General features: G+C 36.1%; 1 protein-coding gene across 1 annotated transcript; it reads left to right on the top strand.

The window, feature by feature from the left end:
• The first annotated feature begins 2061 nt into the window (after positions 1-2061).
• On the top strand, positions 2062-58254 carry LOC145685024 (serpin B6-like). The gene is made up of 9 exons (XM_081757365.1): positions 2062-2089; positions 16875-16993; positions 43179-43361; positions 43616-43829; positions 44896-45116; positions 48832-49011; positions 51969-52107; positions 57246-57250; positions 58111-58254. Exons 1-9 carry the CDS (start codon positions 2071-2073, stop codon positions 58252-58254), a joined length of 1224 nt encoding a protein of 407 aa, XP_081613491.1. The 5' UTR covers positions 2062-2070.
• The last annotated feature ends 9689 nt before the right edge of the window (positions 58255-67943 follow it).

Below are 67943 nucleotides of genomic sequence, written 5' to 3' on the forward strand. Positions count from 1 at the left end.
CTTCATTCAGCCCTTCTCCACTTGGTTTCCGGATCATATTTTGTCCTCTTCAATGTTGATCTGGTGTAAATTTGCCTATTTTTCAGCAGCGGCCATGAGTCTTGGCAACGATGCACACTTTACAGTTTCCCTCGTTCGTTAAGGAATGGCGGCAATGAAAATTTAAAGGTGCATACAGTTTTCATTTCTTTAAATTTTCCGCTATTATTTGACAAACAGTGACACTATTCACTGCGTGAAACCTGATATTTTCCTGTCACTTGCATTTTTGTCATTTAAAATGATATTCCGAACTTTGTCGAACATTGTAGTTGTTTTTACTTGGGCCTGGGTGCTCATCATTTTGTAGATTTCCTGCCAGCTCTGGACCTCTTATACCGATTCCAAAACCCAACAACAACAAAAGGCAATTGTTCCCATAAATACTTCACAACATCTCAAATGATTCCATGGATTTTCTTTGAGCACACACGAAGCTTGATATTCAATCTGTGTCCAGTTGCTGAAAATGTGACCACATATGACAAAGCCAGTCTATATTTAGCCTCGTTACGTACTAAGCTGCCGTCCACCGGGTAGAGCTGGAAATTTTTGCACCTATTCTCAAGGTCACTTGCAAGGTTCATTACTATCACCAATTTCCAAGCACCACAACTTAGTTCACAGAAAAAGTTAGTCTCTTTTCCTAATTGCCGCACTACTTATAGATAGATAAAGTGGCACACCATTGTTTCCCCGAAGTGCTCCTATAGCTATATAAACGTCTCGGCGAGGCAATGATATGCCACATTTTCTAATTTTCGATTAAACTGGAAAAGAAGATTCAACATTCTAATGCAATTCAATGCAATGACACATATCAAAGAAACTTTCTCACTATCTACAAGTACACTCTCGACATTAAACTACCTACATGCCATTCTGTGATTCAATCCTTACCCATTTCACTTACTAACTCAATTTCACCGGAACTAAGGAACATATGAAAATAGCAATTTATGTTATTATCATAATGCATATTAAAACCAAATTACAAGCTATGTAATTGTGTAAGGCATGATCAAATGCAGCATATAACAATATTAGCAACTCTTCCTGAGTAAGGGGGCGCGGTGGCTCACTGGTAGAGCGTTCACCTCCGGTGCTTGGGGTCCCTGGTTTGATCCCAGCTCGCCCCGTGTGGACTGTGGTAGACAAACACCGTGCTCGTGGGTTAACTCGGGGTTCTCCCGTTTCCTCCCACTTTCTTCATTCCACCATTTCACTCATCTCTCATTATCACTGTCTCCTTTAGCCTAACCGGCATAACCGTGGGACGTAAAACTTAGATTTCATTTTCATTTTTTTCTTTCTTCATGAGTAAGTGGTTACGTGTTCTTTGCAGAGGATCCAACGTCCGATTGGTTGTGCTTACCTCGAATATAGACCAGAGCAGATGTTCGGATTTTGCAGTTAGTATAGGCCACTCTTCAGGTAGCCTCAAAAAGATTTGGAAATAAATTAAAATTTCCATCAAAGTTTAATTTATATTTAGCTTGCTAATTACAGTATTTCTACTCGAAATAATTTATAAATGATAAATGTTAAAAGTAGTTTATAATTTTAATAATATTACGATTGATTTACTTGTAGTGGGAAAGAGTAAAAAATATATATATTTCGATGTACCATTGACCTATATCATATTGTGCATGGTCCTAGATACTTTCTTATTTAATTTAATTTTAACCTGTTTATTTGGAAAGTATTTTATAAGTAGGTCTTCAAGAAAATTTTGAGCTTTGTAACTCCGTACATTACATGTAGAGTTGCTAGTGTTTATTTGTTTTTCTTATAAATTTTGTGATATTCTATTTTCATTAATTCTTTATCATTGTTTCTTGATTTTATTTCATCGTGTTACTTGTCTTAAAGACGCATCAATTCGTAAAAGTATGCATTTTATGATAATCTATATAACTAATTGCAATTTCTTTGTGAGTTAATTATTTCAGACTTTTTACTTTATTTTCAGGTTTTTGTTGGCTTTGTATTATTTATAACTAATTACTTGGAGCCAACACTAAAACAATGAAACTTATTTTTCTAGGTAAGGCGATTGTATTTTATTTTCAGTTGATACGCAAGTTTCAAACTAATAAGTATTTAAGATTTCATTATGATGCATTTACTGATGAATCTTATATCTTCAATTATTTCTGCGGAATAATAATAGTAATAATATAATGTGAAGCTATAAGGGTCCATTATAAAAGTACTGTGCATTTTATGGGAAAAAACAATTTTTTGATCTGATCGGTACAAATGCTTAAAATTCTTCAAAATACTCTCCCTCTGCATCAATACACTTGCGGAGACGTGCCTGTCACGCCTGGAAGGTATCCTGAAAATCCTCGACGGGAATATCAGTCAGGAACGTTGTAACATGTTTTTGGATGTTTTCCACGATCTCCCAGTGCCTTCCTTTTAGCCGTCTCTTTAGTCGGGAAAGAAAGTTGCACGGAGCCAAGTCGGGACTGTAAGGGAGATGGGGACCGCCTGGGTGTTGCTCCGGGCCAGAAGTTGGTAACGATGAAGGACGTGTGGCTGGGGGCATTGTCATGATTGCAGATCCTCGGTCACTATCTCATATACCACAAATATGGATATGCGTAGGGTGTTAGGAATTGGCTGGATGCTCAATCGAGGTCGGAAAGCAAAATTTCCTCGCTCCCTTCGGTTGCGGCCGTTGTTGGGCGTCCATAACGGGGTTCGTCAGCGACCTCCTTCCGGCCCTCCTTGAACGCCTTGTGCCATCTCCCGGATTGTGACCTTGAAATGCAGTCGTCTTTGAAGGCCTCTTGAAGCATCTGAAATGTTTCGGTGGCATTCTTTCCAAGCTTTACGTAAAAGTTGATGGCGTATCGCTGTTCAAGCGAACGCACCATTGCGCCATGTTACAGACTCGAAGAAAACACTTCACACGGAGACAAATCTTTCTTGCTCACACTGTTTGGAACATACTGGCGACCGGCTGTGTTGAAAAGGCAGTCCCTCCACCACATCATCCGACCGATTTTGCCGTTCTGCCATGGATAGTCGCGTCACAATAAAATCATGCGCATTACTTTCATAATGTACCCTGTATCATTAATATGAGAAAGCTACCAAGATTATACTAGAAACAAAAACCACTTACGTATATAAAAACAGCTAGTTTTGATCCAGTGTGACCGCAGTCTAAATCATTAGCTAACGAGTGAGCAAAATTGTGTTTTATACTGTTTTGTATAGTAGGCTATTACTGGCTTGACTTACATTAAATCGACTCACGACCAAGCAGTTGTACCCGAAGTCGCTCGTCATTTGACTGTATAACCCATTAATGGTGAATTATTTCAGAAATGGTGAATTATTTCAGGGAGAAATAATTTTAGACATACCTATACACAGTCTCGGAGTGACAAGGGCCAGAGGGCCGGATTACCGGCCGGGATTCCACCCTCAACTTCATTCTTTTAGATATAAATTTTTAATCCTTATGTAAGTATATACACGAAATTCGGGCCTACATCAAATGCACGTCACTGAGTATTCCCAGAGATATGAGAAGGATAACTATAGTTCTTCTCTTCTGGACTCCTAATACCTTAAGGGCTCCTTCCCGAAGGTTACAACAGAAATAGCATTTAGAAAACTTGGCACATCCGCCATTTCTCGTTCAATTATGATGATCATTATAGCCTGAATTTACAATAGAGCAAACAGAATGAGGCCGCTTTTCTACATTAGTAATTGAATTTATGTTATCAGTAAAGCTAGGATAATTACACATTTTGCATATTGCATTTGAAAATATATATGTAGGGCCGCTAAACTGATCTTGCAACCGTGGCCCTGACAGGCTCAGTCCGACACTGCCTATACGTTTCAAACATCATGCTTGAACCCAACTAACTTTATCGGTATATACTGTGACAACAATGTTGATTATCGTGACGGAGGATGAAGGACAAGAGGGGGGAGAAGTAGAAACGAATGTGAATTTCTGAAGTTTAACTGAGACTAGCACAACCCGTTAGAGAGAGTAAAACTCCCGGAAGTGTTTTTTCGCGCGCTACCCTAGCCAGCTGTTTTAAGTTGGTCACAAAACTTTTATCATGGGGGTCGAGTGGAACAAAACGAGCTCTGCGGGGCTTCTAACCCATTCCTACTACTAAACAGAGAAAAATTCGTTCTCCGGACAGCGGTAACAGCTATATGTTACATACGTCCATTTGTATGTGAGATCGTGACCGCCTCCATTGTTTCATACGGAAAGTACGTATAGATGGAACACTTATACAGAAAGTATTATAAAACATGCGGTTTTTAGTTATACGTCTGCTGTACGTTAAGTCCAAAAACTACAGGAATTACAAATGTAACCTATGTACGCCACCTACAATTTTTTTCTCAGTGTACTGCTACAACTCTTTTTCTTCTTCTTCCTCCTCCTCCTCCTTCTCCTCATACTACTACTACTTATCTGCACAAAAGTTAGTAAATCACTTTTTTGAGTATTATTTTCACCTTATTTTAATGAAAAAAGTGTTATGATTTAAAACAAAAAAAAAAAAAAATCCTTGGGCCGTGTTTGAACTCACGCCAAAAGCGAGGGTTAGCATGCTCGGCCACGATGACCGACAGCAGCTAGTGTTTGATTTGTGCTATATGTAGGCTACGTGCCAACAAACGGATAGCTCCAGCCAATCAGAACCGTGTATTTAGTTTCCACTTCCGGGAGTATTACTCTCCCGAGCTAGTCCTAGACTAGCATGGTATTAAGTAAAACGTTAATACTGTTGTTATTTTTATCTGTTAAGTTGAATTCATGTTGAGTCCAAACTTCAGAGAACACACACGATAATTTTTTAATCTTGTTTTTGTACCATCGTGGCCCTTATAAACGAAAGTATTAGGGTGTCTAAGAAATTGAACGAACACCACGCACGAGATACTCTTTTGTTTGCATTTGCAATCAACACTGCAACATGAAGTATTTTATAATATAACTTTGATTCCTATGTATTTTAACATGACAGGTTCTTGTATGCGCTATTTATGAATTTCTTCTGTAAAGACGGAATGTGTATTAGAACAATGTTGCATTATGAATTTAGCAATGTTGCCATATCTCGAACAAACTCACGTGAGAAGATAAAAAACATATCATTTTGGAATTATGGGTATTATTTTAAAAGTATGGAGAGCTCAGCTCAAGTTGTGAAAGGTCTTTGATTTGATTTCATGCCATGTGAGTTTATGGTCAGTGGTGGTATTCAGCCGGTTTGCTAGAACCGGTTGTTAAAATATTTTGTGTTTGAAGAAATGTTTGTTATCTATATATATAAAAGAGAACGCACAAATCCTTTGTTACCTCATCACGCTAATACGGCTGAACCAATTTCTTTTATTTTTGGGGGGTTATTAGGATTTGGACCCTAGATGGTTTTTATCATATCACTTTAATTTTTAATTACCAGTGTCTTGAGATAATTGACCATTCAAGTGTCCATAACGTACAAATCCTTTGTTAGCTCATCATAGCTAAATCTAACCGTATTTATATGCAACCCACATGACCGTGTCACTCGGCGGGTTAACATAAATGACAGGCGATATAATGTTAACATTCTTCTATGGTTTTTATCATATCACTTGAAAGCGAAAAAGTAAAAATTATCTAAGTAACAAAGTTTATTGCGTTCCAGGGTGACCGCAGCGAAGCGGGGTGAACGCTGCTAGTAGCCACATATAAACAGACACACATACACACATGCGCATGAGATACCAACAATGAGAACTGGGATCACATGAGTGAAATAGTGAAGGGTTATTTATATTTGAAACACCATTGTGAACAGTTGTCGAACCATTGCTAGATGAAGGTATTTTCAATATTTTGAAAATAATCCATCTTGCACAACTGGTTTTCAAGATATTTGCAGTGCTACATAATTTCGTCATACCACTTTGTATCAGGATACTGTATAAGTCGCTACTAGTCGCTTGTGGTATCAAGTAAAAAAGATGGTTTGTTTCCTACGAGAAGTGTAAATATATATATCCACCTACTATCTCTCTCTCCCCCCCCTCTCTCTCTCTCGACAGAGAGAGAGAGAGAGAGAGAGAGAGAGAGAGAGAAAAGGCTGTTAAAAATTAGAATAGTACCAATGTTTCTGGTGGACAGTATCTTGACTGGATTTTCTCGGGATTCCGCTGTTTTCTCTTACATTATCAATCCATAATTCTTCCCTGGTCATCTGCTTGCATTTTCCCTTTGGCCATCAATGAACAGAAAATAACTAATGCACTTCTAAGGATTCAACGTTCTTTCATTTCTTTTTTAATACATTTATTCATTTTATGACTAACTAATTAACTAACTCTATGGCCTATGGAACCCGGAGGTTCAATGCCGCGTTCACAAAAGCTCTCCACTGACTTCTATCCTTAGCTAACTGCATCCAGTTTCTACTTTGTATTCCAATCTCTGCGAGATCCATCTTAATATTGTCCTCCCATCTGCGCCTAGGTCTTCCTAATGGTCGTTTTCCGATTGGTCTTCCAGTCAAGACTTTGAAAGCGTTTCTACTTTCTTCCATTCTAGCTGCATGATCCGCCCACCTAAGCCTCCTAGACTTGACGACCCTAACAATGTTGGGTAAACTGTATAAATTATGTAGTTCCTCGTTATGAAGTTTCCGCCATTCCCCATTCCCGTTCCCCTTGGGTCCGAATATTCGTCTCAGGATCTTGTTCTCAAATATTTTCAGTCTATGTTCTTCCCTCAGAGTAAGTGACCATGTTTCGCAGCCATACAAAACAACAGGCATGATTATCGTTTTGTATATTTTAAGCTTCAAATTCCTCGACAGAATTCGCGACGACAAGAGATTTTGAACCGAATAGTAACACGAATTTCCTGCTTGTAGTCGACATTTAATTTCTTCGTGGATATGATTTTCGTCTGTTAATATTGATCCTAGATATTTGAAACTATCCACTTTATCAAAAAGTATTTTTTAATATTTTAACGCATCTATAATTTGCTGTATTACGGTTCCGACGCACTTCCATGTATTTTGTTTTCTCTGCATTTACTTCTAAACCCATGTCCCTGCAAGCGTTTAATAAGATATCTGCATTTCTCTCTATTGTTCTCCTATCATCCCCTATTAAATTTACATCATCAGCATATGCCATAACCTGGTGAATACCGTTCAACTCTAGGCCCTGGTTGCTATCTTTGATTTTTCTTAATGCGTATTCCAGAACAAAGTTAAATAATAATGGCGACAACGCATCTCCTTGTTTCAGGCCGTTTTCGACGTGAAAGCTCGTGAACAAAAATTTTCCTACCCGAATCTTACTTTGGGATTCATTTAAACATATCTTAATTAATCTAATTAGCTTTCTCGGTATTCCAAGTTCTGTAAGAACGTTGTATAATGTTTCACTCCCTACCGAGTCGTACGCCTTTCTAAAATCAATAAATAGTTGATGCACCGGGATAATGTATTCCCACTGTTTTTCGAGTATTTGGCGAATGGTAAATATTTGGTCGATAGTTGATCGATTTCGTCTAAATCCGCACTGATAATCTTTAGTAATTTCATCTGCGTATGGGGTCAGTCTTGCTAATTGAATATTTGAAAAGATTTTATAGGATGTTGACAGAAGAGAAATGCCTCGATAATTATTACAGTCAGTTTTGTCGCCTTTCTTGTGAATTGGAACAATGATTGATTCTTTCCACTCTTGTGGCAATTCTTCCTTGTTCCAGATAAGGAGACTGAGTTTGTGTATCTTGTTCCACAATTTTTCGCCTCCAGCTAAAATTAACTCAGACGGAATTTTATCTACACCCGGAGATTTGTGTTTCTTTAATTTCTTTATAGCGGTTACTACTTCTATTCGGTTGGGTTCTGGAATATACGGTTCTGCGGTGTGTATCTCCTTTTCTCCACGCAAACTAGTTTTTGGTTGTGTGTTAAGCAAGTTGTCAAAGAAATCTTTCCATCTATTTAAGATGCTATCTGTGTCAGTGAGAACTGTACCGTCAGATTTCTTTAAAATATAAGCACGAGGTTGATAGCCTTTCTTAAAGTCGTTGATTCCCTTATACATGTCCCGGATATTTTTATTTTTACTATTATCTTCAAGTTCAATAATTTTAGCTTTCAGAAAATCGTGTTTCTTTGTTCTAAAAGTTTTGGAAGTTTGCCGCCTGATATCTGCGAAATTTTCTGTTGTTATTTCATTCGGATTTTGTAGCCAGCGTAATTTTGCCTGTTTTCTCTTCTATGCTAGTTTTATGCATTCCTGGTCGAACCATGGTTTGTTCCTACGTATTTCCGCGTGCCCCAATTTTTCTTTTGCTGAAATTTTAATGCTATCTCTAATTTCAATCCAGGTATCCTCAACACTAGTGCACTCCGAATCTTCTATAGCCGAGAATCTATTCTAAACTTCAATCTGGTATTTCTCTCTTACCTGGCTCTCTTCTAATTTCTTTAAATTGAATCTCTCTGTTTTCGGACAATGGATATTACCTTTATTCAACGATAACCTCTCTCGTATTATCGCTGCTACCAAGTAGTGGTCAGTGTCACAATCAGCCCCTCTAAACGACCGGACATCAATTATGCTAGATTGCCATCTTCTATCTACTAAAACGTGATCAATTTGATTATGTGTTTTCCCATCTGGTGATGTCCAAGTGTAGTTATGAATGTCGCGATGTGGGAATTTTGTACTCTTCACGATTAGGTTTTTGGATGTTACAAAGTTCACGAGTCTAACACCGTTGTCATTACTTTCCTTATGCAGACTTTCGTTCCCTATAATCGGTTTGAAAATATCCTCTCGTCCTACCTTCGTGTTGAAATCCCCTAATAGAATTTTCATATGGTATCGCGGGAGTTGGTCAAATATCCGTTCCACTTCTTCGTAAAAACTGTCTTTTATATCGCCATCCTTATCTTCAGTTGAGGCATGTACATTTAAAACATTAATATCACACCACCGTCCCTTAAGAGTAATAAAAGAAAGTCTGTCAGTAACAAATTCAACCCGTTTAATTGCTGGTAATATACGTTTATGAACGAAAAACCCTGTTCCTAACTGGTGACTTTTATTTCCTTCCCCGTAAAAGAACGTAAAGTTTCCGGAATTCGCAGATCCATTCCCATCCCACCTAACTTCCTGAACTCCTACTACGTCCATCCTGTATTTCTCTAACTCACTCGTTACTGATTTTGACGCGCCTGCCCTATAAAGACTCCTAATATTCCATGTTCCAAATCTCATGTCCATTTTCTTTTGCTGAGGTCGTGCCAAGTTATCAGTCCTTGTCCGAGGCTTTTGTGAATATTTCTGAACAAGTGCTTTTTTTTATTACAGGATGAGGTTGTTAGCCCTACCCAAACCCCCAAGCTGGAGGACCACTCCTAGTCGTCTGTTCGCGACTGCTTATTCAGTATATTCGCAGCTAACCTCTATATCTAGAGGCCTTCTCGTCGATCCGCAACCTGAGGACGCGCCATGCCGTGGTGACAGGAACACACGTTACACGGTTTATTTTATGACATAGTACTTAATAGATTGGATATACACATTAAATATTTGTTGTAGGAATTGAGCAAACAGAAAAAAATGACACTACCATGGTGTAAACTTATTTTATTTGTATATTGGCATAATAATAATGTTGTGACAGTAGATACTAACTACAAAATGTGTTACAGTCAGGTAGATAGTAAATACATTGCATACAGAACTAAAAAGGAATAAGTACCCATCCACAATATTACAGAACAACAAAGATATGAAGGAACTTGATCAAGAGAAACAAAATATTTTGAAATACTATACAATACTAAACAATGATAATGGAAATATCGGTGTTTTATGTTGGTCTATTTTCTCTACTTACCGTATCGGTTTCGATTGTATGTATTCTGGTAAGAAATATAAACTGCAAGTACTGCACGTAATTTGTTTGGGCATTTGAAACAGAACTTCTCAACCTTTCCTACTGATGTACCACCAAACATATTAATTGTTAACACCACTATAAGTCATACACACCACTAATAACGGCTCATGTACCACACTGAGAACCTCTGGCTTAGGAGATACAAAACCTTAGCTCTATTTCAAGAATAGAAGAAAAGAAATAAGTACAGTGTTACATTAGTGGAATCTATTTCATCTTCATATATAAAGATCACCAAGAAAGTTCTGTTGCTTTTACACCCACCACCATCGAACTCAATATATCACCTAAGACGCATCTGGAAGATTAAAAAATAGTCACCATCAGCATCGACGATCTTCTGCCAACGTTTTGGAAGGCCATGGATTCTATCGCGGTAGACCTTGGTGCGTCGTGAAGCGAAGAAGGTATCACGTGCATTTTGCACCTCTTACTAGAGATTTGAATTGGCGTTCTCTAAGGTGATTGTCCAACGAATGCAACAGATGATAATCGGACAGTGCAATGTCCGGGGAGTATGGCGGATGCATAGTGTTTCCCATCCAAGGCGTAGAATGGTGTCCCGGTTCATCCTAACCACGCGGGGCTTAGCGTTGTCCTGTAACAGGAGAACCTCGTTGCGATTCAGAAGTGCTGGCTCCAAAGTTTTCAGTTTTTCTTGAACACGGCTCAACTTCTGACATTACACAATTCCATTGATGCTCTGACCAGCTGGTAGCAGTTCCCAGTCCACCAAACACACAGGGGGACCTTCTTCTGATGCAGTACTGGTTTCGGCTGTTTTGAGACCGGTTCATGGGATGTTAACCAATGATAACGGCGCCGTGAAGCTTCGTACAGTATCCGCTTCTTATTACATGTCAACACTCTGTAAAGAAATTACTCCTTCCTCGGACGAGACACGAGACGAGAAACATAGATGTCTTCTCGCATTGCCTTCTGGCTCTGAGTTAAATCATGTGGGACCCATCGACACAACTTGTAGTGCTTCCCAAGTTGATGGAGGTGCTGTCAAATGGTTTGTCCACGCACACTGAATTGTAGTCCCAATTTCTCAGATGTCCGGCCACTGTTTGCCTCAATTGCTGCCTGAAGATCTTCATTTTGTACATGTGTTGGTTTTCCAGCATGTGGTGCGTCTTTCTAGTGTTTCGTCACCTCCCTTAAACTTGTTAAACCACCGCTGCATTGTCTGCATAATCGCAACACCCTCACCAAAGGCCTGGCATACTTTCCGCACCGTTGCAGCAGCGCTTGACCCCAGTTTAAACTCGTACAGCATGCACGCCCTTATGACGCTCTGTGGAGGTGCAATGTCCACTCTGTCCTTACGCAAGTTCACTGTGTAACTGAACTGCCACAACCAGTTAGTATGTTGGATATACCCAAACCAACAACTGACTTTCGCCTTATCTCCATTCGCATTCAACTTACGGTGTGAAGGCCAATTGAACACAGACCTCCACAAAAACGACAGAACTTTCTTGATTACCTTTACAATTGATGTTCACTATCATACGTTCAGTCGCAGCTACCAGAATTGGAAAAGGTGTGACAACGAGATCGAAAATTGTTCGGAGAAATCGAGACTCATGTTGACGAAGTGTTAAACCAGACTTCATCTCAGATACTTCTAGGATATAATATAAAGAAGTGGGAAGCTATCAACTGAAGCAGTTCATAATGGACTGTGGAATTCGCAACATTGACGTCTATAAAATACTACAGGAAATTTGTTATTTGAGCTTCTCTGGTGAACATAATGATAAACACCATTTCCGATTAAATTGAGTTATTAGGTGAAATGGGTTGTGATCGAATCATAGAAGAGTATGTAGATAGTTTTATTTCGGATATGTTCCTACAGATGGCAGGGAAAGCTTGTTTGGAATGTGTCATTCCTTGAATTACTTGGAAATTATCAAACTTCTCTTCTAATTTACTCGAAATTTAGGAAATGTAAGATACCATTATGTTTAACTGAACCGCTCATTTATAACTTGAAAGATAAAGCGGTTCAAATTTGTCTTCAACATTCTGGGGGACGGGTAAGACCGTTCCCATAATATTTCTTTTAGCGATGTTTGAAATATTTATGAAATTGAAAAACAAAGCTATGGAGAATCAGGAAAGCAGAGTTGTCTTCAAGATTGAGAGATAGGCAGATTAGAGGCTTATTCTGGGGGTCATCAATTTTATTTCGCTTTTTTTTTTTTTTTTTTGGTAATCGGACACAAATAATAACATTTCTCCTCAAAAAACAGTTTTCAAATCGGATTATTGAGGGTAGGGATGCACACGAATCGAGACATGTCTCGAATCTCGACTCGAATTCGACTCGACGAGACACACTTTGTAAAATTCGAGATGAGTCGAGACACGTATATCTCGATTCGAATTTTCGAGTCGAGACACGAGTCGAGTAGAGTCGAAACTGCTCTTAAAAATCTCGACTCGACTCGAATGTCTTGAAAATCTCTCTATAATTTTTAATATTATTTTGAAGAAAGTATTCACTCAGAAACAGCCTTGAAACCAATTCCAGCATTTATTACTTTAGAAAGGTACAGATCGCACAAACTTAATAGTTAATCTTTCGAGATCAAGATTTAATTTTGAACTCAATTCAGTTAATTAAAACTAATAATTAATGTCGTGATATTTGATTGTACTTCAAAGATAATAATAATAATAATAATCATAATAATAATAATAGATTATCTAGTTTGTATAAAACTATTGCGATAAAGTGAACTTCATAAATTCTCTGAATGAGCAATTGGCAGTGTAATTTAGCATAGTTATAATTATTGTTTTTTCGTTCCCACGAACACAACAGAGCTACATCAATTATCCGTTGTCTTGTCCAAGTCAGTTGCTTGTCTTGTCAGTGCGTTGTCTTGTCACAACTTGTGAAATTTCCTGCAAGTTAATCAGAATGTTGAAAATTTCCTACATTTTAGATTTATTTATTATATACCGATCAGCCGGAACATTATGACTACCTACCTACTATCGATATAAACTCGTCCAGGCGATAGCAGTGTCAACTGCCGAGGAATGCCTGCTAGTCAGACACACGTACGGTGCATGCAGTATCAGTGAGAGTGCTGGCCATGTGTAGAGTTGGGAAGGCGTGCGATCTATCTCAGTTTGACCGAGGGCAGGTTGTAATGGCACGGAGACTCGTCACGAGAATTTCGGAAACTGCAGGACTATTCGGGTGTTCGAGGAGTGGTGTGGTGAATGTCTTCAACAAATGACGAAACCAAAATAAAACGACGTCCAAACGTCGAGGGGTTGGGCGCCCCCACCTCATTACATATGTTGGACGTCGTACGCAGGGCTGACTAGTAAAATAGAACAGGCAGCGAACTGTGGCAGAACTAACATCAGGCTTTAATGCTGGGCAAAGTACAAGGTGTCTGAACACACAGTGCACTGAACATTTTTAATGCTGGGCCTCCATCCGACGACCCATCCATGTGCGAATGTTAACACCACGACATCGGCAACTACGACTGAAATGAACACGTAACCATCGCCACTGGATCTTGGCGCAGTGGTAGACCGTTGGATTGTACACCTGTACTGCGGGACGGAGACAAGCTGGCGGCGGTTTAATTATCCTCTGGGGAACATTCACGTGAGTATCAATTTGTCTAATGAAGCTCGAGCAAGGCACTATGACGGCCGAGGCGTGTCTCGCAATGCTTGCAGACTACGTACACTACTTCATGACGACCATGTTTCCCAACGGTAGTGATATTTTCCGACAAGATAATGCACCATGTCACAAGGCCAGAAGCATGATGGAGTGGTTCGAGGAACACAGGGGCGAGTTCCAAGTGACGTACTGGTGCCTCAACTCGCCGGATCTGAACCCAATCGAACACATCTGGGATATGATTGAACATCACGTCAGAGCACATCGCCCCTCTCCGGAATTTACGGGAATTAGGTGACCTGTGTGTGCACATGTGGTGCCAACTCTCAACTCTCTTCAGCGACCTACCAAGGATGATTACGTCCATGCCAAGACGCGTTGCGGTTGTTACCCGTGCCAAAGGTGGACATACTGACAAGTAGGTAGGTAGTCATAATGTTCTGGCTGATGTGTGAGTATATTTTAACGCGACTCGAATTTCGAGATGTCTAGTCTCGAATTCGAGTCGAATCGAGACAGAAACATATTTTCGAGGCAAGACAACAGTTTCTTGAGACGAGTCGAGACAGACCTAAATCTCGACTCGACTTGACTCTTGGGCATCCCTAATTGAAGGGGACAGTTCCCCAGTTCCAAGATTGGAAGGGACATGTCCCCCTCACCCCGCCAGTGAAAAGATTAATACGTAATATATATAATTTGAGTAACCTAATTTTTAGGGTCGTAATAATAAATCTTATTTTATAAATTTATTTACTCAATATTTATCTACTTGTGTATCTATTTATGTCTATTTATCTATTAAGTGTCTATTAAATACAAAATAAATGAACAAGAGAAAGGCAACACAAATAAAAATGGATTTTTCTCCTATAAAAAAGAGTTCGTATTTAAAAGAATTGAAAATTGCTTAAAACGCCCTTTTGTGTGTCTAAGACTTTTGATTGATTCTGAATCTGAGTGGATATTATCTTGCATGAGGCATAAAGTATTAATGAAATAATGGATGTTCCAGTAAGAACGGTTCTAGGTCAAAACCGTGTCACAGCACAGTCTTTCATAAAACGTAGGCTATGATGATTAATTCAAATAGTAATTCAACACTTTATTATAATGTGTTTTCCATGATAGGTATATCACAAAGTAATCTTATAATTTTGTTAGTTATACCGGGTGTTCAGAAAGTAACTATGCAGTGCAATGTTGTGGTGTGCTGAGTGATGACAGTTATGATTGTCAATTAGTAATACATTTTCCATTGTTTAACATATTTGAACCATATTTGACCAGGTATTTGTATTTGTTCACAGCTCCGGTTTGATTGAAGACCAACGTCATGTGTGACATTATTGTGATCTAGGTCACCATGCTGACGATTGAACAAGGAGTGTTACACAGTGGAGACAAGTTTACCTCAGCAGTAGAAGTTACATTTGCAGCAAAGTTCCCAGGAGTAAAGATGCCTAACTGTAATGCTGTGCGGAACCTCATCACCAAATTTCGAAAGACCGGAAGCATTCATAATGCTCTAAAATCAGGTAGTCCATCCACAGCCACATCCGCAGAGAAGGTGGCGGAGTATAAGACGTGATGCTGCACAGTCCAAAGAAATTGGTTAGACGACTAGCTCAGCAGGCCCACGTGTCCGTAGGTTCCGCTCACAAGATTCTCCGGAATTCACTATCCATGTATTTGTACAAAATGTCGGATCCGTGCATGAACTGAGAGACACCGATCGCCCGGCACGTGTGAACTTTTGCAACTGGTTCCTGTCCTTCCTGTAGGACAATGGTGAGGGGATTCTTGACAAAACGTTTTTCACGGATGAGGCATGGCTTCAACTCTCCGGTTACGTGAATAATCAGAACAGTCGTGTGTGGAGTACGAATAATCCGCATGAATTTCATGAGTCTCCACTGCATGACGAAAGGTTGGTGTTTGGTGCGCCGTGACTCGTAAACGCATCATTGGGTTCATCTTCTTTCAGGACACCATAAATGCAGAACGGTACTGCACCTGCATTCTGGATCTCTTCCTAGGTGAACTAAATGAAGACGAAATTGAGAATGCCTGGTTCCAACAGGATGGGACGACTGCACATACCACCCACAAGGTGATGAGCTTTTTACAGATCATATTCGGTGACCGCATCATCTCTCGAGGACACTGGCCTCCGCGTTCACCCGACTTGCCTCCACCGGATTACTTTCTATGGGGTATGTTGAAGGGAAAGACCTATGAAGACAATGCGCACACCATACAAGAACTCCAAGCTCCATTGATACGTCACATTCATAACATCACTCCCGATGTTCTGCACAATGTCTTCAAGAACAGGCAGAAACGTGTGCAACTGTGTCTTTACGTTCAAGGGGATCACTTCGGGCATCTCTTATAACTTACATGACATTAAAGTTTAGCTTCGACTTAATTTCAGTTGTTTAAAGTTGTTTATGGAAAATGAAATACGGAAAGTTATGAACTGCATAGTTACTTTCTGAACACCTTGTATTTTAATGCAATTAAATGCCAAAAGTAATATCTGACAATAATCTTAAGACTATTCAAGTTCAACGTTAGTCTTTTGATCAAAAGTTTAGTTAAAATTGAAGATCATTGTGATCAATCATTCCACCGTCAGGCTGTAGAGAAGAATCGAAACTTTTTCGTCTCATATTACAGAATCACAGGATCTTTGTAAACCTAGTCAATTTTGGTCGGTGCGTAACTTGCAAAAGTTTTTGCAAAACTTCGTTCACATTTTAATAATTTTTCACAATAATAACGCATTGTTCATATATCAATCGTGCTTATCAATTACATATATTTTTACGTTACAGGTGTGACGTATTCAGCCCCTTCAAAACAACAGAAAAACCTCTTTAAGATTTGTCCTGTTGTTAGCAAATAATTTAAACAAAGTATTCAATATTTTATTACCACATTATTCCGAATATACGTAAAAGCTGATATGGATTTATTCTGATATTTATCCAACAGAGCAGTTCTTAACACCTAAGTTTTCGTTGTTTTAATGCGTACATTATTATTATTATTATTATTATTATTATTATTATTATTATTATTATTATTATTATTATTATTATTATTATTATTATTATTATTATTATTATTATTATTATTATTATAGAATATAGTCCAAACACCTAATTTCCATTGTTTCAGTGCTTTCTGCAGTCACAGCAAAAACACCAACAGTTCAACGTCTATCAACAGTTTCTGAGAATCAGGATGCAACACAATTACGAGATGCTGCAAACTCTTTTGCCATTCATTTGTTAATGGTGAGTATGGAAAGTTTTTTGTTACCGCACGGTTGTTAAATTTGTCGATATTTGATGTGTTTTGAAAGGAATTACTAAACTAGAAGTAGGGATGTGAAAGAGACAAGATTTGTGGCTGTCTCGTCTCGAAAATGTACTGTAAAAGTGATGTTTCGACTCGAAAAATGTATATTTTTCTATTGGAAGATCCGTGTCTCGACTCGAATTTCGTCAGGAAAATCCTGTCTCGACTCGTCTCGTGCGCATCCCTTACTAGAAGATTTTTCAAGTATATATGTTGAAGTATATATGTTGTTTGTAAGTTTCATGTATCCTTGTTCGGAGTATGATTTCATCGTTAGAAGAAGATGAATAATAATTGAGACAATTTGTTAGTTAATAGTGTACTTTTTATTACGTACGACGACGTCTGTCCAGAAAGGATCTGAACTTCCTGAATATAATGGTACTTATCGCTTCTGGAAGTTTTTCAGATTTATCTCCTTCAACGTCATTCCCTCCAATATTAATGTACCATTCACTGCTGGAGCACATCCTGGAACGCCCATTGTGAAATCTGGTAGTGAATGTTGTGTTATCTCCTATGAGTTCCCTCGTTGCTAACACGGGAGGGTCCCACAAGTTGTCGCTAAAATCTAATTGCCACATAGCACATCTGATAGAGCATAATGAGACATGAACATGAGCAAAATTTAAGGTGCTATGGCCCAGAAGGATAGGAGCTAGGGGGCTTCAAAATTTGAATATTCAAAGAATTATATCTGTACGTTTAAAGTATATATCTTGAAAACCGTTAAAGCAATCAAAACAAAAGTTACACAATATAATGAGAACAAAAAATCCTATCGAAAACCATAAACAGTGTTGCCATAGGTGAAGCAGTGTTGCCAACTAAGTATAAAAATATTTTATTATAAATAGCACCGTATACAAGTGTGCACAGATTTAAAATGCACTATTATCACTAAACATAGCAGCGAAGTGTAGTGGTACAGTGTTACACACTATTGGAGCTACGTGTGCTGAAAATGTACAATGCAGAGGTCTGATATGTGGCAACAGATGGTAATAAAGGAATCTAGGTCTCATACTATGAATTTAGTTCAAATGCATAGCACAGATAGTATAACATAGCAAAATGTCAGCAGTGTCACAAAATATTGATGCATTTGAGAAACGAAATTGAGTGATGCCATTTTTACGTTCTGTGTCAGCTTCGAGGCTATACAGGAGTGCAAAGTGGGATTCGAATCACTATGAAAGAGAAAGATAACAATGAAAAGTAACAAAAACATGTCCGAGGCGGGATTGGAACCCACGATACCCAATATGTCGGTTGTCTAGCTTTCTAGACCACACCGCTATCCGGTCCGACTAAAAACGAAATGAGGAAGTAACAAAATAATTATATTTCCAATGTGAACATGGTAATATTACGGTGTACAAACATAATTATATGGTATGAAGGAGGGGAAGTAAAAGAATATGTCACTTAACACGAAAGACCAAACCAAGAAAGTACTCTCCCAAATACTGATAAGATAACCTGGACAACCAGTTTACGGAGTTAGAAAACACGTGTTTCTTTCCCTGCGTGTATCATTTAGTTTTCGCGAGTTGTCTGTCTATTCATCGAGACTACAGAAGTATATTACAAAATCCTCACATTTTTCTAACGCATTCTTTTATTACCCTTTGTTCCCACATATCAGACTTCTCCATTGTTACAATTTCAGCACATGTAGCTCCAATAGCGTGCAACACTGTACCACTACACTTCACTGTTATGTTTAGTGATAATAGTGCATTTTAAATTTGTGCACAATTGTATATGATGCTATTTATAATAAAATAGTTTTATGCTGAGTTGGCAACACTGCTTCACCTATGGCAACACTGTTTATGGTTTTTGATAGGACATTTTGTTCTCATTATATTGTGCAACTTTTGTCTTGATTGCTTTAACGGTGTTCAAGATATATAGTTTAAACGTATAGATATAATTCTTTGGATATTCAAATTTTGAAGCCCCCTAGCTCCTATCCTTCTGGTCCATAGCACCTTAAATTTTGCTCATGTTCATTTCTCATTATGCTCTATCAGATGTGCTATGTGGCAATTAGATTTTAGCGATAACTTGTGGGACCCTCCCGTGTAAGCATGCTTGTGGCACGGAAGACACTGGTTCGATTTTCGGCGGGAGTTCATGTTCAGATTCCACGTTAAGCTGTAGGTTCACGTCTCATATAGCATCATTGCTGAAATGCACTAAAACTGAAAGTAAAATGAAAGGATCGAATGAATAAATGAAGTTCTCTCTTCTGTGGATAGGAAACGGTGACTTATAAGGATGGAGTTAAATTTTAGAGAATAGAAAGAAGTCTGCGGGTACGAAATCAGATAAATAAGGTAGCTAGGGTAGTAGGGTCGTATTTCTTCGCCAAGAACACTCAAATGAGGAGCGCCAAATGGGTAGGAGCATGTTATGGCGTAGGATTCATGTTCCAGTTCTCCAAGCTTCCAGTCTCTTTTTCCTCATAGCCTCTCTCAAACCCCTTATCACTCTGTTGATGGTTTGATTATGTTCGACGTATTCGTAATCAACGACATTACAAAAATCAAAGAAAATAATAAGCACCACTTTAACGTTTGAGCGACTTTGACGTGCCTTTGAGTCTTACAGAAGATTGGGATCTTTCTTTGAAGTCTTTGTTTCAACGTCATAGCCACACTGAGAAAAAAAAATGTAGGTGGCATACTTAAAAACGTAGGTTACATTCGTAATTCCTGTAGTTTCCGGACTTAACGTACAACCGTATATAACATCCTGCAGCAAACGTATAGCTGAAAAAGTATGTATTATACATACTGTCTGCATAAGTGCAATGACGTCATTCGTGTGACGTCATCTGCAGTAACAAGTATATACGGAGGTAATATCTAGCTTTGTGACGTCACGATCGTATGTAGCATGTGGGTTAATAATGACGACACTCACTGACTACCAGGACGGAGCATAATTTCAAGAAGTATGCAATATACGTTCTGTACGTGTGTTTCTTGCGTTCAACCCCGAGGCAGCATCTATATTGTACTTGTGCCCCGTACGTACGACTAGATACAGTATACGTATTGTACGTATGTATTATACAGATTTTCCTTATGTCGCACACAGCTTGTCCCGATACAGCATACAGAATATCCGTATGCACCATACAGAGTGCACATATGCAGCTTACAGACTGTGTGCATGCAGTATATAGATTATACGTATGTCGCGTACAGGCTGGCCATATGTAATGTATGGATTGGATGTATGTAGCTTATAGATTGTCCGTATGAAATATACGGATTTTACCTGTATCGCATACGTATTGCCTTGTTGTAATATATGAATTGGACATATTCAGGATCTAGATTGTACGTATAGTGCACCATTATTGAAGTGCTGCAACATACTGCAAAATGCATGATACATTCTTACTGTAATGTTGCCACATATTGTTTTTCTCTGTATGGAAACAAAAATAGCTTAAAATATGGTTGATCTCCTTTGTGCCAATAATAATAAAATTAAAAATACTACACTTTTCAAATCTTAGTTTGGAGCAGTGAAACTGTCCAGAGAAATGTATTTATCTGCAGGGTGTAAGTTTGGACTTCCTGCTAATTCTTTGGAAAGCTACTGCAAAGCCAAGTGTTGAAAAGTGGCACAAGAGTTAATTTTAAAATTATTGGCACAAAGGAGGGTAACCATATGTTAAACTATTTTAGTTTTCATACAGAGTAAATCAATATGTGACAATATTACTGTAAGAATTTATCATACCTTTTGCAATAACTTAGTTGCAGCACTTCAATAATAATGCAAAATGCACAGCCATGTACAATCCTATGTTCAAACTCAAAAAAGACTTACGTACAGTCATTTATTAAGCCGTTATCATCCATTGCTTGTACAGTCACGAAAGAAAATATTCTTCACTTGACAAAATTTGTTTTCCTAAAAACTCAACAATAAATTAACCTATCAGAGTACCGACTTTGGTAGGTTGTCAAGTTATAACTATTCGAAGAATAACAACAAAAAGATTCAAATTAATTAATTTGTTGCCGAGCTATTGGCAAAAGAAAATTTGTCAACTGTCAAATACTTTCTTTTCCGTGTGTACTATATAAAGACGACTTTACCTCATTCTTTTCCTTAATAATATCCTCTTCCAAAATGCAGAAGTTGTTACCACAAGAGGCGTGAATAGGATTTTCCAGAAATAACTTCTCTGAACATTTTAATTAACAGATAAGTTATTTTTTAAATGAAGCTATAATTAAAAACATGGTGTCAGCTGAAAACGTTTTCCCTCACAAGATGATTCCTAAACAGTACTCCCCATTAAAAATGCAACTTCAAGGAGACAGGGTAGCTACGCCAAAGTTCCCAAGCCGATATCTAATAGTAAGTGTCGAATATGCTTAACCCATAACATACCAAGCGGGGTACTCTAGGGACCCCAGAGAGTGATATTTGGTGATACTGCCACAATTATAAGAATCAATTTATTCTCGATTTTTATATGTATCCTGCAACCCTTTGAGATATCAATTACATGATTAGATCAACGATGCGTTTCTTTAAAAAAATAAAAAAAATAAAAACACACTTGAAAATGTAAAAACTCCATTGTTAAACCTGTGTTTCAGATTTACGAACACACAAGTATGAAATTGTATGAAGAACTGAATAGTGTTCAAATATACATAATATTTGACGTCAACAATGTTCATTTAACTTAAGTATGCTTCTAGACATCCAAAAAATAATAGTTGGAGTAACCCTCTGCAATACTATGTTGAGAAATTAAAATAATACTTGGGGTCCCCAGAAGACTCCAGCTTGGTAAACAACTTTGACGACTTAGGCTTGCTACGTTAAGGGTTAAACTTACCGCTGTATTCGCTGTGTGACAACGTGGTGATAGCAGAGCAGAACTGACCCAACATTGACAACCAGAAGGACTGTAACACAGCGAGACATCGAGAGGATGTTCTCTTCTGGTATGGTAAGCGATGCGTCTTACGATCCAATGCCACAGCTCAACTGTAGCTGGCGGAGTTCACAGGTATGAGAAGCTGTGCAGCCATCGACCAAACATATTTATCCTTCCCTGCTCTATACATTCTGCAAATTTGGACTTTCCTGGATGTATCCTTCTTAGTTCAACATTTTAAGTAACGAGCAGTGTAATAGTCTCATACATTATTTAAAGGAAGAGCGATGATTCTCAGAATTACTCGCAAGTTTCTAGTTTACAATTGTATACATATATATAGATATAGCTATATAGATAGATAGATGTACAATAATTTAAAACGGTTATATCAAAGTTTGCATTCAGAGCACAAAAAGAAGTATAGCTCTCGGAACATTGATTTTAGCCAGATAATACCACTAGTAAACTCAACCACACTCAGTACCGTTAGTTGCTTGGTATTGTCTATGAGGCAAAGATAATCGTATCTCATTGCGTGTAGATTTTTGTATTTGTTTAACACTAAAAATTGTTTGTCGCTAACCGAACCCAGTAACATATATATACCGACAGGACGTACGTTAGTCACAAGGTTACATGAGTGAAACACTAAATTATTCGATTGACACTTGCGGCCTTGTCAACACTAGAGAAAGGTACAAAGTGATTAAATAAATACGAAACATAGTACATACAAAATATAGCGATGTATGAAGTCTCCTTTTCATACGATTTGGAGAAAGGATACATCTGTAGAGAGCAACATAAATGATTTCTCTGGATAATTTGGATTAGTCCAGAATTCGAACAAAAATAATTTTGAAATTCGTTAAGTCCAACATTTTTTCTTTCTTTCTTCGGGTCTCAATAAAGTTGACTACTGAAAAGCTGAGTTACAGATTTTATGTTAAAACATATTCACTATACCATTGCCTTATTCACAGAACAATACATTAGTTATTAATGTATGACTGAAATAATAGTGCTTCGTGCAGATTTACTTTATCCAATCGGAATTGCACAATGATAAAAAAAATGTTGCAAGGTATAATGTTCTTATTTACAGAGAAAAAGAGTTGAAAAGATTTAACGCTAACAAACATTTTCTTTAAACAGACATACATTTATTCTAATTTATGGAAGAAAGAAATAATTTGCGGAGCAGTATATTTATTAAGGTTACATATTTGTACAAAAGAATGTAAATACAATCGGGTCTGTCTTCAGAAAGGACGTGCTTTTAGCCACAAATTACACTGCTTCTTTTCGCTGTCTTTCATGCAGAATCCTGGTTTTGTTTTGATACATGAAATACCTGAAACAAAAATCCAAAAATATTTAAAATGTTACATTTTAAAATATTTAACATTTTTTTAGATTAAATGGACAAAATCTGTTCGGTCAGGTATGGACTTTTGGGTTTCTGGTAGAAAAATGATGAATTTAAAAAAAAAAGTGTTTGTTGATGCTGAACAACTCGAAATGTATTACTATGCAAAATTAAGTGGGTACCCACTGGCGTTCGAGGTACCATGGGGTACCTAATATGTCTGCATTTTTAGATATGTGGAAATATATGTCTCTAAAATGTAAAGAACTGATATCTGTTTAGTACAGAAAACCGCAACTCGGTAAGCCTTATGGATACCGAGGTATGGGAAAATAAAGGACAACACCATAGAAGTGTGAGTTTTGCGTACTAGATTGTGCAGTTTCGAAAACGTAATTACTGAGGGCTAACAACAACTTCAAAAGTAGTTTCAATTCAATACACTACACACACGTCCTTATGGGGGTTTTCGGGTACTATGGCATTCGCAGACCTCCCATTTCTAAACATTCTAAAATATATCTTAATAAACTTATAAAGAACGTTACAGGTGTGTGTTTACCGAAACCGCAAGTCGGTATGTTTAACAGTTACCGAAATATGGTGAAATAAATAGGAACACCATAGGTATGTGGGGCTTCCATACTTGACAGTAGTTTAGAAAATTAATGAAAATATGACTAATGGCTATCAAGATATTGTCAAATAAAGGGAGGACCCACACAGTTATGGGGTTTTCGTGTTAGGTGGTGAAATTTCCGAAACCGATCATGAAATCTGAATAAGCACCAGTAGCAATTTCATCCTAAAGTAACTGGGTATTTCCATGGGGTTTTAGAACATCATGGGTCTAAAAAGATTAAGTTTTAAAAGCTTTGGAAAATATAATTTGACATTTGTAAAGAGTATTAGAAAAGAGAATAGAGTTACCCAAAACTTCCAGCCAGTACATCTTACAGCTAGAGAGACACCGTGAAATAAAAGAGTATTAGATCTTGAAATTTCATAAAACAACTTTTGATCTTAATAAAAGTTAAATAAGATGGTACTTACATGGGTTAAGTGAGTACCTCACACTCGTCAGGGCAATTCCGATCGAAAGATTAATTCAGCTCGAAGTTTTCTTCGGGTAAATCCAAGCGTGATAATTCCTAGCGTACAAAAAGAATGAAAATTCTTTGTCAATATCTAATATAGCAACCGAGATATAAGTAATTATGTATTTTACGACGTCGTAAAAATGGAGACCCACATGGATTTGTACTGTTGAGTCTTTGCTGTAAGAAGAAGAAATTTCAGAAAACTACCGTATACACCTTAATAGACAATTAAATGGGTGGAGGCATGGTGGCTTAGTGGTAGAGTGCATACCTTTGGTGTATTGGGTCCCTGGTTTGATCCGTGTCCAAGTCAGTTTGTAGTCGACATTGTATTCGTGGGTATTCTCGGGGTACTCCCGTTTCCTCCCACCTTTACACTCCATCAATTCTATCATCAACATTCACTTGCCTTAATTTCATTTTAAAATTAAATGGGCAGTTAAGTGTGATCGTATCTCTGGGAATTAAGAGAATACTCCAGTGTAGTTTCTGCAAAACATACTAGGTACACACCCCACCACCAAGTTACTGTGTCCTCACTGATTTAATTGCATATTAAGGCATATACAGTAGGTTTTTGAATTTCTTTCTTATAGCAAAGACCCATAAGTACAAATCCTTAAAGATCTCTATTTTTACGTCATAAAATAAATGACTCGTTATATTTTGGTTACTATATTAGATATTCACAGGGAATTTTCACTCTTTTACACAGCTCGATGAACCTTTGGAACTGCCTGAAGAAAACCTAGAACTAATCTTTCCATCGAAATTGTACTGAGGTACTTACTTAACCCATAGAAATACCATCTTATTTAATTTTGTTGGGACCAATAATTTTTCCGAAGTTTCAACATCTCATACTCTTTTATTTCACGGTGTTTCTCTATATGTTAGATGTACTAGCTGCAAGTTTTAGGTAAATACATATTTCTAATACTCTTTACAAATGTCAAGTTATATTTTCAAAAGCTTTTAAAATTTAATCTTGGTAGACTGTAAGATGTTCTAACACCCCATGGAAATATCTAATTACTTGAAGATGGAATTGCTACTGGTGTTTATTAACTTTCCATGACCGGTTTCGGAAATTTTATCATCTAATACGAAAATCCCATACCTGTATTGGTCCTCTCTTTATTTGACAATATCTTGATAGCCGTTAGTCATATTTGAATTCATTTTCCAAATTGTACCTTCAAGTATGCAAGCCCCACATACATATCGTGTCGCTCTTTATTTTCCCATGTCTCGGTATCCGTAAGGCTTACCGAGTTGCAGTTTTCGGTAAACAAATATCAGTTCTTTACATTTTAGACACATGTATTTCCATATATCTAAAATGCAGAAATTAGGTACCGCATAGTACCCCTCTACCCCATTGGGGTACCCACTTACTTTTGCATACCAGGGCAAAAACACCAGTGGTCGTTACTTTAAGGTTGAAAACATACTCTTTTGTCTCTTCTGTGAGCACCGTGAATCGGTCGGAGCTGTACCATAGTTGGAAAGAGACACTGATCCTTCCTATATGACCATGTAGTCAGAATTCAAAATCGAATAGCCGTTGAAGGAAAAACAATATTTTAAAATCCCTTGCACCGGTAGTAGTCATCTCAAAATCGAAATGTTCCAGTGGGAGTTAGGGTTTTGTACCAGTGTTCGTCACTCAAATAACTTGACATAATTTATTCAGAAATGCACTGTTTATCAGTTTAAAATTAAGAATAGAGTATAAAGTACTAATCTTAATCACTGTGCATCACTTTTGGCACTCAAGAAAGAAAATAAAAAAGTTTTTACATACTTTTTAAAGCAATTTCAGTAAGAAAAATGTTAACTGAATTCAAAAGTTAACTGTATATTATTTTAACGTTGAGAGTACAATATTAATTACTATGTTTAATAACTATAGTGACTTTAAGCACTCAAGAATGAAAATAAACATGTTTGTACATACATTTTTAATACAATTTGAGAAACAAAATAAGTTAACCGAATTCAAAACTTAATTATATATCACCTTAAGATTAAGCATGGACTATAAAATACTGAGGTTAATAATAATGCATTACTGAAGAATGAAAACAAAAATGTTTTTAACTACCTATATTGTATTTACATGTTGTTATTTCTCATTAACATGCTTTTTGATAACGCACGATATGGGCTAGGGGTGCGCACGAGAAATGATTTGAGACTGTCACCTCTCGCAAAGATGTCGCGAAAGTTGTCTCCTCTCGAAATCTGTATCTGTTTCTATTGGAAGAGCTATGTCTCGTCTCGAATTTCGTAACAAAGTTCGTTACACATGCAGTTTTGTGTAAAAAGTGAAATGTATAAATACAGGATAGAAAACATTGCAGACAAACATTATGTTAGTATGTTGAACATAGTTTTTCGTATGTGGTGCAAAATATCTTCATCTATGGGGTTACTTTGCACCAAAGTTTGTATGAAATGAAATCTTTGAGTTTTACGTTCCACGCTTTGCTAAAGAAGACTATAATCATGAGAATGAATGAAATAGTAGAATGAAAACTGTGAGAGAAAACGGGAAAACCCCGAGAAAACCACACACAGTGTTTGTCCAACACAAAGCCCATTTGGCACGTGCTGGGATCGATCCAGGAACTCCACGCAGGAGAGGTGAACGCTCCATCACTGAGCTACCACGTCCCCAAAAACACAACCTCAGAATATACTTCATATAGAGTAGAAATGAAATGAAATCTTTGAGTTTTACGTCCCACGATTATGCCGGTTAGGCTAAAGGAGACGGTGGTGATGAGTAATGAATGAAATGGTGGAATGAAGAAAGTGGGAGGAAACGGGACAACCCCGAGAAAACCCACGCACACGGTGTTTGTCCACCACAAAGTTCACTTGGCGGGGACTGGGATCGAACCCAGGACCCCAAGCACCAGAGGTGAACGCTCCACCACTGAGCCACCGCGACCCCTCATATAGAGTAGAAGTAACAAGATGTAAAAAAAAAAAAAAAAAAAAAAAACGGCCCGTCTGGAGGACATGTAAGCTAAACACCAATACAATTGTTACAGATTTATTTACTTGCACTGTTTAGGCTGAACATCGCAACACCAATATCATTATGTCACATCCTTAACTATGCTAACTACAACGTAGACCTGCTTTGCTTCGTAATGTCCAAATGGTTGATTATTGTGCTCGAAAGCAGGCAAGTAGCATACAAATTTATGATGTTGAAGGCGTTATTTTTCACAGCTATGGAGAAAAGACATGAAAACGAAAAATAAAAATAAATCTTTGTTTTACTTCCTACGGTTATGCTATGTATGCTGACAGTCACAAATGAGTATTGAAAATTGATGATCTTGGAATACGATTTGGTGGAATAATGAGGGGGGGGGGGAATAGACATTGATTAAATATAAAATTGAAAAGAAATAAGGGCCTGACGCTCAAATATTTATCTATCTGGCAGCCACCTTGATCCCTCTAAAATATCATGAAGTACTTGATTGATTCTAAACCCAATAATAGTAATAGTAATTATAACAATAAACACAGAATATACCTAGATATAATTTACGCACCTTGAAGTGTAGAAATTAATAATTGCAATCCTCAGCATTCCAATAGTTCTTTGGTTTCTCCAAATGAAGATTCGGACATCGGTTTTCTTCTCAAGCAATAATGGGGTACAATAATCAGTTGCAGTCCAAAGCAAAGTCACTAAGTTAAGCATGAATATAAAAGATTTTGTGTTAAATATTTCAATGTAAATTTCATGAAATAGAATTCATTAGTTAGTTACATACAAACTCGTACGCATGTAAGTCAGAATCTACTTGTAATAACTTGTAAATTTAAACAAACTAAATTATACTACAGTTATAGGGACATCAAACATATATTCCATAAGATATATAGGGTGTCTCAAAAGTCCCCTGACATAAAGTAACTCGATTATTATCAGAGTTACAACAAAATGTAATTGGGAAACCGTCTCCAAATATGATGTTTCCAATGTAAGTTGAAGGAATTTTCAAAATCGGATGAGCCGTTTGGCTGTACACTCTTTATGCGTCCAATGTTAAATGAAAATGCAACGTTGCCATTTACCTGGACCCACAACATAAGTGAATGAAGTTACTGATTTTTACGCTAACATGTCGATGGCTAGTCCCCATTTCAAACAGTAACTTCATTCACATATGTTGTGGATCCAGGTAAATGTAACATTGCATTTTCATTCCACATTGGGCGCATAAAGAGTACAGCCCAAACGGCTCCTCCGATTTAAAAAGTGTTCACTTTAGATTGAAAACAACATATTTAGAAATGGTTTTTCCTCTTACGTTTTGTTGTAACGTCAGAGGACTTTCGAAACACCCTGTATACATCATACGAAGTTCCTTTCTAAATTCTACACGGGTGTAGTTTAATTGAATGTGAGATGGGTGATACACATTAGGCCGTTTGGAAATACTCTCACAGACGGCCGCCATTTTGGATTAAATTTGTTTGTTATAAACTGGTGGGTAATGTGATATATATATGGCCACGGGCTAGAATTTTCTCAGTATGTCAAATATGCAATCAGATTCCATGGAGCTTAATTTGGTGAAAAGTTATTGCCAATTGAACGTTGTATTTACCTCTTTCTTCTAGATGTAGAACCATACCGTTAGCACGCGAGGAATGCATCGAAATATTCAAACTGTGGAGCGGGAGGAGTGCCTGTACAGTGGTTACCGATTGCAAACAGAATCATCCACAATGTGACTGTGTTACATGTTGCAGTGTCACAGTAATTAACTAAATTTGAGGAGATGGGCACATTCGTGGACATACGTCGTAGCGGACGATCGTAGAGAGCTACAGATGAAGCAACGCCTACGGCAGTGCTGACTTCTTTCTCGATGTGGCCCCAGAGGAGCACACGTCATTTATTAATGCAATGTGGGTTGAGTCATAGGGTCTGCGCGTGTATAAGTGCATCCGTACAAGGTGCAAATGAAGCAACATCTCCACGAGAACGATGTTGATCGCCAAGTGCAGTGAGTAATTATGGTTAACATTTTTATGCAAATACTCTTTTCAGATGAAGCTGACCTCTACGTAAATGGGAAGGTTAATAGGCAGAACATGCACAATTGGTCCCTGACAACCCCGCGTGCAAGACCCCTCCAACATGACCAGCGCAAAGAAAATTAATTATGTTGTTGGCAGACAAATGAGGAATACGTCTAATCAGTCACTTTTTCATTCCATAAAATTAACTGCGGAATAATACCTCACGTTCGTACAGGGATAGATATTGCGAGCTGCGATGCCCGAGGATGGTACATTCTCGCAGTTTTTTCAACACCATGGCGCTTTCTTCATTATGGATTCGTATTGCGTCACTACTTGAACAATTCTCTAGAACATGGGTTGATCGACGAGAGGCAGTTGAATGGCTGCTCGATCACCGGACCTAACGCTGTTCAATTTCTAGCTAAGTGGAAAAGTTAAGGCTATGGTTTGTGCAGTAAATATTCATAATTTTTATCATCTAGAACAAAGTATCGCCATCGTCTGTGCACAAATTTGACCCTATATCCTACTTTGTGTCCACAGCAATTGGAAGAAGCTTCTGCAAATGTTTATTGCTCAGTAGGAACATGTGGAACATATACTATAACCAGGGATAAAAGTGGACCTGAAAAGGTGGGGGGACGGTAGGTAGCGGCATCACTCCACGCCGTTCCTCCTGCCTATCTCTGCCCATTGTACCATTTTAGGATCTGGGGGACGCCCTACATATTTTTCGAGGTGGGGAGCTGCGTCCCCCGCGTTCCCCCTCGCTTTTACCCCTGACTATAACAGGGAAATGTGTTCGAAGTGGGAAAAATCAGAGGCGGTGTGTTTTATTACGATTTTGACTCGACATATCGGCTATCTAAATGTTCAAATGCAGTGAGGTGTGAAGCCTACAAGATTGCATTTCTATTTACATAATGTCTGAAAACCACTGGAAAGCTTCTTTTAGTTACGGAGAAAAAACGGTCCATCCATCGTGAACAACTTTCTGGAAAAAAATAAATAAAAATAGCCCTTACCTTGTATCAGAGAATTATACACGAAAGTGCTCAAAAACCGACTTTTAATATTAACAATTTCCAGCGTGAAAACTCCTGGACCACACACTCGAATGAGGGGTATTTCAAACTCCCGTAAGATCTGCCCCCACAGCAATCCCCTAAATCCGCCCATGCTCAAAAGACGACGCTTATAAGAATTCAGACAAGACGACACATACATACATACGAAAGAAACAATTCAATACGGCACATCAAAATATAAACTAGATGAACTTCTTTGAAAACACCTCATTTTACAAACAAAAGGTAGAAAAAGGTAAAAATGTCAGTATTGTCAACTTAGAATCTACATAAGAAATAAAATCTTTTTATGTGCAAAGCTATTCGTCAATACGTATAAAAAATGGATTTATTAATGGTATTTAGCATTTATTCTTCCGTGAAGGTATATCTTGATCACTAAAAAACCAGAAACGGTATGTCTCTATCACTGGAAAAAAAAAAAAAAAAAAAAACAGAAGGGTATGACATACCACTACATATAGTCTCACTTGGTTCACTGCCAATAACATTTCACCAGAATAAGTTACATGATATCTGATTGCATATTTGACATCCTCAGAACATTTTAGTGCATGGCCATGTATCACATTACCCACTTATCGTCCATATTACAATTTCGAATCTAAGATGGCGACCGTCCGCGTGATGTAATCCGAAAGTATCCCTCTGGGCCTAATGTGTATCTCTTATCTCGCAATCAATGTAACTACATCCCTGTAGTTTTCAGAAAGGATGACAAGGGACTTCTGATGCATCCTGTATATAATAGTTGTATCAATAATGACGGGTATACCGGCTAGGCTAAAGGAGACGCTGATGATGATATAATGAATGAAATGGTGGAATGAAGAAAGTGGGAGGAAACGGGAGAACCCCGAGAAAATCCACTCACACGGTGTTTGTCCACCACAAAGTTTACTTGGCGCGAGCTGGGATCAAACCAAAGATCCCAAACACCAGAGGTGAACGCTCTACCACTGAGCCATCGAGGCCCGACAGGAATATTTGTTGAAGTCTACTGTCTTCTTCAGTACCAAGGTTACACAAAAATGAGCCTATGGTTTTGACGGAATTCGAACCAACATTATATGTATACTCTCTCAGTGAGAATCAAAGCTGGCACCAAGTTTACATATGCGCGCGCATTGTATTTTACTTATATAGCTCACAGAGCTATGGGCGAGCAAGCAAGGCACGTGCCCCGGGCGTGTGGTTGGAGGGGCTACTAAAAGAGAGGTTATATATTAGTACTTTTCCATTTTGGTGTTTAATACTTTTCATCAGAGTGCGAAATCATGAAATCAAAGTGGGGGGAGACTGAAGGACTGAAGAGAGCGAGAGAGAGGGGGAAAAAAAGCTGCGCAGTCTTACACTTCAAAGAATTGTAGTGAAATGAGAAGGTCAGAATTCAAGATGACATTCGGATGCTTGGCACGAAGAAAAACATTGCAAGCAATTTTGAAAAAAAAAGAAAAAAGAAAAAACTTAAATAATGTGATATATTTTGTAGACTTTGGATATGTATGTTTTAGTTGGCATCAACAATTATTGGTGTGTTTTGTGACAATTGACAGTTTAGCGAGAGACTGGGCTAACTGACAATTTTAACTTTCTGAAAGAAAAGGAAACAAATGAAAACAGCACGTTACAAAGGATACGACTGATATTCATAGTTTGGCTTAGTATACAACAGGGGTGGATCCAGGATGGACTACTGGGGGGCGGTGGGTTGTAATGCCACTACTTACAAGATAGAGCTACTTTTAAGAGATTCAACTCTGGGTGGGTTTTATTTTATATTAAAATACACAAAGTTTCCTCTTCTTGGGGGAGATAGACCCTCCCTGGATCCGCCCCTGTCTCAGGACAAGCCACACAGACAAGTGGTTGAGGCAAAGGTCAATTAATGACATTAGTATGCTGTTCCGTCAAAATCTCAATCTTGACCTGGATGTAAGTTAGCCTGGTCTCTCACTGAACAACTCAATTGAATGTTTCATATGTAAATTAGGCACTTCTACATCACAAACAGTAAATATAACCTACCTTATTCTACGTTTTTAAATGCATTTCTACAACTGATTGTAACTTTAAAGGTTCTCGTGAAGATTAGCTGGCGGAGGTTACCTAACATAGCCATGAGTTATCAAATTAACAGTTGTGCTTCGTGGGTGATGATAATGATCCTGAGGTTAGATGTTAAATTGGACTCGAGAGCGGAACAAGGGCTGATCTTATTCGTGTCTCAGACGGGGCATGGAATGGAACGAATATGAAAATAAGGTTGCTGTAATAGTTTTTCATAGGGTTTGTAAGATTTTCGAAACACTTGGCAATTTTTTTTTTTATCAAGACGACATTTTTTTAAGATAAAAATCAAGACTTGGCAATTTCAAGTTTCATCCCCCTCCCAATCTTGTAATGCTCGCTACGCCGCTGTAAGCAATACATATTTTCGACAATATTCGTTGTTCATCTGTTTCCGCTGGGTTCCAACGTGGTGAGCTGCATATGGGACTTTTAATAGTGTTATTATAGTGAGAAAGAATTGCAAATTATGTTCATGTTCCTAAAAGAGGGAAATTGAAAGATAAATTAAATTAAAAATAAATAAGGGAGAGAAAAGTAATTACTTGAAAATAAAAATAAAGTCTTTGAGTTTAATGTCCCACGATTATGCTGTTAGGCTAAGGGAGTCGGTGATTAAAGCAAGTTAATGATTATGGAATATTTGGTGAAATGAGAAAGTGGGAGGAAACCAAATCCCCGAGAAAACCTACGAGCACGTATATGAAAATGAAGTAAAACATACACTGGACTATGCTTTCTTTGTCTAGCAGAGTCATAGTTTGGAATCGAAAATGTGTTTTGAATCCTTGTATTTAGAGACTGAGAGTGTAAGTAACGAAAGCACTTAATACATCCATTAAGATTTCGGAAAGCGAAATCTAAATTTAGGTAAGCTAACTCCATGTATTAACTGCTTGCATCCGCTTCGTACATTGTTCGAAGGGTCACGAAACAAATCACCTCATTTAGTCTACACATACCTAGTACTAGCGTTAATTACCTGCTTCGTTGGGTGAAAATAAGAAAACCAGTAATACATGTATGTTACGTTAGTCAGTCACTTTTTTTACTATTACGAAACGCTCTCTCATATCGGTTATTTTCGATCATTTGTAAGATCCGTCTCCCCTCTTTCCCTCCCCAAGTTGCTCGGCTGAATTTTGATTTAAATAGTATCGGAAGTGTCACTGTCCATTTCTGCGCCCCCGAAAACAATGGATTTAGATTAGGATTAGTTCACTTAACTTAGTAAGCCTACACAGCTTTGGCGCGGCTAGACTTGTTGGAAAGCAATCCAAAATCTAAACAAATATATCGATGTCACTGGGGTTTAGTAAAGTGTATCGTAAGTCAAGAAGATTGAGAATCACTGCCTCGATTATTCACTTCAATTAATCATCAAACTCCTTTAACCTGAAGTACATAATCGTGGAATGTTCAATTAAAATTATAATTTTATGGCATCTAGAAAATGCACATATCGTACATTACGTTACATTACCATTCAATCGCAATAGGTTATTACAGACATGTGGTTGGCTTGAAGCTTAGCGTCCTATTCAGCGCCAAGACTGTGTACTACCTACACCTACAGCATAATATGGAATCCTACTCGCATGATCTTAGATCAAGATTTGAATCAACGGGAGGATGAAGATTTTCCCTCTCGTCAAGTAATTTCCCCAACTCGCCAAAGAATTTCTCCCTTGCCGGGAAAATATTTTCCCTCATTTCATATTTTACATATTATATACTATATATTATATCTTGCATCACTGAGAAATAAAATGCTTCGATTGTATATCTGAAAAGTCGCCCCCTCCCCGCAGGCACGTAGCCACGATTTCGCAATACGGGAGGTCCGTGACGAAATACTGTGGTTATCACACCAGGGGTTCGATCAATCTAAACTATTTTACTGACAACATATCCATATTGATTTGTTAGGACAATAAAATGAGGATATGTTAGTAAGTATTTTAATTAAAGAATTATGAAGAAATCTTGCGTAAAAGAATAGAAAAAAGTATTGACAAAGACATAGTCTTCCGAGGTCATTCGAACTCGGTTCTTCTCGTCTTCTTTCTATTTCTCTTATCTTAGTTCAATGCCGTCAAGGATAGCAACGAGATCTCTTTCGGGAGTAAAGACATCCTATAAAATGGATTAGTGTTGCCGCGAAATTCAAAATGGTTCATATTATTGGTAATTCTGGGCATTGCTTAAGTTCTGACAGGCTATCTGAAAGAACCGGTTTATCGATCGTCATTTGTAGTCCATAGGGTTACTGGCGCAAATCCCGGGGGGATGAGGACATGTCCCCTCCAATCTTAGAACTGGGGGGGACTTTCCCCTCAATAATCCGATTTGAAATGCGTTTTTTGGAGAGAAATGTGATGATTTGTGTCCGATTGCCACAAAGGAAAGTAAGATGAAATTGATGTCCCCACCCCAGAATAAGCCTTAAATCTGCCCGCCTCACAATTTTGAAGACAACTCTGCTCCCCTGATCCTCCGCAGCATTGTTTTTCAACTTCATAATTTGAACATCCTTAAAAAAATTATGAGAACTGTCTTACACGTCCCTCCCAATGTTGAAGACAGATTTGCGCCGCTGCATACGGTTAACATGGAGCTAGATGGAATTCGGAATGTTCCGTTACAATAATATCCAATTTCAACTTGATCCGCCCTCCCCCCCGTTTCCTCCACACAAAGCTCCTCGTAAGAAAGAGTAACCAAAACGCTTATTGTAGCTTTATATTTTTGAGGCTGATTCATCTGTTTCTTTCTGTTTCATCTTTCCTTAATATTTTTCATTTCTGGATCCGAAGGGGGGGGGTCTGGACCCACCCCTTGGCTACGAGCCTGCTTCCCGTAAAAAGCATCATTCGAACCCTGAATCAAACAACTCCATCTGTAAAGCAGTGCTGAGTTGATTTTAATATCCTTTTCTGCAACGAGGCTGTATGAGACGTGGACTTACTGATTAACATGGACTCCGAACCACTCCCGCCGGGAATCGAACGCGGGTCTCCCACACCAAAGGCGCGTACGCTAACCGCTTAGCCATGAAGGAGCTCATATCTATAGCAGTGTAAGCAACAACAACAACAAAAAGAAACACACACACATACTAGAAGTTTGCACAATTGGGGATCAAAACATTCTCAATGAAGTATGAGAAATAGTAAACGTCAATCAAAGTGGGCTTCTGCTTATTCTTTACTTCGTTAATACTTAATTCCTTCTAGAAATAGTGAAACAATACTATGAAGACACAGTACTTAAACATAATCGAAAGAATAAGACAAGGAAACAGAGTAATTTCCGACTAATTAAACTAGTCATATATACTATACCTAACTGTTACATTGTATTTCTTACCATATTACGAAAGCGATGTAACTTTTTTACCAGCCATAGAAGCTGGACGCAATCCAATACTGCAATTTAGACGCTGTAACGAAAGCTGCAAGTCAAACCGCCTGACACTCCTAACTCTTCAAACTGTGTAATAGCTGTTTCAAGCGGCCTACAACTTATGACCTTGAAACTATGTGCTAGTAACCAAATTAATGCCAAGGTACGATAAAACACCCCAACTTGCCACAATGACGTCAACACAAGGAAAAAAAGAAAAACATCTAATTTTTGGTTCCAAAATTATGAAACAATAATAATAATGTTTTAATTCTCAGTAACTCAAACATTAGTTAACTAGAGAACATAACAAGCAAAACAAAACAAAACAAAAAGAACTGACTGCTGTTTTTAAATTTCAGTGAGGCTGTAAAATATGTTTTCTTTTATTGTTAAAAAACAAAAAGAAAAAGAAAAATAAACAAAGAAATGAAATAAATTTTGTTGCAAATATCCTAGTAAAAATAAATTTTCTAGACACAAGTGGCTCCGCGTAGCGTAGTTGCTAACGCTCTCGCCTTCGGTACGAGCGGACCCAGGTTCGATTCCGGTAGGGGCACTCGGTCGAAAAAGTATCAAAAGCTTTTAAGTCCAGCCATCCTGAATGAGGCTTTCTTGGGTTTTCCTCATTTCACACCAGGCAAATGCCGGGTGGTACCCAACATATACAGTAGGTCCCAGGCCGTTTGCTTCCTTCCCTTTCCCCGGATAGTGTGCTCACCGAGGGACGTCATAACTCACATGTGACGGGCTAACAAGGTCATTGATGCCGAAAGCCCAGAAATCTAAATCCTAAATCTTCATTCACTACACAAGAAAATGTTCGCGCTGAAAACGGTTTCTTAGCAATTATGTTAAGCAGTCCTGTAGTAAATCTCCATCAAGTAATAAACCGTCACATATAAAAAGGAATGAATAAACACATAACATTCATTTTGAGTACATTGAAATGTAAAAAGTTACAAAACATTAATATTCAAAGATTTCTCAAAATTCAGATTAACCCATTCCTTTCTCCTCAACCATTAACGAGTTACAATAGTAAGAATTGTAGTCATAAATCACATTACTTGTTTAGTACTATATTAAAGCAAGTTATACTAAAGGAATATATAATTAATGGAATATTTAACTAAAGTGATAGTTTACTATTGCACTTACCCAGGCTTTTGTTTCCTTCCACTCTTCTTTTCCGTTTGTAAACAACCTCGTTTATAAACCAACTCGCAAGCAAACGACCGTTGTTTCATGACGTCATCTATGGTGCAAGAAAGAGGTGTCTATAGGAGGTCAGGACCTCACACACAGATGGACGTATATAACATATAGCTGAAGTATTTAACATACGTATACGTATGTAAAATACAGAAGATTGTTAGATGTGAAGCATCCTGCAGCGACATGATGTAATATCTAAGCGGGTAAAAGGCAATACCTGTGTAGCATATGGATAAAGTACGCTCCGTACAGATTTCCTTAGTAAACATAACGAATTCTTGTATTTGTACAATATACCGCTGTCCGGATAATGGATTTTTCTCAGTGCATAGACTTAATACTCGTCCAGTGTTACGATTGTTGCTAAGAAGCTGCTATCTCGTTTGTCAATTCAAAAAAAAAAAAAAAATCACTGATTTTCGTATATGTTTCTTTCCGTTCATTTATTACCAACCGTAGAACGAATTTTGCAGCACAATGATACAAGTCCAGTTTTTCAAATAGGATCACGTGACATTACGATTGATTGATTTCTACTTCCTCAATTATTTCGCAGACGGTAAAACGATATTTTTTCCAAACAATATCACACACATTCTGAGAGTGAACGTCATCACATGATGTTGATGGACGTCCAGGTTTTGCGTCGTTCTCGATGGATGTCCTTCATGATTTGAAACGCTGAAATCACTCATAATACTGGGTTGGGTAACATATATGCTGCCTCGTACATTTTCTGCAACATTTTTAAGCTTGCAAATGTCTTAGCCAATTTGAAACAATAATTTATGCACAAACGCTTCTCCTGCTAAATCTTCATTTTTGTAACACCACAAAATCATCATAAGTACCGGAACACAACTTCACTTTAATGATTGCAGTCCCATAATGACACAAGCTAGGATGATGTAGTTAGCTTTAAAATGTTTGGAAAGAATCTTACTACGCGGCTGTGACGGGAAGAAGGTCAAATATAGTTGGATCGTAAAAGTGAAGAAGAGTTTGAAAATTTCATTTCTTTCTGGACATACCTCGTATTTATACTGTATTTCTGTATATATATACATATATATACAGGGTGGTCGTGCATGAATGTCGGAAAATTCGTGAGATGAATCTACAGGTAAAAACAAGCAAAACATGTCATATGAACTTTGGGTGAATGCGGCTTCGTTTGGACGCTAGAGGCGTCTGAAATGTCACCTTCCGAGGCGGCAATTTGCAATATCTCAAGAACGGAGAGAAATACGAATGTCGGGTCAAAACATATCAAAGGAAACCCCATCCGAAGAATCCAATTATGCATAAGTGGTGGCGAAACAGTGGCGGCGCTAGACGGGGGCGCAAAGAAAGTGAATGAAACATGGAGAAAAGTGAACAATTTACACTGAAAAATTGTAGGAGGGGATGTTACTTGGAATATGCAACAACAAATATTAATGAACAAAGGCAACAACGGTTAGTCTATAGGGACTTTATGGGAGGAGGATTGTAGGAATACAGTATCTTTGTAATGGTGAGAAATAGGAATGTCGGGTCAAAAGATACCAAAGGAAATGCCATCCGAAGAATCCAATTATGTATAAGTGATGGCGAAACAGTGGCGGCGCCAGGGGAAGCATAATGAAAGTGAATGAAATGCGGAGAAAGGTGAACAATTTACACTGACAAACTGTAGGAGCGGATGTTATATGGAACATGCAGCAACAAATGTTAATGAACAAAGGCAACAATAGCTACGCTGTAGGGGCACTATGAGAGGTGGAGTGTTGAAATACAGTATCATTTTAACGGAGAGAAATAGAAATGTCGGGTGAAAAGATATCAAAGGAAATCCCATCCGAAGAATCCAATTATGCACACGTACTGCGGAACAGTGGCGGCTCATGGGAACTGCAAAGAAACTGTTAAACACTCTTAGTGATGAAACGTGCAGATCGTAAAAAACACGTATGAAAGATGAGACCCAGCGTACTGTAAAAACAAGAGGTATTGTACTTACCATGGTCAACATAATGCCATTCTATAGCAGCTGTTCAATATATCCTTGTTCTTCGAGACAGACAGTTACACGATGGCGTAAGGATAGTCTGACTGGTGCCAATATCGCTGGCGTTTGCCGTAATGTGGCAAATGCAGCACATACACGCTGGCGAAGATGTTCAACATCATGCAGGGGCCGTGTATACACGAGACTCTTCACGTAACCCCACAGGAAAAAATCCAGGGGATTGAGGTCGGGTGAACGTGGGGGCCATGCTTGTCTTCCACCACGACCTATCCACCTGCGTGGAAATGTTTTGTTTAGATATGCACGGATGGTGTGACATGAGTGGGCAGGGGCGCCATCATGCATAAACCACATACACTGTCGTGTCTTCAGTGGCACATCTTCAAGCAGAATAGGTAGGTTCTGAGTCAGAAACTGGAGATACGATATTGCGTTCAATCGCTGTGGTGAGAAATGTGGTCCCACAACGTTGTCGCCAATAATACCAGCCCACACATGCAATTGGAAACGCTGTTGATGCTTCGTCTCTACAATTGTATGCGGGTTGTTGAGTGCCCATCGATGGTCATTGTGAAAATTTGTGATGCCATCCCGTGTGAATAATGCCTCATCCGAGAACAATACCTGTGTTAGAAAGGCTGGTGATACACGGCAGCGGCGGTATAACCAACGACAGAAACGTCGTCGGGTTTCATAATCACCATCGTATAACGCATGCGTTCGTTGTACGTGGTATTGTCTGAGATTATTACTATGCAAGATGCTTAGCACGACTTGATGCAAAACGTGTTCCTGCCTTGCTATTCGTCGGGTACTAATACTCGGGTTCCGGGTCACATGTCGGAGTACCCTCTCTTCCAGGGGGGTGTTCGAACGCGTCGTCGTCTCGGAATGTCTGTGTTGGGAAGGAATGACCCAGTGTCCCGCAATCGCTGATGAATACGAATAAACATCCCCGGTGCTGGAATTTGTCGATCTGGGTAGCGTTCCGCACATAACCTACGTGCTTCTTCTGCATTACCTTCCGCTAAGCCGTACATCAAATGCATATCTGCCATTTCGGCGTTAGTGTATACTACCCTATTCATTGTTGTGCATTGCACATAGCGCTTGTCAACATCAACACTGTTTCACACGACACAAAGTAAACCACATTCACATACACATGGATTACTGCCCTGCCTGTAGAGTGTAGCACTAAAACGCTTGTGCTGTTACTGTCATTGCCCCATTCAGTACGAATGAACTGTGCGCTGTCCTCTGCATCTTCGATGCGAACGCTCTCGTTACCCACGCTTTCACTACTCCTATAACTAACTCTACTACGCGACGCTCTGCAGGCCCCCTTGTTCCACCTACTAGCTATGCGCCCTCTGTCATCGGACATGTATCATACAGTACACCTAGAGTTGTATTCCTTGTTTCCTGATTGCTTTCAAATAGTTGTGTTTTCACCAATTTCAACTTTTCTCCATGTTTCATTCACTTTCTTTGTACTTCCCCTGGCGCCGCCACTGTTTCGCCATCACTTATACATAATTGGATTCTTCGGATGGCATTTCCTTTGATATCTTTTGACCCGACATTCCTATTTCTCACCATTACAAATATACTGTATTCCTACAATCCTCCTCCCATAAAGTCCCTACAGACTAACCGTTGTTGCCTTTGTTCATTAATATTTGTTGTTGCATATTCCAAGTAACATCCCCTCCTACAATTTTTCAGTGTAAATTGTTCACTTTTCTCCATGTTTCATTCACTTTCTTTGCGCCCCCGTCTAGCGCCGCCACTGTTTCGCCACCACTTATGCATAATTGGATTCTTCGGATGGGGTTTCCTTTGATATGTTTTGACCCGACATTCGTATTTCTCTCCGTTCTTGAGATATTGCAAATTGCCGCCTCGGAAGGTGACATTTCAGACGCCTCTAGCGTCCAAACGAAGCCGCATTCACCCAAAGTTCATATGACATGTTTTGCTTGTTTTTACCTGTAGATTCATCTCACGAATTTTCCGACATTCATGCACGACCACCCTACGTTAGTTTCATCTCTCACAATTTTGTAATGAGGCTAAAGGAGATAGTGATGATGAGTTATATTGTGACGGTGGAATAACGAAAGTAAGAGGAAACGGGAGAACTTTCAGAAAACCCAAGCGCACTGCTTTTGTCCACCACAAAATCTACTTAGAGGAAGATGGGATCAAACCAGAGACCCCATGCATGACAGCTGATCGCTCTATGACTGAAACACCACGACCCGTTTACAATATGTAAGTAAGTAGAAATCCCTTTCAGCAGAACTTATCAATCAGTAGCAAGAATGATGTAATGTTTAATTTGATCGCCAAGAAGTATGTATCAGAATGTATTCTCAACATACAATTTCATTCAGCTGGGTGTGATCTCGCCATTGATACATTTCTTTTTTGAGCCTAATATAGTTAAATAAATTAAATTTTAAGAAATAATAATAATAATAATAATAATAATAATAATAATAATAATAATAATAATAATAATAATAATAATAATAATAATAATAATAATAATAATAAAACGGTAAAAAGAGGAGCACTAGTATAAAACACAATGATGATAGAAGTCAATTAAACAGAAATAATTTCTTGTCAATTCTGTAAAAATTGTCAAGCTCTCTATCTAAAACAAGGAACAGCTAAGAACAGCAGTCTTAAAATTGTGTTTTAGCTTAATCTTTCTAAACATCATTGCTTAAAAAGTATCAGTCAAATCTCATAAAATTTTCACTTTGTTAATATAGTAAGTCTAAATTTACAGTATGTGCTTCAAGAATCTTTCAATTAAAAAAAAAATCTCATTTCCAATTCATAATAACTAAAATCGTGCTATTTCGTATGCTATGATTTGGTACTTTAAAAAACCTATCATCTTTCATAAACAGTATTCACTGATATGAGCATTATCTAGTATAAACATGATATAATAATAATAATAATAATAATAATAATAATAATAATAATAATAATAATAATAATAATAATAATAATAATAATAATAATAATAATAATATTAATAATAATAATTTATTTCAGTGCCACGAACAGCTGTTGTCAAAAATACAGCACATTGTGTGGTACCAGAGTGCATTGTTATACATTACGATGGAATAATAATACTAACGATAATAATAGTAATAATAATAAATCATAAAACAATGTAAAAGGGGAGCACTAATATAAAACACAATGAAGATAGAAGTCAATTAAGCAGAAATAATGAAATAAAAAATTCCTTGTCAACGCTGTAGAAATTGTCAAGCTCTCTATCTATCTAAAACAACGAAAAGCTAAGAATAGCAGTCTTGAATTAGGTACATTTTTGCTTAATGTTTGTAAACGTCATTGTTTAAAAACTCTGTCAGATCTCATAAAATTTTCGCCCACTGATAAGTGTTCTTTGATGTTGGGAGTTCTTGGAGGTGCACTGTTCTAACTATCGATGTACTCGTGTTACAGATTTTTACCTCTGACTGATACAAGATAGGTATAGCTTTCTCCTCTGAAGTTGTCGTTTCTGTTTCCGGATCCAATTAGCAGAACCAGTCGCCTGAGTCACAAATTAACGCAGTTTTAAAGTCCATGAAATTGTAAATTTTAATAGTTGCCGGTTAGTCCGTCTCGTATAGAGACATTAGAGATTGTTCTATGAATCTTAGGAGGAATTAGCACAGGTGGGAAATATTAATCATATTTATTCATAGAAGAAAGTAAAGATTCTAATTGGTTCCAACGTTTTTGTTTCGTAATTATCTTTAGAAATCACATTCCTCTGTCTATTAAACTCTATTAATTGACTAACAGTGATTATTTTTCCTTATTTGTAGCAACTATCTGCTAGGAATCAAGACAATATGGTATTCTCTCCATGGAGTTTGACAACTGCTTTGTTGATGTTGCACGAAGGAGCCGGGGGAAATTCCAGGGATGAATTAGAGAGAGGTCTTGCTCTTTCAAATAACATAGAAGCAACGAGATTAGCCTATACAATAGTCGTTTCTGATATTTTGGTAAATATCTCTTATTTCCTTCTATATTATTATTGTAATCCTGTGTTGCAAACTTGAAAGATGTTCAAATTCAGTACAGAGTATTCTCTATATTAGATAAAATCAAAAGCGTTACGATTCTTCTAGCAGCATGTACGGTCAATAATTTGCAAGAAAGCTTTAAACATTTCCTTCAGGAATAACAATCTCATGTTGTGTTGTCAATAACAATATTAGTAATCTTGGTAAAACTTTGTTAATGTGTCTATTTTCAGAATAATAATTCTACAAATATTTTGGACATTGCGAATGCATTGTTCCCTGATGAGGAATTTCAGCCTTTACAAGAATTTGTTAACGAAATCGTAACAACATATAACGGAATAGTGCAAGAAGTTAACTACAAAAATGCCCAAGAAGCAGCAAACACAATCAACCAATGGGCAGATAAAAGCACGAGGGGTCTCATTAAGGAAGTTGTTTCTCCAGGTAGCCATTTTCTTTATATTTAGTTCTCAATCAATCATTTACTCTTGAAATTTCTTTATTTATTTCTTCTTTAGATTATTGTATGTAAATTAAAACTCTAAGTGTAGAGTTGTTCTGTCGTATAAATAAACAATTATTTTAGTTTGAAGAATGTTTACTTCTGTTACCTTTGAGTAAACCATTCCAATGTCTGTTAAAACAATTTTAATTGTAGTTATTTAGAAGTTTGTGATATACTGCATTTTAAAATTTTATTCGTATTAAAGGTTAAAATTGTTAATGATGTAACAACAAAATTGAAATGTTAATGGTACCGAGATATTTTACAAAAAAAAAAAAAAAAAAAAAAAAAAAAGTCAGCATATACTGTATCATATACAGTGTTTATGAAGTTATGATATGTCTATTTATTAACATTATTCAATATAAATGTCAACTATTACAATGTTGCCAAATCATACAATCCACTGAATAGTCAAAAAAGTATTAAAATAAAATTAAATATAATAAAGCTTTTTTTCAGTTTGTTGTCTCATACAACCAAGTTGGTAATAAAGTACTATAAGAATTCATGTTATTATTATTATTATTATTATTATTATTATTATTATTATTATTATTATTATTATTATTATTATTATTATTATTATTATTTTATAGAAAAGATGTAATAGACTTGTAAGGGAGTACACATAATATTTAATGTTTTTGACAATACTAACATTTTATTCGCACTAACCTAATATAGTCTGTCATAAGTAAAGGTTTGATTGATTGATTGATTTTGAGTTTTACGTCCCGTTCAGCAGCGAGGCTACATGAGACGTGGACCTACTGATTAACGTGGAATCCGAACCACATGAGCTCCCTCCGGGAATGTCATAAGTAAAGGAAACTACTATATTGAAATACTTTATTTTTAGTATAAAGAAATTGCATCACTTATATATTGATTTTTATTAAGAAGTATAATACTTATCTTGAATTCTCATTATAATATTAGTTTTATTCAAAATGAAATTTTCTAGTAAACGAAATGAACCTTGTGTTCTTTTTCTTCTTCTAGATATGCTGTCTCCACCTCCTACTCTTATATTGAGCAATGCTGTATTCTTCAAAGGAATGTGGAATTCTCCGTTTAACTCCAGCTACACAACTGAAGAAAATTTTTATCCAGAGGGCTACGAAGGAAATCCAATCAAAGTTCAGATGATGAAGCAACAACAAAAAATTTTTTATGGAGATATCCCTGAAATGGAGTGTCAAGCTCTGAAGCTTCCATATGACGTAAGATAATGACTTATTAATTTATTTATAATTATCATTTATTGATTTACTTTTCTCAATTGATTGTTTCTACTTTCTTTAACATTTTCTATCAGTGAATACGCTAGAACGGACAAGAGGCCGGCACCTCCTGGTGGCATTATTCCCCTTCGACATATTGTAATACAATTTAAGGAATGTAAAACTATTATTTTCGTTATACAGAAAATAACTGCCCACTACAAATGTTTCTGCCCTCCGCTTCCAGCCTCCAAGGAATCAAATCCAGCACCGTCACTGTTTTGTAAGCGATGCTCAGGAGTATTTATAATAGAAATGATCAAACATATTATGAGACACTATACCAAGTTGATATAGTCTGTTTAGCGTTTCATATTTGTTGTTAAGTTTAAAACACCAAACAAATTTCTTGCTAGGTAAAATTAAAAAAGAAGCGAAGCACTAACATTTCGCCAAATATAAGGACAATGAAAATGTTTTTTTTCTTTTAATTTCAACTGAATTTAAAGCGTGACAATGTGTTGTGTTTTAATATAATGTTGGTAAAGGGCTTTGGGAGATAATAAATCAAGTTTGTTGCGGGCAATTAATGTATAAGCAATATGCTAAACGGGGTTGGAGAAATGTCGGAATTTTAGTTCCCAAGGAAAAATATGAATTGGTGCTTCAAGATCAATGCAAGCTAAAGAAGCAAAGATAACACAGCATAATGCATTGTTCTTATGTTCTTTTCAGCAGGAGGGATTTTGCTTGCAGTGCAATGTTAGTGTGAGTCACGCCACCTTGTTTCGGTAAAAGCACTGGTTGATCGCATTCCACACACAACAGATAAAAGCTTGACCATTGAGAAATTTGTATATTTTGTGGGGAGAAAAACTTGACAAACCACAAAAAGACTAAAAGCATTTTTTTTAGAAATACAACATTTCTGCTGAATATGATCATATTGTAAAGTTTACAGAGTATTAGAAAATAGCACGTATTTTGTGTGCTATTAGGTCCCAATTAAAGTTAATGGCTTGTTTGATTTATTAAACCATTCAATACCTAAGATTTTGATTGAATTAGCAACTGTATAGTACGCATAATATATAGCTCAGTATCGGGGTGAATACGTAGCAGCTTTATCTTTTATTTCTTTAATATTGTTCCAGAAATTCGTTGATACTTGTCTAAAATTCTCTGAATATCTTCTAGGGTAAAAATGTTGTTAACATAGTAAGGGACGCCATCTATATAACTCGCGACCGAAATGAAAGCTTGGTAAACATAAATGTCAATGAGTCTAGTCTTTGCCGCGTATATGAGTGATGTAATTGAGAGACTTCATGCTGTCTCCTTGAAGAATTTCAGTACGAAAACAATGATAGTAGAGCCTAAATCTCCATTGATTTTCAATTTAATTGTCCTGTTGCGATACACTCCTTGAAGTATGGACAGAATACTGCAATTGAATCCAAATTTGTGGAGAACTTAAAATGGATAATCGTATGGCAGGCTATCGAAAGCTTTTGAGAAATCAATGGATAAAATAGCAAGGGAAATGGGAAAATTATTCACGTGATAGGCAATAAAATTTCTTACGTTACCTAAGGTTTCATGAATTAAAACACGTTACCCATGACCGTATTAATAGGAAATAAATAACTCTCCTAAGAAGCACTAGATACAGTGTTAAGATTTAAAGGCCGTATATAAAAGACTGATCAGGCGATAATTGTCAATGGTCATAGAGTTAAGCTGTTTAAGGATTAAGAGAGTAATCCCGTGGGGAGAGATTCTGCTGACGTACGAGTTTTTCGATTTTTATTGAAGATATCTGTAAGAAAGGGGGCAAAAATATTAATGAAACAACAACAAAATTCTAATGCTAAGGAGTGGATACCAGTAGATTTGTCACAATTCTCTAATCGAATTGAGCATTCAACTTCATTGATTGTAAAGGGACTGTTTAGGTGCACAACATTACATAACATTGCATGAGATTTTAATAACTATTCAGTACTACGAAATGATAACTTCGATTTTATAACGTTTCTTACTATTATTTCTTTAGCCTACACAAGAAGTATTTGGACTTCCGCAAGGATCACACATTTAAGCGTTAATAATTTTACGTCATGATGGATCTTCTTATCACTATTGCGACAAACATTAAACTGATTTCTGCATGTAATCATAAATGGTGAATGCTAGTACCTTTTCTTTCATATGGGAAGGTAGAATGAGTAAATACTGTATATTATGTAATTACATAGCGCCAAAGCAAGAATCAATTGATATAACACATTAACTGCAGTACTTGGATGTGGATTGTCACATTGAATATTTATCACTTTTAAACCACAATGTTCATTTACTATAGCAATTCTCCACAAGATAATTTTTTATGTTTATAAAAATGAATTAATGTGTCGTGTGTACATTTCTCCATAACTCTGCAACGCCTGGAGCAATTTTAATTAAACTTGGTAAACAAATTACTTGTAGTCTTTAAATGAATACTGTCGGGGTAAAACAGTATTCATTGCTACGGGATCGCTCAGATAGACAGTTACACTCCCGATGGCGTTTAAATCTGAATTTATCCTTGATTAGCACCCGGGGGTACCGGGGTGAAATGGTAAATGCATAAATATCGAAAACGACCGATATTAGGGTCGAATCATTAGTTTTACGCGTCGTTAGTTGTTGGCAGTCCTGACGCTGTTTATGTCAGGAAGACCCCCTGAGCACTCCTAGAGAATAGTGGGATTGTGCGACATAAAAATGATAAGTAACGACGGATTTTAGTGTCGAATCCATTATCTTCAGGATCGCTTAGGTGAAGAATAACATTCCAGATACCATTCAACTTCCTGTTCAACCTTCATTATCAGCCTTGGGGGTAGTAAAAATGAGACATGTATAAATAATTTTAAATGGCCGATATTAGTGTCGAATCCATAGTTTTCGGGAACTCGTTCAAATGAATAGTGATACTACCGTGCCGATTAAGTTCATCCCCCATTTGCAGAGAGTGAAGCGCGGAGGGTGAAAAATAAAATGCCAAAAATGACTGATATTTCTGTCGAATTCATAGTTTTCGTGGTCGGATAAAACTTTGACTTGTTGGAACTACTCACACGACAACGCCCCTAGTATCTGTAATTTGTTACCAAACTTGAAGGAGCATTTCAAGGGGAAGAAATTACACTCAAATCCAGCTGTTATTGAAGCTGTGCAGGAAAGGCTCACGGCGCAGCCAGAGACTTTCTTAAAAGCTGGCATAGTGGCTTTACAGCATAGGTGGAAAAAGTGCATTACTATGAAAGGAGACTTTTTGGAAAAATAATACTGCTTATAGGTCAGGGACAATAATTATTGAACCACCCTCGTATTGTAACTTTCTCCTGCTTTTGTGCTACAATATGGAAACAGTAAAATGCAAAAGGTTCGATAAATATATTTTTACATTTATTACTGCCTTACTAGTTTTCCCTCCTCACGCATTTCCCCTTAAGTGATCGCCTTTACCCCACTTTACTCTACACTCTATAATAGCTATTTCTTAATTTCTCGCAATAATGTCGTCGAAATCGTGTCATTATAACTTTTGCATTATTATTATTATTATTATTATTATTATTATTATTATTATTATTATTATTATTATTATTATTATTATTATTATTATTATTATTATTATTAAACATAGAATTCCTTATCTTTTCAGAATGACAAGTTTTACATGTTGATTTTGCTTCCTTACACGAGTTCTAATATTAATAATATGATCTCCAAATTCACAACAATGGACAACATCTTAGAGAAGATGTCCGAAACAGATGTAAAAGTCTCCCTACCTCGCTTTACAATTGAAAGTTTACATAACCTCAAGGAGTTACTGGAACAGGTAAGTTTGGAAGATTTACTCTGTTCGTAGGATAACTTTCGTAAAATTACCAACGTATATCCTAGATATAACAACGCTACTCACAATGAATTGGACCTCTGATTCAATCCGAGATGATCTGATTTTGTGGTGGTGACCATCGTGTTTGTGGGTTTTCTCGAAGTTTTTCTGTTTTCTCCCACATTTTCATTCTGCCTATTCTTTCCTAATCTTTCACTTTTATTAGGGTCACGTAGGTGGGCCTTATAATTTTGTAATATTGGTATGTATATATGTGCTTTCGTTGCTGTTGAACGAAAACGAAATTTTGAATTTTTTTGTAATATATATATATATATATATATATATATATATATATATATATATATATATATATATATATATAAACTCCATGGTTCCGGATACTTATAATAACATTTAAAAACAAATTTCTCACCAGAAACTGTAACAAAAAACAGTTCTGGTTCTGGTACATCGTTCTGGTCAGAAATGTGTTTTTAAATTATATATATATATATATAGAGAGAGATAGATATAGATATAGATATATATAGATAGATAAATATAGATATAGATATTACATATTGCCAATATAAAAGTAGAAGTCAGGATTGAGACTCATGTAAGAGACTCCCAAGATAGTAAAAACTGTTTCCAGTTTGTCGACAGACTTTTTTGGCAGCAAACACAAAACCAGTATAGAAGAACATTTGCGTGATTCCAAAACAGCAATTTGAAATATGTAATACGCTGACATAGTGCCATTTGAAAACAATACAACTTCATAATGGGTTGGCAACACTGTTAATCCTGTAACATCACAGTATGTTAAACAATATTTCCCTGACGATGTTTGCATGGCGCAAAATTTCAACATTTTTTTTTGTCTATTAGCTCAAAAATTACATGGACGCATCAAAATAGAGAAAACTCAATTTCGGAGAAGAATGAGCAACCTACTGTACAAAGGAGAGATGTATCGTACAAGAAAGACAGAGCCTAGTTGTAGAAGCAAGAGAAAATACTTTAACTTGTTCAGTAAAATTGAAAATATGGCTATCATCAATTAATTTAATGTTATAGCTAACAAAAGTAGACAGGGTGCATATTGTAAAATTCTATTTAAGTAGGGCAAAGGTAGTACAATTACACTCGGAATGGTTTTCTTCCACTACCAATTTTATTTCAAAATTTCCTTTCTAACCGGTATAATACAAAATAAGTAAGGGTTCTCTAACGTTTTGGGTAAATTGGCGTTTCTAGATTTGATGGTGTCGTGAAGGATTTCTCACAAAGCAAGCTAAGTGAGGAGGAGTAGGACTCTCAATGCTTCACGGCGAACAGAGAGGGGTTGGAATCACGATAGAGCTGCACTGCAAGCTAAGCGGGAAAGGAGGCATAGAGCTTCACTGCAAACTAAAGGTTTGGGTTGGGTAAGACTCTTCCAGAGCTCCATTGCAAGCTAAGGAAGGCAAGTGGACTAGCCAGAGACTGATGTCAGTTGCTGTGATTCTCCTGGTTTTATAGCTGTTCCAATGTCACGGTGGCGCTGATGGTTTTTCTTCGTCACTGATGTCACTGGTGTTCCTGTTATCTGCCACTGTGGTAATTCATAGTATAAATCACGAGGTTAATGTTTATAAATATAAGCACATATTGGCTGAAAGGTAGATCAGATATGATTCTCGCCTTATAAAGTAAGTCATTATGGACAAAACAAAAGTAAGGAAATATACTTTTTTGCAGTTAACTATTATGAAAATCTATAAATGGACTTTGAAAAACATCAACTAGAAAAATATTTCAAAGTGAAAAAGGTTGTATCTCCAGAAACAATGAATACAGAATTGAAACACCGATGGTATTTCATCTTAGAAAGAAGAACTTTCTACTCATGCTTTCAAGGCGTAACAACAGCTATTACACAATGGGAGTTTGAAGAAGAAGAAATAGAAGATAAATAAAGAGACAAGTTTTTTTGTATTAAAGAGAGCAACGTATTAAAACAACTCTTTTGTTTCGTGTTTAACTACTTATTGTTTTACATTATGTGGCATAACAAAGTCATACTATATGAAGTGATTGGCAACTATTTCAAATTTATACATCACATAATCAAATTTAATATTATGTAACATTATATTCAATATGTAACCTATGTTGCAAAATACAATTCACTCATAATCATACAAGAATATAACAATTTATTCACACTTTGGATATTTAACGGTACTTAGCAATATATAGAAAGTGTTTCAAAAAACACTGACAAAGTTCGGGAGGTGATTTCTGACACCAAGTAGAGACCAACCTGGGAGCACAGATGCTTCTTTTCAGAGTTATAGGCTGCCGACAACAGAGTAATTTTTAAAGGAATAATTCATTTTAATGGTTCATAGCTCCAAAACCATAAGAAATAGCGTAGTCGGATCAAAACTTTACTTAGGAATTACTATATACGCTTTCCAAAAATACATGTTTCAAAATCCTATGGTACTCACGCAACAATTTTTATAGTGAGACTTTGATTACGGGCATATAATTTGAAGTACTCACCAACTCCCTCTATAAAAATTGTTGCGGAAGTACCACAGGATTGCGAAAATTGGATATTTGGATGGAACACAGAATAGTTCCTAATTAAGTCTTGACCCAACTACAGTAGGTCCCATTTTGGAGTTATGGACCTGTAAAGTTGATTTTTTCAAGTTGATACATATCACGTTGATATTTCCGCTTCACTCAGTTAAAACTTTGAAGACAAATAAGAAAACACATAATTAATAGAACAAGCCACAAAAAAAAAAAAAAAAAACTTCTAAACAAAAGACTCAAGATTACAATATTTTTGTTCCTGTAAAAAATACTCCAGTGGCCTTTACGATTCAAGTAATCAATTTTCTACCCCATAAAACAACATCATAACTCTTAATTAGCAATATTTTGTTTCTCTTCAGTTTGGTATCCGAGAAGTATTCAGTGATTTTGCTGATCTAAGTGGAATTTCCGAGAAAGGTAATCTGAAGGTAACTGACATCATTCAAAAGGCGTTAATTGAAGTCAATGAGGAAGGAACGAAAGCCGCTGCGGTTACAAGTGAGTATTCAGTTTTTAATTGATCAAATAGACTGAAGAGAAACACAGAATAAGTTTTGATTCGAAAATGAATATGATTGTTACATTTCTTAATTTTGAAACTGATTGCATAAGCTAATGCTCTTACACTTATTCAAATAATCATACGAAATTTGTAATTCGAATCGTTTATTGTTAATATTCGTTATTCAAAGAATTGTTCTGTTGTTATTCAAATATTCATTATACCAATAATTGCTTTACTGTTATTTAAATATTCGTTATTTCAAATAATTGTCCTATTGTTATTAGAATATTTACTCTACTGTTATTCGAAATTTATTATTCGTTAATCGTTCTATCGCTAATGTTCGTTATTCTAAGAATTGTTCTATTGTTATTCTATTATTATTATTATTATTATTATTATTATTATTATTATTATTATTATTATTATTATTATTATTATTATTACTATTATTATTATTATTATTATTTGCTACCTACCGTTTCCCTTGGGTGCTGGCTCCTGAAGAACTCCCTAAGAAAACAGCTCATAACAATTCTGGTCCAGGCTCATACTCTGTTTGGGCGCTGATTGATAATATTGAGATATGACAAGTGATTTGGCATGAGCCACGTTGGTGCTTTTGAGGCTCAGGTTGTGTTATACTTACTTTAGCGTATGCACACGCATACGTATACGCAACTGACAAGTCGTCTGCTCGCAGGAATTCACACACACATGAATGAAGACGATGATATTTACTTAGGTAAATTCCTATTTATTGAGTATGGATATATGTGGGTGCGGAACGGAATAATATATATATATATATACATTAACAACACACAAAATTCTCACTTGACAGAGCTAAATGCTGAAACAGAAGAAATTGCGCTGCGGCAATCGAATAAGCGAGATGGAGAATAAAAGTCTTTACACTGCATGGTAAATGTAGATATGCGCACACTATATACGAACACTAGAAACATAGCCCTTGTTTAAATATCACTTGCACTATAAATTGACTCTTCGCACTGAGTCAAGACTTTCACTGTGTAATAATGACAAGGGGAAAGGGGAAATGCTGGAAAAACGCTGGTCAACGAAGTATCTTGACTCCAAAAGGACGCTACATATCCCGAAGGTATCTGTTTGTCCTTTTGTTTCACATCCTATATATTAATGTAGCATCACAAAGTTATTCATACTATGACTTCTTGCTATCACTTCTTCTTATAACAAACTTTTTTTTCTAACTCCCCGCTTCTACTGACTCTTGGGAACAACCCGTTTTCTGCACTTAGGGTTGACAATGCACTCTATCAAATAATAAAGAAAATGTTAATGTTTTCTGCATTCATAGACAATGCCAATGGGTCGATGTTATAAGAAAGAACACTGGCAACGTTTGATTTGGTCCCGTGAGAAAGAAGCTTGAAAATAATAGTTAAAAAAAGTGTAGCAGTCTAAATTAATAAATTCTTTCCATGGTTATTGGATTTTTACGCACTACTGTTATACATAAAACAGTTCAGTGAAAAGGAGCGAAGGATGGTAATTGTGTGTATGAGTCATTTCACTTACGACTCCTGCAAGACATTAACACTTTTTCTCACGGCAGGAAGGATGACGTAATATAAGTGCGTGAGAACACGACAAACACAATATTATTCACACACAATATCAACTTCGTATCCAAAAATATTCCCAATCTTAATAAATGTAAAAAAAAAAAGTATATGTGGAACAGTCATGGTTACGAAGACTATAAGTTGGAAACTATTTTAGAGAAAGAAAAAATAAGTTTGCTGCGACGAAGCACTCCGGCTAGATGATAAGCGTTGCATTGAAAAACAACAAGTTCTTTGTTCCACCGTGAGAAACGATAAGAACGGCCGAAGGACACCTGCATACACAGAAAGAATTGAAGTTCTCACCAAAAATTAAAATAGCTGTTCGTTTCTATGAGTAAAATAATAATTTCGTTGCAAGAATAAAAGTTAAAAGGAAATACACTGATCGTCCAAAAACATAGTTTTGTGGTCGGGCAGACGGTCACATATTATTATTATTATTATTATTATTATTATTATTATTATTATTATTATTATTATTATTATTATTATTATTATTATTATTATTATTATTATTATGTATTCTACCTATCGACAAGTCCCGGGACTAACGAGTTATTTTTCTTAGATTCTGGTCTGGAAATATTTTCTTCACGCTTCTCCACGATATTTGGCTTCTTTTAATTTTCAATATTTTCTTCTGTTCTTTAAATCAACGATCATTTGTGGTTGTCTTCTTACTCTTCTCCTTCCTTCCATCTTTATTTGTTCTACTCTTAATGAAATATTTGTTATCCGAATGATTGTTATTTCTACTGTTATTTAAATACTCGCTATCCGAATATTTTTTCTACTCTACTAGTATGCTATTCGAATTCTAATAGCAATATACAAATGCAATATTTGAGAGTATAATTACCAGAACTAATATTTAGCGGAGAGAGTTCGAAAGCAGAGTGCGCTTATAAAGTGCAGAGTTTGGAGTTCAGTGTCTGTTTTATGGTAGGTAGATACAATGTGTGCCTAAGTTCTCTAAAGTTAATTCGATCAATTATTTTATTGCGATTCATATGCAATACTAGTTGTCTTTTTTGTATATACAATATACACAGAAGATTCTCAAAGTGGATGTACCGCTGCGTGAGATTCTTTCTTTTGTATACTGTATACTGAGTTCTGTATTCTTTCTGTATACTGAGTTTAATGTGAGTTTCTTATGTTAAGTCAGCAACTCAGAACAAAATATAAATTACTTGCACTCTTCGAGTTAGCCACAAACACGCCTATAAAATTAGCTGTATTTCTTCCATTGTCTATAGGAGTAATAATAAAAGAAGAAAAGTAGAGAAAGGGTAGTTGTAATTACAGATAAATATCAATATAGATTGCCACTTACGAATATGGCGTTGGACTACTTTTCGCCCTTAGAACAGCTCTGATGCAACACACAGTCAGCTGCAAACTCAAAAGACATTTGCAGCGCTGCTAACAACTGTACGAGTGTTGATTGTAGGCGTAGAGGTTACAATTTGCATCAAGTGGAATATTGCAATATTTCAAGTGCAGTGAATCATTCAACTCTGTGAAAATGGATGGAAGCGAAGATCTGCGCTGAATTCGGACAGCAGTTGTTTAATTATCTTCAGACTCAAAAGTTGGGCGGACAGAGAAAACGTTCAATTTCATTCTGATGTTCTTCAAACTATGTCTCAACAGCTCCTGCTGTGTGAATGGGTGCATTATCAACCAGGAATATGTCGTCATTGCTCTGAAACGTTTAGAACATAGAATGCAGATAATCTTCTAAAATGGGTACATAATCACGGACAGTCACGCGAAAGTAAGTGTTAGCGTATGATCCCCTGATAACTAAGATAGTGCGGCTCATAGTAATATAGAACCACCAGCATGTTTCACTGTTGGGTGGAGACACTTTCGGCACTCCGTCATACATACACGTGGGTCGTGATTTGAAATAATGTGATTTATGGGAGCTGGTTGTTGGTGTGTGGGAAGATATTGCATAAGGACATCGATAGGTCGCAAGTTTAATTAATTCTTTACCAAGAAGGTTAAGAGCCGTCATAGAAGCTAATGGGAACTAAGGAAGATATTAATTTTGAATAAAGCTTTGAATAGTTTCCTAGCCAAACCTAAAGAGTTCTGGTGACATTTTTGATGTCTATAATTTAAAACTTTCGATACGTTAAATATTTTATTACTTTAGAAACTATTCCATTTGAAATACTCTTTACAAGATAAATGTATTTTCGCATTTGAATAAAGAATATAGATTTTCTACAGATCAACCGGATTATTCCCATTGATTGGGTTTAAAAATCTATACATATAATTTAGTGATCGTTTATTTTTTACATAATGATTCCCTTTGCGCGAAATACTGAAGAACTAGATGAACGCTTTCTGCATTACGTTCGGCTCAAGAATATACATTAGAGACAAAAGCAGAAGCATTTATGATTCGATTTAATATTTATGATGTAATGTACTATATTTCATGACTGTGACATATTTAAAATTTCTTACATCCATATGCTTTGTAATAGAACGCAGATTCTTTGTTTAAGAAAACACAACTTTTCTTAAACAGTATTTGAAATTATGCTAATATGGAGTTCTACACGCAACTCCGTTATGAATGAAACACCAAGCACACTTCACTCTACAAGTTGTCCATCTATGTATATTATTACCTTGGTGATCTACACCCTTGTTGAAGCATGAAGTCTATATCACCCAGTAATCCAGATTTTGATTTCATTTGTCCTTTCTGTCATATTTTATGACCTATTCGTATATGGCAATTACATGTTTACTTGCCTGCAACGTCCAGATAATAAATATCTCTTCTCCAAATGGTCATGTTTTCTATACTAGAATGAAGAGAAAATAGATTTGGCTCTAAGCACAGATCTGAAGAACATAAAGAATCTAGAGTATGTTTTTCGAGATAGTTTTTTTTCGCCGTCTAGGTTTCCACGACTAGAAATGTACCAACTTCTTTGTAGTCACAGCACTATATTTAGAAATAGTGATATTTAATGATGACCTAGTTACTGAACTTGTCAGTTTGATTACTTTATATGGAATTACCTCCGATGTATGCAAAACAGCCACATACCATTCTTTAACTAGAAAACTCTATGAAAATCTGAAATCCTCTTTCTGTCAGGGTGAAACACACAATGATTGTATGAACACGAACGTTTTCAATATGATTACTTGAAGGGAAAAGATTTATAACATGAACTACTTGTGCATGATTCACAAATAGCGTTGCATAAGAGTAGTACACAGAGGCGTTGGTTCGTCTGAGTCAGAAAAAAATTACAGGTGCCTTGTCCCGGGTCAGCGGAGTCCAATTTCCAAAATAAATTTTGGAAGGAATATATTGGCACACCTCTTTGCTTTTGATAGTGGTACCATAGTCCATACTCAATTGTTGGCAGAGGAGCATATTAACACCCTTAAATTTTGGTAATTGCCAAAGCAAGGTTGGAATGTATAGAACAGAGGTATGTTTTTTATAAATTTGAACAGTCCTTCTCTTCTTCTAGGATGGGTAAAAAATTGCTAAACAATAAAACTTGCGAAGGATTTGTGTTATTTAATTTTGTATTTCACCCTCTTGTATCTTTATCGAGCAACATTGAAATTTTATATCTTTCAGTTTCATCTTTCCATTGTACGGATTTCCCGGGAAAACTCAACTAAGTAGCCCAGTGTTATTAGTCGCCACCGCAGCAACTGCTGGGGGAAAGATATATTAATGCAATCTAGATTCGTAGTCGTGGGGGTAGATGCCTGACGTGAATTCATTAGTCCAATTGAAGTACATGAGGGATTTTTATGCTAGCTTAAACTAAAACAAATATTTTACAGTAACGAAAAAAAATTATGACAAATATGAGTCGACAACGAAATTTCAAGTTAACTTATATTACAGGTTAAACAGGAACAGATGAAAGAAGACATAAAATTAATACGTACAAAGAAAATAACATGGAAAGGTAAGTAATATTATTTCGCCACTCACAATTATTACGTGAGGCAATCATTACATCAAGCGAAAATTGACTCTAGTTTCCTAAAGTAGAAGTAGTTAAATTAAAAGAAATTCTGATTCGTAAATTCCAGAAGTTATTTCAATTTAGTTGTATTAGCAGTATTATAGGAATATTATTATATGCTCCTTTGGTTACACCTAGTAGTAACTAATGCATAAGGGTTGCTTTGTTAGTAAGCGTAAATATATATTATGTTAGAGATCTCTTAGATATATTGGATATGATAGTTTTAGTATTAATATATAGTTTCAGTATAATATATAGTATCTCCTATTTGCATGTTTTAGTATAGACTTGTATTTCATGTTTATCTTGTAATTTCTTATATTAATACTTAATTTATTGTTTCTTTCAGATATCCGGCGTTAGACTCAGGGGACTCTCGATTCAGCCTTTCTTCTCTCACTTTTCCCAGGATACTTTGCGGTCGGTGATGTCATGTGGAGGTATCGCCAAGGATGTGATAAGTAGAGAATCTGCCCATGCCACAAAATCGTGAAGCCATACGTTACAGCCATACGCATCCTATGATTGTTTTTGTATTATCTGTGAAAGGTTATTCACGGTAAATTTTTCTCAATCCTATTTGTACACCAATACGTGCAGCATGTAACCATTGTATAATATCAACCTGAAGCAACATCTTAAATAAAAATAAACGACAGACACACTACATGTCTACATATGAAGATCGGAATGTTTTGAACCAACTTATATGGCGGAAACGAGAGTAGCCAATCAGACGTGCCAATGATAGTTTTTTTTTAGCTTCATTCAATTAATAGGATGAAGATACATATGGGCAGATTGTCTGTTTTATAACATCCTTGGGTATCGCAAGGTGTCGTTCAAGGGAACAAGTGAAATTCTGCATACGTAATTCCGCTAGTTGGTGTACTGTTTCAAGATGGGCAAAAGTCCCTCACATGACATCACGGACAGGGAGCCAATCAGAACGCTAAACTCGAACTGGGATTACCTGTTCTTTTACATACCTTGGTTAGACCAGAGTGAATACGCAACTACTGATGTGTAAGTAAATATATATACTTATATATACGTAGCATGATATAATTCTCTTTTATTTCTTTTGTATAATAATTCATTATTATTAACATTATTTATATTCCACTTCATTTGGACGTATTCGTATTATTTATATTTTATATTCCTTTACTTACTTCATACAAATCTTTCTGTGTACACATAACGTAGCAACATAAAAATGACAAAAAATTTCTTCATGTCTTTTGCAGACTACTGCCAGACAAGGCAATAACGCTGGAAGAGCAAGTACTATCGGACCTAAGAAAGCAGTGAACATACAGAAGAAAGCAGACACTGCATGTTACCAGAATATCGTAGAGGTATAGTACCAACATCAATATCTTCAACACCCATAAATACATATAGATCGTAACCTGTGTAATAAATTAACAGATGTATGCTTAAACTGTATCAGTTTATTTGAAGTTAACCATGTTATCATTTAATAGCAAGAGAAAGGCCAAAATAAGAAGTGGAAATCATACAGGAATTTTGTTGGTAGATAACTATTTCAACCATAAATCTTAAATTCCAAGGATTAAAGATTACGAGGAAGAAAGGGGCTTGTGTATAGCCTGCTCCCCCCAGTTCTTTGTCACCGGAACTGGAGGAGTCACTACTACTACTACTGCTACTACTACTACTACTACTTTACTACTACTACTATTACTACTACTTTACTACTACTATTATTATTATTACTACTACTTTACTACTACTACTGCTACTACTACTACTACTATTATTATTATTACTACTACTTTACTACTACTACTGCTACTACTACTACTACTATTACTACTACTACTACTACTACTACTACTTCTACTACTACTACTACTTATATCGAGAACAGAACCCAACCAACCCCTGCGGGTCTTCTAACCCGTTCCTACTACTAGTACTACTTCTACTATTGCTACTAACTACCACTACTACTACTACTACTTATACTAAAGCTTCCTTACCACAAGATTTATATCTTAAATCTTTATAACATGCGATTCCGATTCATTATGAACTAATATGAATCATTAGAAACACTATGATTCGTTAAAAATCACTGGGAGCGGGGGCTATACTCAATCCAAGAAAGGATTTGCATCCTCCAAACCTACTTTTCTAGTAGACTTGCATTTTAATTCCATCTTTTTTTGCAAAATCTAAATCGAAATATATGCAGGAAATATCACAATACCTTATGTTGATTACGCTTCGGATATAGTGTACATGAAGCTGCATCAGTTCCCGAAGGAGCAGGACGCTCATACTTTTAGGGATTATTCATTGAGTATGTACAAACTTACAAAGGGGGTAACAAAGTGACTTTTATTCACTTATCGACTGATACCAAAATAAAAAAGAACATACCTGTACTTTATATCTGTATGTGTATTGCCCTTGTACTTTATCTATGACTGTGTGTGTGTGTGTGGGGGGGGGGGGGGAATTTAACGCATATCGCATGTCTTGTGTACTTGGATACTTCTTACTATTGCACTACGTAGAAAATTTATGTTATTTCATGTAGAAGTGGTAATAGAACACAGAAGAAACGCAGATCAGGGTGTTCTCATGTATACTATTACCGTTTTACTATATTTTTAAGCTTTAATTAAATCGTTTACATTTGTATAGTTCGATAAATTTTATAGGTATATTTATTGATTTTTGTAGTTGTTTATTTTATGTTAAAACTTCTTCTTTTTGAGATGCATATTTATTCCACTTCGCCATATGCTTTTGCCGAGAAGATACATGAATAATACTATATTAAAATTAACTGTAAATAATACACAAGTAACAACAAGAAGGAAATGGACATCTCTAACACAGTCATGCAGTGACCGGCTCATTACATCCTCTTAAGATGAGGCTTTCTCCGAAGTACAAGTATATAGGCAATATTTTAATTCTCATCAGTGTGAAAACAAAATGAATGAACTTCTCTTTGATCTCACATGTGCTGGTACGTGCTATCGAGTTGTGTGTGTAGAACTGGAGTCATTGCTTCGTTTTTACGGCTCAAGTATGATCTTTTCTTTTTTTTATTAAGTACAAAGTTCAATCAAAACGCCTGCGAAAATTCATAGGATTTGCAATTTAAATTAACACATACTAAAGAAGTAATAACGGGATACTAGAGAGATATGTCTTAGTTCTTTATACTTTAGTCTCATTGTGAATAGATTTACCACGTTTCTATAAATGGTTCGTAATTGAGCGAACAAATAGAGAATGATAAAAATAATATGTAGTAGTGGACAGATAGTCGAAACTTCTTAGAGATTGTATTTCACAAGAAATTTTTTCAATAATATCTTTGCCTTTATCTGGGTGCGGGGGACTTTACCTCGGTTTCGCTATGATAAACTAATATATCTTGCTTGAAAGTGTTTTTTTTACCTTTATCTCTTAATTATATTTTATTTTTGGGAGGCATGAAGGTTCTTTTCATTTCCCTTTTAATTTCAGTGTATTAAATTAAGACTAAGTTCTTAGAACTTTGCTCTGTTGTATGTTTTCAAAACATATGCTTATTCTCAACCAAAGAACTAGATTTTATTTAATAAGTAATCTCATAAGGTGGATCTAATCTCATAGTGCAACATGATTTAGTTTAAGAAATTGAATGAAGGAAGTTTGGTGTAGTTGCTTGTACATTTCATTTATAACAGATATTGGAAATGCACTGAGAACATATTCACTTTTGTATAAAATTGAGAAAAATAGAAGAAACGTGCTGGTTGATCATAATTGACATAGTAGATTAGACAAAATATACTTTATTCACTATTATTGACATCGTAATCAACTAATCAGACAGTTCGACAAGATTTCTATCTCGCATAAACATTTCAATTACCATCTCACATTCGTCTCATCATTACAGTTCAATTTTAACTATCAGTGGCTGCGTATCTGTGTATGTATTGTAAGTTAGTTTCCAGTGTGATGTATCCAACATTGAGGATTATTTTCCGTTTCTGAGGTAAGTTGAAGTTTAAATACTTTCATTGTAGTAATTTATGTTTAAACAGATAGAATAATATTAATATATTAATTACACTATTTGTTTTTGTTTTATTTCCTTACTTCCTGCCTGGTGTCTAATTGCAGATACGATGATTCTTCTTCTTTATGACTTGACTTTACTTTTGCGATACATTCCATTTGGTTGACAAAAAAGGAAGATTCAAAAAATAATGAGAGGAAATAATAAACAGCTTAGTAGGACCATTATCTCTCATGCTATAAACCTATTTCCATATGTCAATAATAAACCAAACGAAGAAATGAGTTACTCAAAGTCCACAATGACTTACTCTTCAAAGAAAAAGGAGTTGAATCATAACCGTTATTCATAGATAATTATATTTTTATGGAAACATTTTCTATAAATAAATTAATAAATTTTCTTTATTGCATTTTCCAAGCTAATCACATTTTCATCCTCTTTCATTTCAGATTTGAGTAGTTGAGTCTGTGTTTTGCTTCGCTTGTACTTAATAAATTCGACGGTAAAAAATCATTATAAATAATTCTGTTTCACAAAGATTATTTTCGTAACTAACATAGTTTGGAAAACTATTAACCATTTGTCTAAATTTTGTGATCACCTTGTCCCAAAAATGTTTAGTAAAGAAGAAAAACATCAAATCGTTTATTGGTTGGTAATTTTTTTCTTAAATTAATTTTTAGTTTGTTTGTGAATTTGTTAAAATTATTTTTGGTTGATTTTTTATTTAATAAATTATTTTATCTTTACGATGAAGATGTTTTAGTCTGCTAAATTAGTTACCATTCACTGAATGTTATGTTTCAATTTTTTTAAATTTTGTTTTTTTACTTTGAAAACATTTTTGTTTGGTAAAAAGTATTTTTCTTTGAAAGATTACCTTTCTTACAAATTTTTCGTCACTGATAACATTTTGTTTGAAAATTTTAGTTTCCTAAAGATGTGTTTTTTTGAAACATTTTACTGATTGAAAAAATTATAGTATTCAAGAAAGCTTCCGAGGTATTGAATTCACAACAGAAAATTATTAGTAATAAATAGAGACCGGATGTTAGCATTAAAAACTTGGAAATTAGGCAGACAAATAGGCACTTAAGATTTAAAAAATAGGCAGTAAAATAGGCACTAAAATGTAACTCGAAATACTGAAGATAATTACTCAATACAATTAAAAAAAACTAGTTGAGAATACTCCAAGAGCATTGTCAGAGCGAACTTTAAAATATGGAGAGATGGACTGGGAAGCATAACTGAGATTTTCCCTACATATAAAAATAAATCTTTTTATCCGTGACTTCTTCTGTTTCTCACAAAAATTCGCAAAATATCATGTGTCTATGAGTTACCGTTCCCGAGATATGATTCTTTATATTTATATTAAAACTATTTTGGCCAATGTATGGGGAACTGTGGCCAGTTGACCAGTGGCCACCGGTTACTGTTTGGTACAATAATGTTTGCCATCATCTTAAATATTGATCAACACCAACATAATCTCTCTATGACTTACGGTTTCCGAGATATAGCTCCGTGGTGGCCAGTTGGGCTGTGCCCACCCGCTTCTATTTGCTACCAAAATGTTCACCATCCTCTCAGGTATTGATCAAAACTAACAGCACTGTAATTTAAATTTTGGGAGGGCAACCATTAATATGCGTGTTTGGATCCCCTAGAAAAGTTGTTTTTCTAATTCTTGGGATCCATCTTTCCATCCTTTTCTTACTCTTTATGGACCTCGGAGCCTGTGAGCCGTCCCGCACGGCAAGATCTGTGGGACCGTTAGTTATGCCCCACGGCCCGTTCCATACATGACAAATTAATTAGGGGGACAATATTGAAAAATCACAAAACCATAAGAATAAATATTATTTCTAGAGCCCCTAATAGTAGACATTTTTTACTGAAATGGGTCCACAACTCATTTTTGTTTTATTTATCTTTTGTGTACTGCTTTGTTTATGTAATGTAGTGAACCTCTTTGATGCCCTTCATTTATAATTTCATGTTCATATCGTATACATTATAAGAAAATTTTGTCTAAAAATGGGCCCTCCTCGAACGGAGGGAGCTTCCTTGGGGTTGCAGTTTCTCGCTGCCCCCGCACAAGTTACGGCCCTGAACGTCAGTATCATCTCTATAACTTAGGTTCCCGAGATATGGCTTCTTAAGTCTCCCGAAATTGGTCATTCTTTTGCCAATATCTCCGGTATGTCAAGAGTGACGCGAAAAATTCCATCATTTTCTCAAATCGTTTTTGATACTCTATCGAGTAAAGGACCCAAAATTGAAAACTTCGCAAATAACAGACAGACGCACATAGAGAATTCAGTAACGAAACTTCAGTAAGTTTGTTGATGAATTCAACTGATAGATAATGTTCAAAGAACATAAAATTATATATATTTGTTAATATCTTCTTTTACGGTATATATAAAAACGAAGCTTGACATGTATTCCATGTATATTTGGTAAAATCATTCTACACAGCACTTTATCACTACACATAACAGTCCAAATTTTATACACTTATCAATACACACAGCAGTCCAATTTTTATAGTATTTTTTCAGTAACAGTCCAAAGTTTTACATCTTATCACTAGAAACAACACATACTGTATTTCTCGGAAGAGGAAGAATTCTTTCTTGAAATACTAAATTATATATATTTTCCCAATAAAGTCTTGTTTTGAATGGAATGCATAAAAAGTCAACATTAGGCACTAAAGAAATTATTTAGGCAGAAATGGTCGGAATAGGCAAGATAGGCAAAATAAAATTGGGTTAAATTGAAACTCTAACGCCCCATGTAAACTTTAAAACATTATTTTTAATCATATCTTTAATATTAAAGAATAGGCACTTTGCCTAACATCCGGTCTCTAGTAATAAAACTATACAAGTATATAAAAACGTCACTTTTACAAACGTAGTGTAGCATGCCTATCCGCCTGAGGCCTAGGAGAACACAGAGCAAGCAGAAAATTAAAAGAAAAAGAAAATAAATACATACAATTGACTAATCACCCTGTATTCTCCTAATAGGAACCCCACAAGAGACGACACTACGGACGCGCAGAGCCATTATTTGCAAGCTACATGAATGTCTGAATAATCCAATCACTAGAGATTGGGATAAGGTACAACACATATCAAAAATAATTCAAATACCAAATTTTCAACTATAACAAAATTTATTACAAAAACCTTGTGCTGAATATATATTTATACGTTAGATAAATATATATTCAGCCAACACAACAACAGTTATATAATAAAAATGATCAAGCCTCGTATATGTAAATATAGTTTGCGAGGATTACCCTAATTTCAACAGGTATTCGGAATAATAAATAACAACTCGATTTAATGATATTGAGAAGGTAACAAAATTTAATTGCTGTATCGGTCCTAGATTCCAAAGTCAAAGAGCCATCCATTTTTTTAACAATCAGAGAAATTCTAATCTTAATGAGGGATTCGCAATATAATTCAAAATAAGAAATTCAAATAATCAGTATAATTCAAATGCACAAAAATGATTACCAAAATTGATATTTGAAAGTTTTTAAAAATTCACTCTCTCAAAAATTGCTCCAAACATTACTAGTAATTTACTTCAAATTCGTTTAAATTAACTTCTAAACTGTTCATTTGAAAATACTCTATGACTAATTAATCAGAATTACAAAAATTGTCGCTAATCTTATCAATTATGTTCCGCTCGATAGGATATATCATTATTTGACCAACAAGTACAATTATATCAAACTTAATAATCTTAGTCCTTTCATCAAAAACCTTCGCAATTTCTCTAACCAAATCGGTCATCAATAATTCTTTAACCAGAATATTTCTCTTTCAGAAAGCGAGGCAATGAAATTCGTTAATAACTGTTTTTTGCAAGATAAAAATAAATGAAAACTAATCCAGCAAAAATGTACAGAAACAAATTCTCTTTAAAGACAACATTCAGACAACAAACGTGTTTAACTAGCTTCAAATGTTAGATCGGAAATTTTTGTTGGGGGAATTTCTTTAAATTCCAACTTCTCCCAAAATAAAAACTTTAAGGCAGAATGCAAGATGTAGATTAATCAAATTAACAATCCTGCTTATAGCTTTCTCTCTTATGCATCTACTACTCCCTTCACCAAAGGTTTCACTTTTTAAGGTAAATTAGAGTAAAATAATTTCCACTCTGTTACTTTCCAAAATAATCAGCAGTTCACCTCTCTCGTCTCTTTAGATGGTAATATGCTCCAGGTCTAATTACACTTCACACAGCTCACTTTGAAGTGAATCGTTATAATTCCACCAAACAAATTATTTTAATTAAAATATTTTTCCATAAACGACGAAATAGAAAGAGAAGAATATATTGAAACACCATCAATAAAAATACAAAGACAGCCTTAGCGTATACTAGGGAATCACGAAAGTGCCTCTCACTTCACTTTTTCCGCGATTTTTTGCTAAAAAGTAACTTCTTACTTATTCGACAAAACGCGAAACAAGAATACGAAATAACACTAATCCACAGCTGATATTCATAATCTTCTGCTTGGTTATTTAAAACCACCTCACTTCTCTTGTTATACTCTAGTTCTTCATTCATACGCTCCACCATTCGACACTACACACTAGCCGAAAGAAAGCCAGAACATGCGTCACACATAGCGAGGAAACAAAAGACTTCAAACACTTCCGGCGATCAGAACATAGTCCTTTTTTATTATTTTATGTTATTCATGTTTAAATATAGTCTTATGAATATTTTGAATAGTAATTTCCAAGTCCCGTAAATTTTTTCATAATCCTAAAAATTTTTGGTTAGTCCTCGAATACTTTTAGGATAGTCTTTTTGAAAACTTAGTCTTAGTACTCTCTAATGATAGTCGTAATAGGCGAATTACTATTTTTATCTAGTCCTGTAACTCAAAATTAGTTTGAAATTTTTAAACAACTCAAACATATCAAACAGTTCAAACATATCAAAGAGTTCAAATATATCAAACAAGTCGAACATATCAAACAGGTGAAACATATCAAATAGGTCAAACATATCAAACAGGTCAAACAAATCCAAACAGGTTGAACACGTGAAAGGACTCAAACAAGTCAAACAAGTCTAGTTTAAATTGTTTAATTTTTTAATTTAATCGAAAGTTTCTCTAGTATTTAAATGCATATATATATATTTGATTCAGTGAATAATTGAGAATTCGTAGGTGATAGTTTGATGAATTTTAGGTTAATTTATAAAAAAATATTGATAATTCCCTATTCAAAAATTTGTTACTGGTATCCTCCTGCCTTTTAACAAGAAATGTCTATTAATAATTATTGGATTTATTTAATTGAATTTAGTTTGAATGTTAGAATTTAAAATTGATTTTTGTATTAGACATATGCCCGTGTAACGTGGGTTCCTGTCACCACGGCATGGCGCGTCCTCAGGTTGCGGATCGAGGAGAAGGCCTCTAGATATAGAGGTTAGCTGCGAATATACTGAATAAGCAGTCGCGGACAGACGACTAGGAGTGGTCCTCCAGCTTGGGGGTTTGGGTAAGGCTAACACCCTCATCCTGTAAAAAAAGGTACTTGTTCAGAAACATTCACAAAAGCCTCGGACAAGGACTGATAACTTGGCACGACATCAGCAAAAGAAAATGGACATGAGATTTGGAACATGGAATATTAGAAGTCTTTATAGGGCAGGCGCGTTAAAATCTGTAACTAGTGAGTTAGAGAAATACAGGATGGACTTAGTAGGAGTTCAGGAAATTAGGTGGGAAGGAAATGGATCTGAGAATTCCGGAAATTTTACGTTCTTTTACGGGGAAGGAAATAAAAATCACCAGTTAGGAACAGGGTTTTTCGTTCACAAACGAATATTACCAGCAATTAAACGGGTTGAATTTGTTACTGACAGACTTTCTTTTATTACTCTTAAGGGACGGTGGTGTGATATTATTGTTTTAAATGTACATGCTCCAACTGAAAATAAGGGTGACGATATAAAAGACAGTTTTTACGAAGAAGTTGAACGGATATTTGACCAACTCCCGCGATACCACATGAAGATTCTATTAGGGGATTTCAATGCGAAGGTAGGACGAG

This window comes from Thermobia domestica, chromosome 5, assembly GCF_964235325.1.
Source record: "Thermobia domestica chromosome 5, izTheDome1.hap1.1, whole genome shotgun sequence".
NCBI lineage: Eukaryota > Metazoa > Arthropoda > Insecta > Zygentoma > Lepismatidae > Thermobia > Thermobia domestica.

Excerpts from the sequence above, each read along its gene's own strand:
- LOC145685024 (XM_081757365.1), top strand. Across the intron at positions 43,830-44,895 it reads TAAGGAAGTTGTTTCTCCAG|ATATGCTGTCTCCACCTCCT; the intron begins GTAGCCATTTTC and ends TTCTTCTTCTAG. Across the intron at positions 45,117-48,831 it reads CTCTGAAGCTTCCATATGAC|AATGACAAGTTTTACATGTT; the intron begins GTAAGATAATGA and ends TTATCTTTTCAG.